The sequence below is a fragment of the Salmo salar genome, chromosome 01, assembly GCF_965601325.2.
Source record: "Salmo salar chromosome 01, fSalSal1, whole genome shotgun sequence".
Taxonomy (NCBI): domain Eukaryota; kingdom Metazoa; phylum Chordata; class Actinopteri; order Salmoniformes; family Salmonidae; genus Salmo; species Salmo salar.
This window is the reverse complement of record NC_138291.1, coordinates 100,729,145-100,801,233: the sequence shown is the minus strand read 5'-3', so window position 1 is coordinate 100,801,233 and position 72,089 is coordinate 100,729,145. Positions and strand designations below refer to the sequence as shown.

The 72,089-nt window shown below is 43.6% G+C and overlaps 1 protein-coding gene across 1 annotated transcript; it reads right to left on the bottom strand.

Moving 5' to 3' along the window:
- Positions 1–12,503: 12,503 nt before the first annotated feature.
- Positions 12,504–65,275, bottom strand: LOC106611138 (protein phosphatase 1 regulatory subunit 21). Its single transcript, XM_045724875.2, has 21 exons — positions 64,805–65,275; positions 63,774–63,842; positions 61,388–61,534; positions 60,996–61,100; positions 60,606–60,770; positions 60,449–60,507; positions 59,396–59,490; positions 57,567–57,619; positions 57,270–57,419; positions 56,628–56,818; positions 56,396–56,532; positions 49,192–49,284; positions 47,708–47,835; positions 34,238–34,390; positions 33,889–33,981; positions 33,439–33,711; positions 29,758–29,793; positions 29,344–29,460; positions 27,996–28,094; positions 27,495–27,623; positions 12,504–14,587 (listed from the first exon to the last, which is right to left on the bottom strand). The coding sequence occupies exons 1-21, from the start codon at positions 64,856–64,858 to the stop codon at positions 14,555–14,557; spliced, it is 2,379 nt and encodes a 792-aa protein (XP_045580831.1). The 5' UTR covers positions 64,859–65,275; the 3' UTR covers positions 12,504–14,554.
- Positions 65,276–72,089: the final 6,814 nt, after the last annotated feature.

Here is a 72,089-nt window from a genome sequence, read left to right as displayed (position 1 = left end):
TCAATAGAATGTGTTGTTATTCTCTTTGAAATATGTTTAGACATTTGTATTAAGAATAATTGGTAAAAGTAATAATTTATCATGTAGTTAATGAACTGAACTAAACTGTTGTTCTGATCTGTTCTTTCGAGGTTATCATGAAAAGTGATATCAGACGGTATCTTAATGCATGGAAGAGATAATTGGACCGAACAGTGCATGTACCTCAAAACCCCCTCTAACTGGCTGAAGAAGAAGACAAAGGCGTTGAATATGGCCCTGTCTGCACCACTTCTACCGAGAGAAAGGAGCCGAGACAGAAATCGGTGTACAGTATCCAATCTAAGCTATCAACTGCTTTTCTCTCATGTTTCTCTCAGGAGTGTGAGAGGAGTCCACGTGGAGTGAGCATGGAGAGAGATCTGTTCTAAACTTCTCTTATGTTGCTGGTATACTGGTTGACGAATGGACAAGACATAATGGGCGTCTAAGGTGAAACATTGAAATTGGGACATGATAATGGGCCATTCACTTTGAACTGTAAAGCTATCTGAAGAAGAACGAAAAGAACGCCAGAAGAATCAGTCCCTGGAGGAGGGGGTTGGTCAACTGTGCCCAAAAAATGGTTTTAGACTTTTGGGGTATCAGGTTGATTGTAGAGATCGACACCACGTAAAATTATAGTAATTTAGATTAAGAATGCATTGAGATACTGATCTGTATTATAATCGTGATAAAAAAGTTAATAGTAGAATTATGGGATAATTATACTGGATGTTAATATAAATGTACATTCTGCCAATGTCGATGTGTGTTAAATTGAGTTTTTTACTTTGAGTGATAGGACCAATTTGAATCACTGAGCAATGTCATTCTACATTTTGGTTGGATAATTAGTCACTACCTGGATTGGTCCAACAAGATATGCTAATTTTAGTTTCTGGGATGGAAATAGTTATTTCCAACATACTCTGCTGATCCATTGGAGTGCGATAGATTACTAAAGATTATTTTATTAAACTCCATTGTTGCATGCACTGCATTATGCATTAAATATGTGCTTTTCACTGTCTATGGAAATTATAGCTTTGAATCTCATAAACTGTATGAATTTTTTGTTTTTCTTCATGGGTTCGTGCAGGTGACTGTGTATCGTAACCTTCCCAGACAAATTGCGAGAGTGTTCAGAAAATGTGTTGGGGGTTTGAATGATGCTGAATCAGTGCTGTGGAAGCTGGTCATGTGCAGGAACTCCATGCAATGAGTTATTGTTTTGTGATTTTTGGTTTATGTAGAATATATGTATTTTCTATGTGAATGAATGTTCTTAAATCTTGTAATTTTCTTTTACGATGAGAAGATTCTCAAAATGGGGGAGATGTCGTGGAAATTGCAAGATTATGTTATAATGCTTGTATTGTATTTTAATGGTTCTTTTATTCAACAGAATGGAGTATTCTGATAGCTATTGTGTGTGTGTTTTACTGAGGATGGGCCTCTATGAGAACACTGACAGAGGAGATTTACGATGTCTTTGGGTGATAAAACCTAAAGAGCATTCCAGAGAACATGAGCTAATGGTTCTGTTCTATACCGTACCAGGAAGAGACGGTTCCAGTTTGGAGTAGCGGGACCAGACACTGGTATTTACAATGAAGTAGATACCTTTCATACAAATCTTAACCTTGTGACCATTCTATGCATCTGTTGTTCGTCATATAGGTTGAGAGCGGTGCATCTTGGCTATAAAAGGTCTTTGTACTTTTGTGTTGTCACTTTCAATGGTTCATTAGAAATGGCGCATCTGTCACGGGTGTCGTAGGGATTGGACCAAAACGCAGTGGGAATATGTATACTCATCTTTTTTATTGAAGAAGAAAAACAAAAATAAACACGTATACAAAAACAACCAAACAGTCCTGTAAGGCTACTAGGCTATACAAAGAACAACTACCCACAAAAACCCATGAAAAAACATCCCTACTAAATAGGACCTTCAATTAGAGGCAACGAGGAACAGCTGCCTCCAATTGAAGGTCAACCCAATAAACTACACATAGAAATAGAAAGACTAGAATGAACATAGAAATATACTAACATAGAACATTAACCACAAACCCCGAAACACATAAAACAAACACCCCTCTTAAATAAGAACATAGCCCAACAAACCCCGAAACTCTAAACAAACACCCTCTGCCACGCCCTGACCAAACTACAATAACAAACAACCTATTTTACTGGTCAGGACGTGACAGTACCCCCCCCCCCAAAGTTGCAGACCCCGGAAGCACCTCACACAAAAAATAAACAAAAAAACCAACCCCAAAACAAAAAATAATCCTAACTAAAGGTAGGGAAGGGAGGGTGGCCATTGTGCTACACCCCCCCTCCCCAACCTCCTACTACGGAGGTGGCTCAGGCTCCGGCCTTACTCCCCAACCTAACCTGTCCACCCCCGCTAAATGCTTATTATATTTTACCCTTCCCGAAGTCTCTGGACTAAGGCGCATCGCTGAAGACCTCGGGCTGATGCGCGTCGCTGGAGACCTTGGACTGTGGGCCGTCTCTGCAGGCTCCGAACTGTGGGCCATCTCTAGACGGGGCACTGTCGCCGGACGCTCTGGACGGGGCACTGTCGCCGGACACTCTGGACGGGGCACTGTCGCCGGACACTCTGGACGGGGCACTGTCGCCGGACACTCTGGACGGGGCACTGTCGCCGGACACTCTGGACGGGGCACTGTCGCCGGACACTCTGGACGGGGCCTGCGCACTGAAGGCCTGATGCGTGGGGCTGGCTTAGGAGGCGCCAGACTAGGGACACACGCACCACAGGGCTAGTGCGAGGAGCAGGAGCAGGACGAGCTGGACTGGGCTGATGCACTGGAGGCCTGGTGCGTGGGGCTGGTACTAGAGGTACCAGACTGGAGACACGCACCCCAAGGCTAGTGCGAGGAGCGGGAACAGGACGTACTAGACTGGGCTGATGCACTGGAGGCCTGGTGCTGGCTTTGGAGGCGCCAGACTAGAGACACGCACCTCAGGGCTAGTGCGAGGAGCAGGAACTGGATACACCGGGCCATGAGTAGGCAGTGGAGGTCTGGAGCGCACCTCCTGCACAACCCGTCCTGGCTGGATGGTAATAGTAGCCCTGCATGAGCGGAGTGCTGGCACAGGGCGAAATGGGCTGTGCAGAGGCCTGATGGCTGCCGTGCGTAGAGCAGGCGTAGGATAGCCTGGGCCTAGGAGGCGCACTGGTGGCCAGATGTGCTGCGCAGGCATCCTCCTTCCAGGCTGGATGCCCGCTCTAGCACGGCACTTGCGAGGTGCTGGGATCGCTCGCACCAGACTGTGCGCACTTCCGCATACACCGGCGCTCTCCACTCCACACACTCCCCATAATAAACACAGGGAGTTGGCTTAGGGCTCACCCTTGGCCCAGCCAAACTACCCGTGTGCCCCCCCCCCCACAATTTTTTTTTTATTGGGGGTGACTCTCAGGCTTCCTTGCTAGCCGTGTCCCAACATAGCGTTCTCTTTCCTCTCTGGCCTTCCTCCATGGTTCTTCTCCCGCTAGTATCTGCGCCCAAGTCCAAAACTCCTTAAAGCTCTGCTGCTGCTCCTTCCTCCGCTGCTTGGTCCGTTGGTGGTGGGTAGTTCTGTCACGGGTGTTGTAGGGATTGGACCAAAACGCAGAGGGAATATGTATACTCATCTTTTTTTATTGAAGAAGGAAAACAAAAATAAACACGTATACAAAAAGAACGACCAAACAGTCCTGTAAGGCTACTAGGCTATGCAAAGAACAACTACCCACAAAAACCCATGAAAAAACACCCCTACTAAATAGGACCTTCAATTAGAGGCAACGAGGAACAGCTGCCTCCAATTGAAGGTCAACCCAATAAACTACACATAGAAATAGAAAGACTAGAACGAACATAGAAATATACTAACATAGAACATTAACCACAAACACCGAAACACATAAAACAAACACCCCTCTTAAATAAGAACATAGCCCAACAAACCCCAAAACACTCTAAACAAACACCCCCTGCCACGCCCTGACCAAACTACAATAACAAACAACCTCTTTTACTGGTCAGGACGTGACAGCATCATTGAAAGTCAGTGCTAATGCAAAGCTCTTATTATTAAAGATGTAGTTTAAGTATAACTCTGACTGGTGTGAGAAGTTTGTTTCTCCTCATTTGGTAATACAGAAATTAGCCACCACACAGTCCAGAAGCAGGATGCCCATGGTGTCTGCTCCCCGATGAGACGCTCGGTCTCCTCCGCCCCACGCGTGTGGCGACGACAGTGCCGAGCCATCTCCTTCGGGCTGATCCTCTTCATCACCTGTGCATCGCTGAGCCCCATGATGTGGCTCTCCTTGAGTTCCCCTCGCTTGGCCTCCCGCAGGCGCTCCACATCATCTGCACACCACACCAATATGCAGGAGGAGAGCCGCTGCAAAAAGAGAGCATACAGAGGATGGCTCTATGTGGTCACTCCCCGAGCAAAACGACAGATGAGGTGTCACACATCCAGCTGGACGATGAGCTCATCCCACTGGCTGATCATGGCTGCAATCTTCCCCATCAGGGCGCAGCAGTCCCGGTCGAATAGAGCAGCTTAGGAGGTGCCACTCCAGCGTTACTGTAGTGCTGCTGGAGGCCAGCTGCCATGTTGAGCAGGTCTTCTCCTTCGCTGTCAGTGAGGACCTTAATGAGCAACTAGCCGTACTCATTGCCCACGTTTGTGGCCCACGGTGCTGTCCCTTGTGCTTCCCCCCCTAGTTTCTTGGTCACCTGAGGGCTGTCAAACAAACACAGTCATGTCAGTGAGTGGACACTAAGTTGTGAAACTTAGTGTCCTTACAGTCACTGACATGACTGTGTTTGACTACAATACATTTATTAAGTCATTATAAAATAAGTCATAATAATTTATTATTCATTTGATTGTCTCTAACTAGTATTATTTCTGGTCAAAACATCTTAAATCATCTTCTTGGTTGACTCCATCTTCAGGATGGACCCAAAGGTGGAGGTGACTCTGGCCTTGAAGTCTTCTAGCTGGAACAGAACGTCGTAGCCATGGACAGTCAGCAGCCATTGTGCTGAGGGCACATCCAAAAAGGGAGGAGGTGTTACCCTCAGTGGTGCGGCACCTGGGACTACAAAGTGGTGGGGTTCCAGAAACACTGATAAGGGAAGGAGGGGCTTGGGGAAAGGGTGACTTTGAAACACTTTTCTTTGTTTGGACAGTTCCTGATAAAAGATCAAAGGTCAGACATTCAGATCAAAGAGCTAATTAACATTTCAATGGGGCTTTGAAACATCAAAACCTCAGTGTTGACAAGAACCTACTGACCACCTCTTTCTCTCACTATGATACTTTTTTTTGCTTTTCCTCAAAGTGAACAAGAGCTTTGATTTTCAGGGGTGTGAATTACTAACCTGTAAGTCAAGATGTCTGGGAACTTAGCGCGATGACTTGCGTCCAAGCTGGTTCAAGACATCCAGCAACCATCCTGCTAGCTTCCTCTTACAGATGCGGCACTCCAGGTATTCTGTCCCCATATAATACCAGCCATCCACGTCAAGCACCCTCCAGACCATCTTGTACACCCCACAGCCTGTGAGCTTTAGATGCTTGCACTGTGGCTGGGTGCACACAAACTTAAAAGGTGGTAGGACATCCAGAGGCAGAACGGCTGGAGGAAGTAGGCGGTGGGAGAAGCTGGAGGCTGATGGCTGATGTTAGGAGGCAGAGGAAGGGAGTACCACAGCTCAAGCTGGCTTTTCAGGACACATTTGAGCTACTTGTCCCTTGTGAAAATGGCCCGACTGACCCACTCTTGCTGCTCCTTTGGGAGGGTCTGCTTCCATCCCTCAGGGAGAAGCACCTGCTACAGAGCAGAGAATCAATACATTGCTTTTCCATCCCCACACAACCAAAAGAGAAATGAAATAGCCAAGTCATAGTTGAGATGAGACGTTTACCTGAGCGTCAGCAGCAGGCTGTACTGGTCCAGCTGTTGCCTGGGAGGTTGACCGGAGCTGAGGAGGGGCAGTAGGAGCTAGCACAGCAGGGGGGGGGGGGGGGGGGGGGGGGGGGCAGTGGGAGCAGTTGGAACTGCTACAGGAGCACAGGAGTTAGTCTCACAAAATATTTCAGAGACATAAATGAAATAATTAAATTACAATAGAGCTTCAAAACATGTTAACCTCTCTAGGGTAGGTGGCACCAAATCGTCCCACCTACGTAACAGCCAGTGTAATCCCGTGGCGGGTTATTCAAAAACCTCAAAAATGCAAAAACTAAAATTTTTCAAACATATCACTATTTTACACCATTTTAAAGACAAGACTCTCCTTAATCTAACCACACTGTCCAATTTCAAAAAGGCTTTACAACGAAAGCAAAACATTAGATTATGTCAGCATAGTACCCAGCCAGAAATAATCAGACACCCATTTTTCAAGCTAGCATATAATGTCACATAAACCCAAACCACAGCTAAATGTAGCACTAACCTTTGATGATCTTCATCAGATGACAACCCTAGGACATTATGTTATACAATACATGCATGTTTTGTTCAATCAAGTTCATATTTATATCAAAAAACTGCTTTTTACATTAGCATGTGACTAGCATTCCCACCGAACACTGCCGGTGAATTTACTAAATTACTCACGATAAACGTTCACAAAAAGCATAACCTGTTAGGGCTAGGGGGCAGTATTGACACGGCTGGATAAAAAACATACCCGATTTAATCTGGTTACCACTCCTACCCAGTAACTAGAATATGCATATACTTATTACATATGGATAGAAAACACCCTAAAGTTTCTAAAACTGTTTGAATGGTGTCTGTGAGTATAACAGAACTCAAATGGCAGGTCAAAACCTGAGAGATTCCTTTACAGGAAGTGGCCTGTCTGACCATTTCTTGAACTTCTTTTCCATCTCTATCTTTTACTAAGGATCTCTGCTCTAACGTGACACTTCCCACGTCTTCCATAGGCGCTCAGAGCCCGGGAAAAAACAGAATGTCGTCATCCCAGCCCCAGGCTGAAACACATTATCGCCTTTCTCAAGTGGCCGATCAAGGGACGCTGGGCTTATGCGCGTGTCCCGACCGCCCCCGCCTTTGTGATTTTTTCCTCTGTTTGCCGAAAAGGAGATTCCCTGTCGGAATATTATCGCTTTTCTACGAGAAAAATGGCGTAAAAATTGATTTTAAACAGCGGTTGACATGCTTCGAAGTACGGTAATGGAATATTTAGAATTTTTTTGTCACGAATTGCGCCATGCGCACGACCCTTCTTTACCATTTCGGATAGTGTCTGGAACGCACGAACAAAACGCCGCTATTCGGATATAACGATGGATTATTTTGGACCAAACCAACATTTGTTATTGAAGTAGCAGTCCTGGGAGTGCATTCTGACGAAGACAACAAAAGGTAATCAAACTTTTATAATAGTAAATATGATTATGGTGAGTGCTAAACTTGCCGGGTGTCTAAATAGCTAGCCCGTGATGCCTGGGCTATGTACTTAGAATATTGCAAAATGTGCTTTCACCAAAAAGCTATTTTAAAATCGGACATATCGAGTGCATAGAGGTCTGTATCTATAATTCTTAAAATAATTGTTATGCTTTTTGTGAACGTTTATCGTGAGTAATTTAGTAAAATGTTAGCGAATTCCCCGGAAGTTTGCGGGGGGTATGCTAGTTCTGAACGTCACATGCTAATGTAAAAAGCTGGTTTTTTATATAAATATGAACTTGATTGAACAAAACATGCATGTATTGTATAACATAATGTCCTAGGGTTGTCATCTGATGAAGATCATCAAAGGTGAGTGCTGCATTTAGCTGTCTTCTGGGTTTTGGTGACATTATATGCTGGCTTGAAAAATGGGTGTCTGATTATTTCTGGCTTGGTACTCTGCTGACAATCTAATGTTTTGCTTTCGTTGTAAAGCCTTTTTGAAATCGGACTGTGTGGTTAGATTAACGAGAGTCTTGTCTTTAAATAGCTGTAAAATAGTCATATGTTTGAGAAATTGAAGTAATAGGATTTTTAAGGTTTTGAAAATCGCGGCACAGGCTTAAAGTGGCTGTTACGTAGGTGGGACGAATTCGTCCCGCCTAGCCCAGAGAGGATAACAATTATTTTAAGAATTATAGATACAGAACTCCTCTATGCACTCGATATGTCCGATTTTAAAATAGCTTTTCGGTGAAAGCACATTTTGCAATATTCTCAGTAGATAGCCCGGCATCACAGGGCTAGCTATTTAGACACCCAGCAAATTTAGCACTCACCAAAGTCAGATTTACTATAAGAAAAATGTTATTACCTTTGCTGTCTTCGTCAGAATGCACTCCCAGGACTTCTACTTCAATAACAAATGTTGGTTTGGTTCAAAATAATCCATAGTTATATCCAAACAGCGGCGTTTTGTTCGTGCGTTCAAGACACTATCCGAAAGGGTAAATAAGGGTGACGAGCATGGCTCAATTCGTGACAAAAAAATTCTAAATATTCCATTACCGTACTTCGAAGCATGTCAACCGCTGTTTAAAATCAATTTTTATGCCATTTTTCTCATAAAAAAGCGATAATATTCCGACCGGGAATCTGCGTTTAGGTAAACAGACGAAAGAAAATAAAGCATTCGGTCGACTCGGGCACGCGCCTAAGCCCATAGTACTCTGATCGGCCACTTGCCAAAAGCGATAATGTGTTTCAGCCAGAGGCTGCCTCGATATCGTTCAGCTTTTTCCCAGGCTCTGAGAGCCTATGGGAGCCGTAGGAAGTGTCACGTTAGAGCAAAGATCCTCAGTCTTCAATAAAAAGAGCCAAGATGAAACACAACTTCTCAGACAGGCCACTTCCTGCATGGAATCTTCTCAGGTTTTGGCCTGCCATTTGAGTTGTTATACTCACAGACACCATTCAAACAGTTTTAGAAACTTTAGGGTGTTTTCTATCCAAAGCCAATAATTATATGCATATTCTAGTTACTGGGCAGGAGTAGTAACCAGAATAAATCGGGTACGTTTTTTATCCGGCCGTGTCAATACTGCCCCCTAGCCCTAACAGGTTAACAGCCTGTTGACATCCATTGCATTTTGGTTTAGTTTTGATCAGTGTTGGTAGAGGTTAGGAATCTAGGTTAAACACAATCTACATTTAAAAGCTACAAACGACAGATATATAGTGGGTAGAGATCTACAAGCAACGTATAGGCCAAGCAAAGTGATGCAGACTGAAATACAGGTTTGAATGGTTGCAAGACAAAACAAGCTACAGTAAACATATCATTCCACAAAAAGATGAGGAAGGCTTTTTCTATGGCTGTGTCCCTGCGCTGGACATAGACCTTGAAGTGGCACATTGAGGTCCCCTGCTTTACTTGGCATTTCCTGAACCAGGCCATGTAGCTGTATTGAGATAAAGGGAAAAAAACAAGTCCCAAACAGGCCAAAAAATGGCTTAAAGAGATCTTTACAATGGTCGTTAGAATGTAAGGTCACTATACCTCTTCCTCTCCTTGTCTTTGGCCTCATAAAGCTCTTTGTAGGTAAGGGACTTGTGGTTCCCAAAGCCAACAAGGCGCGAGTCCTCCTGGTCAGGTCGGGGGGGCAAGGTCCCATCCCGTACCCTGCGTTCCTCCACTGCCCTCTGGACCTCAGGAAACAGGATAGTATACCTGTCCAGATGGTTAGGACATTTGAATTTTTTTTATTGTGATTGACTGATTTCATGTTTGTCATTTTTTAAGAAATTACAACTATTTAAGGAAAAGAGTATCAGTCAAAGGTTTGAACACGGTATTTGACGAACTGGATGGCACTCTCACTGTCCACCAGTCGGCTATCATCCGGGTCACCCTCTCTGGCTACCACACAAGCCTTTTCTTCGCCTTCACGTGTCGTGGCTTCAGCACCCGGACTACACCTGTACACTCTTCCTCCTGGATGGTCCTTGCAACCCTGGCAGCCTCTTCAGATGCCCTCAAGGTGAGGGCACCAGAGCGCTCCAAGCGGAAAGCAGGGGTGTGATCTTAATCCATTCTTCCTTTCATTAAGAGAGGTTATTCACACACACACACACACACACACACACACACACACGTTACTTGTTGACAACAATATATATATATTGTGGCAAACGTCTTCAAAGTTAGGAGCGTTTGTCACAAATTAAGTGGGAAACTGTCACCAAAGTCAGCCCAGAATGAAAGTTCTTTCGAACATGACAGTACCTGTGTGTTTGTTTCGCTGTCCTGGTCCACCCAGGCCGCAGGTAAGGTCAAGGACAGCAGGGTTCGGTACACAAATCTGGTTCTCGGTAGGTCCAGGTCTAAACGCCAACAGGTAAGTCCAAAACAGTCCAGCTCGTACACGGTAAATCCAGCCAATGTAGATTGTCTCTTTCTCTATGGTTCATAGATCCTTCCCTCTCTCTCTCTTCCTGGTTTTTCTTGACCTTTTATCTGTGGGTCGGCTCCACCTTATGAGGGTTCCCCTTGCTTCTGGGAATTGTAGTTTTGGCAGTCGGCCATTTTGTGATCTGTAGTTCTGATTGGGGTGGCCATTTTAGTGATCGGGCAGAGCCCGTTTATTAGTTCTGCCCTCACATATCTGCCATTTATCACTCGACCCCCTTCTTTGCCACAATATATATATATATATATATATATATATATATATATATATATATATATACTGCTCAAAAAAATAAAGGGAACACTTAAACAACACAATGTAACTCCAAGTCAATCACACTTCTGTGAAATCAAACTGTCCACTTAGGAAGCAACACTGATTGACAATACATTTCACATGCTGTTGTGCAAATGGAATAGAAAACAGGTGGAAATTATAGGCAATTAGCAAGACACCCCCAATAAAGGAGTGGTTCTGCAGATGGGGACCACAGACCACTTCTCAGTTCCTATGCTTCCTGGCTGATGTTTTGGTCACTTTTGAATGCTGGCGGTGCTTTCACTCTAGTGGTAGCATGAGACGGAGTCTACAACCCACACAAGTGGCTCAGGTAGTGCAGCTCATCCAGGATGGCACATCAATGCGAGCTGTGGCAAGAAGGTTTGCTGTGTCTGTCAGCGTAGTGTCCAGAGCATGGAGGCGCTACCAGGAGACAGGCCAGTACATCAGGAGATGTGGAGGAGGCCGTAGGAGGGCAACAACCCAGCAGCAGGACCGCTACCTCCGCCTTTGTGCAAGGAGGAGCAGGAGAAGCACTGCCAGAGCCCTGCAAAATGACCTCCAGCAGGCCACAAATGTGTATGTGTCTGCTCAAACGGTCAGAAACAGACTCCATGAGGGTGGTATGAGGGCCCGACGTCCACAGGTGGGGGTTGTGCTTACAGCCCAACACCGTGCAGGACGTTTGGCATTTGCCAGAGAACACCAAGATTGGCAAATTCGCCACTGGCGCCCTGTGCTCTTCACAGATGAAAGCAGGTTCACACTGAGCACGTGACAGACGTGACAGAGTCTGGAGACGCCGTGGAGAACGTTCTGCTGCCTGCAACATCCTCCAGCATGACCGGTTTGGCGGTAGGTCAGTCATGGTGTGGGGTGGCATTTCTTTGGGGGGCCGCACAGCCCTCCATGTGCTCGCCAGAGGTAGCCTGACTGCCATTAGGTACCGAGATGAGATCCTCAGACTCCTTGTGAGACCATATGCTGGTGCGGTTGGCCCTGGGTTTTAAGGACATTACATCAAAGTTGGATCAGCCTGTAGTGTGGTTTTCCACTTTAATTTTGAGTGTGACTCCAAATCCAGACCTCCATGGGTTGATAAATTGAATTTCCATTGATTATTTTTGTGTGATTTTGTTGTCAGCACATTCAACTATGTAAAGAAAAAAGTATTTAATAAGATTATTTCTTTCATTCAGATCTAGGATGTGTTGTTTAAGTGTTCCCTTTATTTTTTTGAGCAGTATACATCAACAGGTACACCTCCAATTGACTCAAATGATGTCAATTGGCCTATCAGAAGCTTCTAAAGCCATGATATCATTTTCTGGAATTTTCCAAGCTATTTAAAGGCACAGTCAACTTAGTGTATGTAAACTTCTGACCCACTTGAATTGTGATAGTGAATTATAAGTGAAATAATCTGTCTGTCAACAATTGTTGGAAAAATTACTTGTCATGCACAAAGTAGATGTCCTAATCGACTTGCCATAACTATAGTTTAACAAGAAATTTGTGGAGTGGTTGAAAAACCGAGTTTTAATGACTCCAACCTAAGTGTATGTAAACTTCCGACTTCAACTGTACATTCTGTTGGACTGTCAGATTACATTGTGAAGATACAGATTTCAGTAGAATAGGGCATGTTGGCAAACCTCTGGAATTCTGAAATGGAATGGTTAGTACCGGGCAGACACTGGTCAACACTGGTCAGACACTAGTCCAATCCGATTCAAAATCAGTCTAAACAATGCACAGGATAAGATTATTCATTTTATTGGCCACACTATAAATGTCACTAGAACACACAAGCAATACAAGTCAAGGGTTGTTTTCAGGAGGTACAAAATGGAAGAAAATGTTCAAAAACTGGGTGAAACAGCAATGTACTAACTGGACTTTCATTTTCTATTGTTAAACGTTTAGCTATGGTGTGCCCTAATGAACACAACCCTGCTGTTAATTGTGAACTGTTAGAGAAGTCCCTACACTGTCAGACAAGGGGTATCCTACTTCAGCTTTGCCAACACGCCGAAAATACAATTGTAATGGGTACACAAACCATGATAGTTCTACTGGAGGTTCAAAAGAGCAGACCTTTGTGTGTGTATTGCCTTCCAATAGGCAAATATTTTCAGTTCTCTGGGACCCAATAATCAAGTACTAAATGCAGGTGAGTGATTGATTAGTTTGATGCGTTTCTGCTCTTTTCCATTGATCATCGACTACTAATTTCATTGGGTCATCATGGAAAATAGTTATGGGAAACCTTAAACGAATGCCTTTTTTGTGTATATTTCTGTTAAAAAGTACACGGTACAATAATGTATTATATTCACATTAACCCTTTTCTCCATACATGATACATGGGTTTGAAGACTGTGGTGCGACATGCTATGTCCCCGCATTATTCCCTATATAGTGCATTACATTGGACCAGGACCCGTAAGGCAATGGTTGAAAGTAGTGCACTACGTAGGGAATAGGGTGTCATTTGGGACACAAGCACAGTTCTCCTCAGTGCACATCCATACAGACTTTGGTGTTACAACTACTAGAGAAACATCACAGACAGACACCATTTTATGAACTCTACCTTGTGCAACATCACAGATCATTTAGTTCAAATAGAAATGTAACATGTGGAACAGGTCTGTCATGTCAGAATTGATTGGCTAATCGGGTCAGATTTATTCCATGTCATTGTCATTCTGTCAGATTCTTCCATCCGTTCGAGGACAGATAGGACATCTAGATAAAGATGGAATTCGCAGTAGGGGTAACAGCGCTACTGCCCGCCCCACGGCAGTTATTGTTTTGTTAACAAAGCGGAGGTGAGGAGAGTTGTAAAAACAAACAAACAAAAAAATCTAACTTTGTTGTAATATCGCAAACAGACGTGGCTGATTCACCATCAAGGATTCCAGCTTTAAGGGAATGTATGCAAGTGTGTCTAGACTTGGTCTTAGGCCTCCGCTAATGAGCGAAGCCTGGGCATCCAAGGCTAGTGTGTCTAATTAATATGTCACTCATTGATTAATTTCATCTGGGGCAGCCCTTCAAGTAAAATGTGGTAAATATAAATGAACATAGTCCCTCACAAATCACAACATTTGCACAAATAATCTTTAATTGACTCTAAAAATAGTCCAAATATAAAATGAAGTTATAATAATTAGCAGTCCCTCTCAAAGCCTGGCATGACAGTCTACAGTCCCACTATTAGACAAAGAAAACAACCCAGACAGCCAGTCAGGCACACAATTTAAACACTTCACTTGCTCACACGATATCCTCCTCCCACTTAAGAGCAATTTGATTAATGAATATTTCAAATCTCCGTCATTTCCACGTTTAGCACAGAGAGAAGAGACACACACTAACCATCAGGACCAGGTGGTCTTCATTCCCTGACTGTAGTCAGCATCCATGACCTGACTAGTTGGTGGGGGGAGGAAAAATATATAATCTTTCCTTTACATTTTTCCATTTCCTCCCACAAACCAAAGTGCAAAGGGTCAAGCAGTAGCTTCCGCCACACACTGGGAAGCACTTGACACGTAAAGTCCTTATCTGTGTCAATCAGAAACACAATTCCTTTAAGCAGAGTGGTATCAGAGACACACCCCCCCACCCCCAATAGCCTCCCTCTGATGGAGAAGTCTAACAGGCTCCTCCATCTTGGGGCGGTATGGTGGTGTGGAGCTGGCAGGGCTGTAGTGGGTGGGTGGTTCCATAGTCCAGCCCTTCTCTCAGTTAAGGGTGCGCTGCTGATCCAAAATGGAGCCAGTTTCCCCAATGGACTCGTTTCCTACCGACCCTTCTTTAGGAGTTTGGAGTTTCCCTGGAAAAGGCAAGAGGAAGAATGGTGTTAAGTTATACACAATGTACAAAACATTAGGAACACCTTCCTACTATTGAGTTGGTATTTTATTAGGATCACCATTAGCTTTTGCTGAAGCAGCAGCTACTCTTCCTGGGGTCCACAGAAAACAAAGGCACTTCAACAAAAAAACAAGTAAAGGGTCTGAATACTTACGTAAATAGAATATCACATTTACATATTTTTAATAAATTCGCAAACATTAAAAAAAAAAAAAATAATAAGATTCCTTTCTCATTATGCGGTTGTGTGTGTAGATTGAAGGGAAAAAACAATTTAATCAATTTTAGAATAAAGCTGTAACGTATCAAAATGTGGAAAAAGTCAAGGGGTCTGAATACTTTCCGAATGCACAATACTCTAAACTTTCTTGAATTTGTTCTGGATTTGGGGACTGTGAAAAGACCCCTTGGTGGCATAAGTATGTGTGTCAGAGCTGTGTGTAAGAAGATAATGCAAACAATTTGGGATTTAACATATTAATATTTCTTATAAAAATAAGTGATGCACTCAGTCTCTCCTCAACTCTTAGCCAAGAGAGACTGGCATGCATAGTATTTATATAAGCCCTCTGATTACAATGAAGAGCAAGATGTGCACCTCTGCACCTCTGTTCTGGGCCAGCTGCAGCTTAACTAGGTCTTTCCTTGCAGCACTGGACCACACGACTGGACAAACAAGATTAGACAAAACTAGAGCCTGCAGAACTTGCTTTTTGGAGTGTGGTGTCAAAAAAGCAGAGCTTCTCTTTATTACAGACAGACATCTCCCCATCTTTACATCCATTGAATCTGTTTTGACCATGACCGTTCACAATCTAAGGTAACGTCAATTAATTTAGTCTCCTCAACTTGTTCAACAGCCACACCATTCATTACCGGATTCAGCTGAGGTCTAGAATATAGGGAATGATATGTACCAAATACAATGCTGTTAGTTTGAGATGTTCAGGAGCAGTTTATTACTGGCCACCCATTCCAAAACAGACTGCAACTCTTTGTTAGGGGTTTCCACTCCTGAGTGGTGCAGCGGTCTAAGGCACTGTATCGCGGTGCTTGAGGCATCACTACAGATCCGGGTTCGATCCCGGGATGTGTTGCAGCCGGCCGTGACCGGGAGACACGTTGCGCTGCACAATTGGCCCAGCGTTGTACGGGTTGGGATGTCCTTGTCCCATCGTGCTCTAGCGACTCCTGTGGCGGCCCGGGCGCATGCACGCTGACATGGTCGGCAGTTGTACGGTGTTTCCTCCAACACATTGGTGCTGCCGGGTTAAGCGAGCAGTGTCAAGAAGCAGTCCAGCTTGGCAGGGTCATGTTTCGGAGGACGCATGGCTCTCGACCTTCGCCTCTCCCGAGTCCATACGGAAGTTGCAGCGATTAGACAAGACTAACTACCAATTGGATATCATGAAATTGGGGAGAAAGAGGGATAAAAAGTTTTTTTTTAAAGTGACTTCATTAGCTGTGGTTGCTGATGCGTATATGGTTTCATAAGCATACACAAATGCTTTGTTTAATGCCAGTGGCAAAAATATATTTTTTTAAATGAGTAAAGGGCCTAGAGAGATGCCCTGCGGAACATCACACTTTACATGTTTGACATTAGAGAAGCTTCCATTAAAGAAAAGCCTGAGTTCTATTAGATAGCTCTGAATCCACAATATGGCAGAGGTTGAAAAGCCATAACAGATATGTTTTTCAACAACAGGTTATGGTCAATAATATTAAAAGCTGCATGGAAATCTAACAGTACAGCTCCCAAAATATTCTTATTATCATTTTCTTTCAACCAATCAGTCATTTGTGTCAGTGCGGTACATGTTGAGTGACCTTCTCTATAAGCATGCCGAAAGTCTGTTGTTAATTTGTTTACAGAGAAATAGCATTGTATTTGGTCAAAGACAATTTTCTCCAACAGTTTGCTAGGAGCTGGCAGCAAGCTGATAGGTCTGCTGTTAGGACCAGTAAAGGCTGCTTTACCACTCCACTTTACCACATTCCGCTACCACTTGGGTAGTGGAATTACTTTAGGGTCAGATTAAAGATATGACAGATAGCAGTGGCTATAGAGTCAGCTTCCATCCTAAGTAGCTTTCCATCTAAGCTGTCAAAGCCCAGGAGGTTTGTCATTATTGATCGATAACCATTTTTCCACCTCTCCCACACTAACTTTACAAAATTCAAAGTTGCAATGCTTTTCTTTCATTCTTTTTTTCTTATTATAAATGAATACGATGGCTCACTGTTCGTTGTTGGCATTTCCAGCTTAAGTTTGCCTACTTTGATAATGAAGTAGTCAAAATAATGGCAACATCAAATGGTTTTGTGATAAGCCATCTGATTTGATGAAAGATGGAGTTGAATGTCTTTCTGCCCATAATTTCATTTAAAGTGCTCTAAAGTTTATTTTCCATCATTCTTTATATCATTGATATTGGCTTCATAATACAGTTTCTTTTGTTGTTGAGTTTAGTCTCAGAATTTCTCAATTTGCAGTAGGTCAGCCAGTCAGATGTACAGCCAGATGTATTAGCCACTCCTTTTGCCCTCTCTCTTTCAACCATACAGTTTCTCAATTCCTCATCAATCCATGGAGCATGAACAGCTCTTAGTCAATTTCTAACAGGTGAATGTTTAATCAATAATTTGAAGAAGCAATTTCATAAATTCATCAAGTGCAGCGTCTGGATGCTCCTTATTAATCACATCCGACCAACAAATATATGTAACATCATCCACATAAAAGTCACAGCAAAATCTTTTGTATGATCTCTTATACAGTAATTTAGGCCCAGCTTTTGGAACTTTGGCTTTCCTGGATATAGCCACAATATTGTGATCACTGCATCCAATGGGTAAGGATACAGCTTTAGAACAAAGTTCTTCAGTACTAGTAAAAATGTGATCAATACATGTGGATGATCTTGTTCCGGAGGTGTTTGTAAACACCCTGGTACATTGATTAATCATTTGAACCAGATTACAGGCACTATTTACAGTGAGAAGCTTCCTCTTGAGCGGACAACTAGATGAAAACCAGTCAATATTCAGGTCCCCAAGAAAGTAGACCTCTGTTTACATCACATACAAGAAAAGGCTTTAGATGTGCCAGGTGAACCTGCAAACACAACACTTCAAAAACACTTGACATAATAAGATCTTCTCTAAGCATTACAGGGATATGGCTCTGAATATACAGTTGCAGTCGGAAGTTTACATACACCTTAGCCAAATAAACTGAGTTAAAATGTTTCACAATTTCTGACATTTAATCCTAGTACAAATTCCCTGTTTTAGGTCAGTTAGGATCACCACTTTATTTCCACCTAGCTACCCCTACCGCGGTCAACAGCACTGCACCCCCCACAGCTACTCGCCCAAGCCTTGCCCATTTCTCCTTCTCCCAAATCCAGTCAGCTGATGTTCTGAAAGAGCTGCAAAATCTGGACCCCTACAAATCAGCCGGGCTAGACAATCTGGACCCTTTCTTTCTAAAATGATCTGCCGTAATTGTTGCAACCCCTATTACTAGCCTGTTCAACTTCCATTTCGTGTCGTCTGAGATTCCAAAAGATTGGAAAGCAGCTGCTGTCATCCCACTCTTCAAAGGAGAGACACTCTTGACCCAAACTGCTACAGACCTATATTTATCCTACCCTGCCTTTCTAAGGTCTTCGAAAGCCAAGTCAACAAACAGATTACCGACCATTTCGAATCCCACCGCACCTTCTCCGCTATGCAATCTGGTTTCAGAGCTGGTCATGGGTGCACCTCAGCCACGCTCAAGGTCCTAAACAATATCGTAACCGCCATCGATAAGAAACAATACTGCGCTGCCACATTCATTGACCTTGTGGTGGCTAATTTCTGCATTACCAAATGAGGAGTTACAAACACACCAGTCCGAGTTAAAACGACATCTTTAATACTTAATTAAGATACTTTTGCAAAAGTTCTTGACCCCCAATAATGCACTCTCTCGAATGAATCATTTAATGAGGTGATTACAGAATGGCTACAGGGATCTTTTAACGATACAGCCCCTTCAACGTACATTGACAAACCACAGATACTTAGTAACAGTTCACAAAGGTTAAGTTTTGTATGACAGATATCAATAAAACACATCAGACAGTAACTGCTATGTCAACAGGATTAATGGTATAGCCCAGTATCTGGTCTCCTTAGAACTGTCCCTCCCTGGTACGGTATTGAACAGAACTATTTCATCCAATGGCATATATCAATTGTCAACTCTAGATACTCCCATCTCAAGCAAACCCCCTCTTGACCCCACTCCTGGACAGGCTCACTGGAGGGAGTGAGCCTCTAGGCCATATATTATCACAGGATAAGTGTGAGATCTAAGAGAGGACATACAAGTGTCTGAGCCCCAGCTAAGGTAGACGTGCAACTGAAAAGACACCAGAGTCCAATGGACACTTTCTAATGACAAGTACCTCAAATAAGCATATTATACTAATAAAACATCTTAATTATCTATGTTACCCAACTAATTCTGATTCGTCCACGACAACCTGGCCAAGGCTTTCGACTCTGTCAATCACCACATCCTCATCGGCAGACTCAATAGACTTGGTTTCTGAAATGATTGCCTTGCCTGGTTCACCAACTACTTTTCTGATAGAGTTCAATGTGTCAAATCGGATGGCCTGTTGTCCGGGCCTCTGGTAGTCTATGGGGGTGCCACAGGGTTCAATTCTTGGGCCAACTCTTTTCTCTGAATACATCAATGACGTCGCTCTTGCTGCTGGTGAGTCTCTGATCCACCTCTATGCAGACGACACCATTCTGTATACTTCTGGCCCTTCTTTGGACACTGTGTTAACAACCCTCCAGACGAGCTTCAATGCCATACAACTCTCCTTCCGTGGCCTTCAACTGCTCTTAAACGCAAGTAAAACTAAATGCATGCTATTCAATCGATCACTGCCCGCACCTGCTCGCCCGTCCAGCATCACTACTCTGGACGGTTCTGACTTAGAATATGTGGACAACTACAAATACCTAGGTGTCTGGTTAGACTGTAAGCTCTCCTTCCAGACTCACATTAAACATCTCCAATCCAAAGTTAAATCTAGAATTGGCTTCCTATTTCGCAACAAAGCATCCTTCACTCATGCTGCCAAACATACCCTCGTAAAACTGACCATCCTACCGATCCTAGACTTCGGCGATGTCATTTACAAAATAGCCTCCAATACCCTACTCAAACTGGATGCAGTCTATCACAGTGCCATCTGTTTTGTCACCAAAGCCCCATAAACTACCCACCATTGCAACCTGTACGCTCTCGTTGGCTGGCCTTCGCTTCATACTCGTCGCAAAACCCATTGGCTCCAGGTCATCTACAAGACCCTGCTAGGTAAAGTCCCCCCTTATCTCCGCTCACTGGTCACCATAGCAGCACCCACCTGTAGCACGCGCTCCAGCAGGTATACCTCTCTGGTCACCCCCCAAGCCAATTCCTCCTTTGGCCGTCTCTCCTTCCAGTTCTCTGTTGCCGATGACTGGAACAAACTACAAATATCTCTGAAACTGGAAACACTTATCTCCCTCACTAGCTTTAAGCACCAGCTGTCAGAGCAGCTCACAGATCACTGCACCTGTACAGAGCCCATCTATAATTTAGCCCATACAACTACCTCTTCCCCTACTGTATTTATTTATTGATTTTGCTCCTTTGCACCCCATTATTTCTATTTCTACTTTGCACTTTCTTCCACTACAAATCTACCATTCCAGTGTTTTACTTGCTATATTGTATTTACTTTGCCACCATGGCCTTTTTTGCCTTTACCTCCCTCATCTCACCTCATTTGCTCACATTGTATACAGACTTATTTTTCTACTGTATTATTGACTGAATGTTTGTTTTACTCCATGTGTTACTCTGTGTTGTTGTATGTGTCGAACTGCTTTGATTTATCTTGGCCAGGTCGCAATTGTAAATGAGAACTTGTTCTCAACTTGCCTACCTGGTTAAATAAAGGTGAAATAAAAATAAATAAAAACATTTAAGAATGTGAAATGTCAGGATTAGAGTGATTTATTTCAGCTTCTATTTCTTTCATCACATTCGCAGTGGGTCAGAAGTTTACATACGCTCAATTAGTATTTGGTAGCATTGCCTTTAAATTGTTTAATTTAGGTCAAACGTTTCGGGTAGCCTTCCACAAGCTTCCCACAATAAGGTGGGTGAATTTTGGCCCATTCCTCCTGACAGAGCTGGTGTAACTGAATCAGGTTTGTAGGCCTCCTTGCTCGCACACACTTTTTTAGTTCTGCCCACAAATTTTCTATGGGATTGATGTCAGAGCTTTGTGACGGCCATTCCAATATCTTGACTTTATTAGCCTTAAGCCATTTTGCCACAACTTTGGAAGTATGCTTGGGGTCATTGTCCATTTGGAAGAGCCATTTGCGACCAAGCTTTAACTTCCTGACTGATGTCTTGAGGTGTTGCTTCAATATATCTACAATTTTGCTTCCTCATAATGCCATCTATTTTGTGAAGTGCACCAGTCCCTCCTGCAGCAAAGCACCTCCACGACATGCTGCCACCCCCGTGCTTCACGGTTGGGATGGTGTTCTTCAGCTTGCAAGCCTCCTCCCCCTTTTCCTCCAAACATAACGATGGTCATTATGGCCAAAATATTTGTTTCATCAGACCAGAGGACATTTCTCCAAAATGTATGATCTTTGTCCCCATGTGCAGTTGCAAACCGTAGTCTGGCTTTTTTATGGCAGTTTTGGAGCAGTGGGTTCTTCCTTGCTGAGCAGCCTTTCAGGTTATGTCGATATAGGACTCATTTTACTGTGGATAGATATACTTTTGTACCTGTTTCCTCCAGCATCTTCACAAGGTTCTTTGCTGTTGTTTTGGGATTGATTTGCACTTTTCACACCAAAGTACGTTCATTTCTAGGAAACAGAACGCGTCTCCTGCCTGAGCGGTATGGCGGCTGCGTGGTCCCATGGTGTTTATACTTGCGTACTATTGCTTGTACAGATGAACGTGGTACCTTCAGGTGTTTGGAAATTGCTCCCAAGGATGAACCAGACTTCCAGAGGTCTTGGCTGATTTCTTTTGATTTTCCCATGATGTCAAGCAAAGAGGCCCTGAGATGGAAGGTAGGCTTGAAATACATCAACAGGTACACCTCCAATTGACTCAAATGTCAATTAGCCTATCAGAAGCTTCTAAAGCCATGCCATTTTCTGGAATTTTCCAAGCTGTTTAACCTGTTATGGCTAGGGGGCAGTATTTTCACGGCTGGATAAAAAACGTACCCGATTTAATCTGGTTACTACTCCTGCCCAGTAACTAGAATATGCATATAATTATTGGCTTTGGATAGAAAACACTCCAAAGTTTCTAAAACTGTTTGAATGGTGTCTGTGAGTATAACAGAACTCAAATGGCAGGTCAAAACCTGAGAGATTCCTTTACAGGAAGTGGCCTGTCTGACCATTTCTTGAACTTCTTTGCCATCTCTATCTTTTACAAAGGATCTCTGCTCTAACGTGACACTTCCTACGTCTTCCATGGGCGCTCAGAGCCCGGGAAAAACCTGAATGTCGTCATTTCAGCCCCAGGCTGAAACACATTATCGCCTTTCTCAAGTGGCCGATCAAGGGACTGTGGGCTTAGGCGCGTGCCCTGGCCGCCCCCGTCTTTGTGATTTTTCCTCCGTTTGCCGAAAAAGAGATTCCCGGTCGGAATATTATCGCTTTTTTACGAGATAAATTGCATAAAAATTGATTTTAAACAGTGGTTGACATGCTTCGAAGTACGGTAATGGAATATTTAGAAAATATTTGTCACGAATTGCGCAATGCGCACGACCCTGATTTTAGGATAGTGTCTGGGACGCACGAACAAAACGCCGCTATTCGGATATAACGATGGATTATTTTGGACCAAACCAACATTTGTTATTGAAGTAGCAGTCCTGGGAGTGCATTCTGACGAAGACAACAAAAGGTAATCAAACTTTTATAATAGTAAATCTGATTTTGGTGAAGGCTAAACTTGCCGGGTGTCTAAATAGCCCAGCCATCACGGGCTAGCTATGTACTTAGAATATTGCAAAATGTGCTTTCACCAAAAAGCTATTTTAAAAATCGGACATATCGAGTGCATAGAGGAGTTCTGTATCTATAATTCTTAAAATAATTGTTATGCTTTTTGTGAACGTTTATCGTGAGTAATTTAGTAAATTGTTAGCAAATTCCCCGGAAGTTTGCGGGGGGGTATGCTAGTTCTGAACGTCACATGCTAATGTAAAAAGCAGTTTTTTTATATAAATATGAACTTGATTGAACAAAACATGCATGTATTGTATAACATAATGTCCTAGGTGTGTCATCTGATGAAGATCATCAAAGGTTAGTGCTGCATTTAGCTGTCTTCTGGGTTTTTGTGACATTATATGCTAGCTTGAAAAATGGGTGTCTGATTATTTCTGGCTTGGTACTCTGCTGACATAATCTAATGTTTTGCTTTCGCTGTAAAGCCTTTTTGAAATCGGACAGTGTGGTTAGATAAAGGAGAGTCTTGTCTTTAAAATGCTGTGAAATAGTCATATGTTTGAAAAATTGAAGTTTTTGTATTTTTGAGGAATTTGTAATTCGCGCCATGCCTATCATTAGATATTGGAGCAGGTGTTCCGCTAGCGGAACGTCTAGATGTAAGAGGTTAAAGGCACAGTCAACTTAGTGTATGTAAACTTCTGACCCACTGGAATTGTGATACGTGAAATAATCTGTCTGTAGACAATTGTTGGAAAAATTACTTGTGTCAAGCACGAAGTAGATGTCCTAACTGACTTGCCAAAACTATAGTTTGTTAACAAGAAATGTGTGGATTGGTTGAAAAACAAGTTTTAAATCACTCCAACCTAAGTGTAAACTTCCAACTTCAACTGTATACTTCAAAACCTCTCACACAGGCATTCCTGCCTATTCTATAGATTTATATCCTTGTATTGCTACTGCTGTATAATCAAATAAATTATCTAAGTGAGTCTCAGAAATGGCTAATATATGAATGTTATATGATGTTTCTTTCCTGGGTAGCTTATCAGAGATAGACATAATACTGAAAAGAGCAAACAAAGCAAGAGAAAATATATTCATTCAGCAGTCCATTAACCTCTCTTGGGTAGGGGGCAGTATTTTCATGTCCGGATAAAAAACTTACCCAATTTAATCTGGTTATTACTCCTGCCCAGAAACTAGAATATGCATATAATTGTTTGATTTGGATAGAAAACACCCTAAAGTTTCTAAAACTGTTTGAATGGTATCTGTGAGTATAACAGAACTCATATGGGCAGGCCAAAACCTGAGAAGATTCTATACAGGAAGTGCCCTCTCTGACCATTTCTTGGCCTTCTATAGCCTCTTTATCGAAAACAGAGGATCTCTGCTGTAACGTGACATTTTCTAAGGCTCCCATAGGCTCTCAGAAGGCGCCAGAACGGGGAATGATGACTCTGCAGTCCCTGGCTGAAAAACAGTAGCGCATTTGGAAAGTGGTCGATCTGAGAACAATGACACGGGAGCGAGCGTGCACGTGTAAACACCGTTTTCTTCTTTCAGTCTTTGAACGAAAACGTCTCCCGGTCGGAATATTATCGCTATTTTACGAGAAAAATCGCATAAAAATTGATTTTAAACAGCGTTTGACATGTTTCGAAGTAATGTAATGGAATATTTCGAATTTTTTTTTGTCACGACACGCGTCCGCGTGTCACCGTTCGGATAGGGACCTGAACGCACGGACAAAACAGAGGATATTTGAACATAACTATGGATTATTTTGAACCAAAACAACATTTGTGGTTGAAGTAGAAGTCCTGGGAGTGCATTCTGACGAAGAACAGCAAAGGTAATCCAATTTTTCTTATAGTAATTCTGAGTTTAGTGAACGCCAAACTTGGTGGGTGTCAAATTAGCTAGCCCGTGATGGCGAGCTATCACGTGATTGCATAAAGGAGTTCTGTATCTATAATTCTTAAAATAATTATGTTTTTTGTGAACGTTTATCTTGAGTAATTTAGTAAATTCACCGGAAGTTTTCGGTATGTTAGCTAGTTCTGAACGTCACATGCTAATGTAAAACGCTGTTTTTTATATAAATATGAACTTGATTGAACAAAACATGCATGTATTGTATAACAATGTCCTAGGAGTGTCATCTGATGAAGATCAAAGGTTAGTGCTGCATTTAGCTGTGGTTTTGGTTTTTGTGACATTACATGCTAGCTTGAAAAATGGGTGTGTGATTATTTCTGGCTGGGTACTCTCCTGACATAATCTAATGTTTTGCTTTCGTTGTAAAGCCTTTTTGAAATCGGACAATGTGGTTAGATTAACGAGAGTCTTGTCTTTAAAATGGTGTAAAATAGTCATATGTTTGAGAAATTAAAGTTATAGCATTTTTAAGGTTTTTGAATATTGTGCCACTCGATTCCACTGGTTGTTGACTAGGTGGGACGATTTCGTCCCACATACCCGAGAGAGGTTAATCAATTGGTGTGTGTGTGTGCTGCGGGGTTGAAGCAAAGAACCCATAGGCTTGGCTCTCTCACCCCTTTCTGGCTTCTGGGAGGGAGGGTGGACAATGAGCCTGTCATGGCAGATGTAAGCAATGTCCCCACACTCTCTGCCAATGTTCATGGCTGTGTATAAGTTCTTTCCTCTTCTGTCGCACAACTTCAGGATGGTAGTCATTGAGGAAGATATACATACCTCTCAAATTCTTGGCTCTTTCCAGACCAACTACATTGTCCTGAACCTCAGGAACTTGATAACTATCGGCATGGGCCTGTCACCTGGGCCGGTGGTGGATTTTCCAGTCCTGTGGGCAGTTCTCCACCTCAATCTTCCTGTGGTCTTCAATTTATCAGAAATCATCACTCCGTCCAGGTCTCATGTGGAGATTCTGAAATTGTTGTTCCACCTTGATTGTCCCTCATTGTAATCATGTATTCACACAGAGAACTGATGTCCTATCTCACTGACTTACAGATTGCTGTAATCTTGCCATTCTCCTGTTTCAACTCATTGAGCTGACCCTGGGAGAACTGCAAACTGTTCTTCAGGTCCTGGACCTCTCTGGTCAGATTGTCTATTCTTTTATTAGTTGAATTCCCCAGTATTTGGACAAAACACTTGAAGCTATTTTATTTTGCCCGCAGAACAGCCTCAATTCATCAGGGCATGGACTACAAGGTGTCGAAAGTGTTCCACAGGGATGCTGGCCCATGTTGACGCCAATACTTCCCACAGTTGTGTCAAGTTGGCTGGATGTCCTTTGGTTGGCGGACCATTCTTGATACACACAGGAAACTGTGGAGCGTGAAAAACCCAGTAGTGTTGTAGTTGCTGAAACACTCAAACCGGTGCGCCAAACACCTACTACCATAACGTGTTCAAAGGCACTTTATCTTTTGTCTTGCCCATTCACTGTCTGAATGGCACACATACACAATCCATGTCAAGCCTTAAAATCCTTTCACCTGTCTCCAACTTTCATCTACACTAATTGAAGTGGATTTATGGGTATCTACAAGCATGCTAGTGTGGGAATAACCATTCCCACACTAGCATGCTAGCAGATGCCCATAGACTTCCATTGTTAGCAACTGCGCTAGCGCTAGTTAGCAACTTCCTTCAAACTGCATACAGAGACATAAAAATGGTGTCCACGAGTTAATCTCACTCTGGGGTAGTAGATTAGGGCCTCTTTGCAAAAATACCGGAGTACCCCTTAAAGATACACTTCTGTTAAAACACAGATGAGTGTGTTGGGCAGTTTCAGGACAGAAGGCGTGTTTGCTGTACCTCCACCCCCCAGTTCCCCTCAGACCCTGCTATACCCCCTATCCTCCACCTCCCCGTTCCCCTCAGACCCTGCTATACCCCCTATCCTCCACCTCCCTGTTCCCCTCAGACCCTGCTATACCCCCTATCCTCCACCTACCTGTTTTCCGCTCAGACCCTGCTATACCCCCTATCCTCCCCCTACCTGTTTTCCGCTCAGACCCTGCTATACCCCTTATCCTCCACCTCCCTGTTCCCCTCAGACCCTGCTATACCCCCTATCCTCCACCTCCCCGTTCCCCTCAGACCCTGCTATACCCCCTATCCTCCACCTCCCCGTTCCCCTCAGACCCTGCTATACCCCCTATCCTCCACCTCCCCGTTCCCCTCAGACCCTTCTATACCCCCCGCCTCCCTGTTCCCCTCAGACCCTGTTATACCCCCTATCCCCCACCTCCCTGTTCCCCTCAGACCCTTCTATACCCCCCGCCTCCCTGTTCCCCTCAGACCCTTCTATACCCCCTATCCCCCACCTTCCTGTTCCCCTCAGACCCTTCTATACTCCCCGACTCCATTCCCATCAGACCCTTCTATACCCCCCATCCCCCGCCTCCATTCCCCTCAGACCCTTCTATACCCCCCGCCCCTCTGTTCCCCTCAGACCCTTCTATACCCCCCGCCTCCCTGTTCCCCTCAGACCCTTCTATACCCCCCGCCTCCCTGTTCCCCTCAGACCCTTCTATACCCCCCATCCCCCACCTTCCTGTTCCCCTCAGACCCTTCTATACCCCCCGACTCCATGTTCCCCTCAGACCCTTCTGTACCCCCAGCCTCCCTGTTCCCCTCACACTGGATAGTAGTTTGTTACTGGGATATGTCTACACAGCATGTCAGCATAACCTCACCTAGTACTGCTTCTCTGTCTGTCTAGACCAGTGAGTGGCATATTTTCATTTAACCTTAATTTATCCAGGTTTGTCTCAATGAGGGAGTGGTGTGAGGGGACTCTGTACCTTGCTGCCCAGTTTGAGTATGTCAATCTCCTCTCTCTGTTTGCTGAGAGTCTCGTTCATGCTACACAGGTGGTCGCTCATCATACTAAGTTGTTCCTTGTAACTCCTTTTGGTCGTGGCAAGCTCATCCTGAAAGACAAGGAGCAGGTTGTGGTTAGTTAGAGCCAGTATGATTGTTCAAGGTTCAAGTTAATTTGCCATGTCTCAGTTGGAGCATGGCTCTTGCAATGCCAGGGTTCAATTCCCGGGCCACCGATACTTAAAAATGTATGAACGCATGATTAAAAGTCACTTTGGATAAAAGCGTCTGCTAAATTGCATTTCATTGAATAAATGGGAAATCTTACAAAAAACCAGCGAAAAAAATTGAGGACCAAGTTCAGGACAAATATGCAACACAACTACCAATGTAATAAAGCTGATTGTATTCTATCTGAATGGATGGATATGGGATAAGCTGCTTTCTTTCAGTCTGGAAATTATACAACAGATGTTGTTTACCTGCAGACGTGTGATGTTCTGATTAGCCAATTTGACCTCCTCAGTCAGTGTCTCCCGTGACTTCTCTGCAATGGCCAGACGCTTGGCCAGGGCTCGACACTGGGGGGGGTTACAACACAGGAGATACTGACAATAAACAGATATCCACAGATGACCACGTCCTTCAACTAATGAAGTCACTAAATGGGATGTCTTCACTAAAACTAGATCTAGGCATACATGATGTCTGGGTTTGAACTGGAATGACTGCTACATTAAATACACTTTGTTAGAAACACTTCCTAAGCCAGTTCCCTATCTGTCAGACACTCTGTCCTTTGGGTGGTGGACCATTCTTGATACACACAGGAAACTGTTGAGCGTGAAAAATCCAGCAGCGTTGCAGTTCTTGACACAAACCAGTGTGCCTGCCACCTACCCTGTTCAAAGGCACTTAAATCCATTGTCTTACCCATTCACCATCTGAATGGCACACAAACACAATCCATGTCTCAATTGTCTCAAGGCCTAACAATCCTTCTTTAACCTGTCTCCTCCCCTTCATCGACAATGATTGAAGTGGATTTAACAAGTGACATCAATAAGGGATCATAGCTTTCACCTGGTCAGTCTGTCATGGAAAGAGCAAGTGTTATTAATGTTTTGTACACTCAGTGTATATCATGTAGGGCTGGGAATAACCAGGGACCTCACAATAAGATATCACTATACTTAGGCGTCGATTCTATATGTATTGAGATTCTCACGATTCTATATGTATTGAGATTCTCACGATTCTATATGTATTGAGATTCTCACGATTCTATATGTATTGAGATTCTCACGATTCTATATGTTTTGAGATTCTCACGATTCTATATGTTTTGAGATTCTCACGATTCTATATGTTTTGAGATTCGATACTGTGATTTTTATTGCGATTCAATGTTCCAAACATACTGCTCACCATATGTCTGCTGCAGAGGGACAGAGAGAGCCATGAGAAAATGAGTTTTGATCAGTCATGGAAATAAATGAGCTGAAATCATTTTGGCTCACTATTTAAAAAAATAGATAAGTTATAGGATGAAAAATACCATAGTTTTGGCACAGCTACACAGCCTATTTTTATTTTAACAAAACGATACTTGGAGTCAAAGTATTTATGTATTAAAGTAAGGAAGACGTGAGGGGAAATGTTTGAGTGACTGGTCCAACTAGTAAGCTAGTCTTCTGTAGATCAGCATCTCAATGGAGCTTGACTATGTGTAACTTTGTTCCCCACATATCTCCCCAGTATCCACCGACAAAATAAGAGCTACAAATCCTTAAAAAGTATGTGCTTGCGTGTGTGTGTGTCATGTCTCACCTCAGCGTGGAAGTTAACAGCCTTGCTGTCAGAGACCTGTAGCTGTGTGGTGAGTTCTCCTACTCTGGCCATGTAGTGAGTCTTAATCAGCTGTTCTCTGGACTCCTCGTCTCCCACCTGTACACACAGAGACAGACCAACGACAACTTTACATCAAGTGGCTCTAACTGTGGTGTAATTACACTAGTATATCAAGGCTGTATTAGCATGTTACTACATAGTACTCATTCAAGCATTTATTCAATCATTCATTCAAGCAGTCAGAGTAATTTTCCAAAGTATGACAGTCTATTCATTAATGAGTTCATTCGTCCATCTTTTCAGGAAAGCAATGAAACTAGTCCAGTGAAAGAGGGGAAAAGGAACAGACTTTAAAGAAGAATAGTTGGGTCAAGAAAAACAAGACAAACTTACTTCCTCATTGGTAGGAGTTGTGGTCAACATGCCAACCTAATGCGAGAGATGCAAAACACAGAAACGCATTAGTTAGTAACAAACTCCCTATGAGAAAGCTATAAAATGTAAGACTGGTCCCAGATCTGTTTGTGCTGTTTTGCCAACTTCTACGGTCATTGTTGGCGATACAGTACAAACAGATCAGGGCCCAGGCCAATAAAAACCATTAGCCTCCCACTGAAATCCTATAAAACACTACAGGCCCCTAATATTCACTGACGAAACTGGATTGGAAAGGAATAACATCTATAAAAGCCTGTGAATGAAGAGTGTAGCTGGTTGTTAATGACATGACAACAGTGTCCAGTGACTAACCGCACAAACCGTGTCCTGAGTGAGTGGGTGTTAGCCTGGTGCCAGATCTTCCTATGGTCGTTGTTATGCCAAACAATGAGAACCACCATAGGACAACAAAAATAGATCTGGGACGCGTCCCAATAATATCTATTTTTTCCTTAAATTGTACACTAGTTCACTACTTCCCAAAAATCTAAAAACATTGTATTGGTGAAAGCATGGGCTAGAAGGAGTTTCCAACATTTCTTATACCTTCAGTTATTTTCAAATCAGTGAAGGATTGTGAACAAGTGCATACCTGGGGGAAAGGAGAGATGATTGGGACAGAGCCAGATAATACAACTCATTGGAATTGCAAAGGGTCGGAAACTTTCCAGAAATGTTCCATGACAAGTTAAGCCCGGGGATGTAGCTTAAATTCATTAAAAAAGTTATAAGCTAACAGTGAACCTTTTTTTTGTGGGATACACATAAGGCAATTGTAGGTTTTGTGGCAGGTTTTGTGGCATATTTTGGTTAAACTATCCCTCTGCATGCACAGTGCATTCTTCCATCACATGTACAGCTGATTCTCAAGATCTTGCACACTAATGATATTCTATAGAGCCCACACTACTACACTGTCTGAGCCAAGGACTACATACTTTCTTGTAAGTTTTGATTACAATACTGGGTGGAGTGAATATATTTTCTATGACATACATGATTTTTTGGTAACTAGTAAATAGAAGCCTAGAGCAAAGTGTGTTTAAATCATTTCTAACTTGTTAACAGTTTCTGCTAGTTAGTGTTTGCTACCATGTGGGTTTTAGCTTGCTTGAGCCTGCTAACTGAGGCATGTTAATTCACCGGTTTCCATACATGTTTCATATTAAAACATTTATCTTACAAAAGGAGTTGTTTAATCTAACTGCTTAACTATTTATCTGTACATAGAATTGTATTTGGTTCTTTTTCTATTCTTTACAGGAAAATGCCACGGGCACTATCTAATGTGTGGAGACATTTCACTGCAGCTAATGTAGAAGGAAAAGCTGTGTACATTTGCAAATACTGTGCCAAATCATATGTGAAGAACGCAACAAAGATGCAGAATCTGGCCAAGTGCATAAAGTTCCCTCAGCGCTCACAACAAGCAACCTCTGACAAAAGTCCCTCTACTTCTATTTGAGGTGAAAATGATGAATCAGACACCTTATCGATAGCAACAGCTCATGGTCCTCCTGGAATCAGAAGTATTTTTGACTCAATGGAGGAACGTAGTCAGAGAAATGCTGATGAATGTCTTGCTCGAGCTGTGTATGCAACTGATTCACCTCTGATGCTCACAGGCAATGTGTATTGGAAGAGATTTCTGAATGTTCTTCACCCAGCATACACCCCTCCAACCAGACATGTTTTATCTACTCATTTGCTGGATGCAGAGTTCAACAGAAAGTTCAAGTGAAGGTCAAGCAAATCATAGAGAAAGCAGACTGTGTTGCAATCATCTCTGATGGGTGGTCGAATGTTCGTGGAATAATTAACTACATCTCCACCCCTCAACCAGTATTCTACAAGAACACAGACACAAGGGACAACAGACACACCGGTCTTTATATTGCAGATGAGCTGAAGGCGGTCATCAATGACCTTGGACCACAGAAGGTATTTGCACTGGTGACAGACAATGTTGCAAACATGAAGACTGCTTGGTCTAAAGTGGAAGAGTCATGCCCTCACATCACACCCATTGGCTGTGCTGCTCATGCATTTAATCTGCTCCTCAAGGACATCATGGAACTTAAAACAATGGATACACTCTACAAGAGAGCCAAGGAAATGGTTAGGTATGTGAAGGGTCATCAAGATATAGCAGCAATCTACCTCACCAAGCAAAGTGAGAATAAGAGCACCACATTGATGCTGTCCAGCAGCACCCGTTGGGGTGGTGGTGTCATCATGCTTGACAGTCTCCTGGAGGGCAAGGAGTCTCTCTAAGAAATGGCCATATCACAGTCTGCCGATATGGACAGCCCAATCAAGAGGATCCTCCTGGATGATGTATTTTGGGAGAGCGTGGTAAGCAGCCTGAAACCTATAGCAGTTGCCATTGCACGGACTGAGGGAGACAATGCCATCCTGTCTGATGTTCAGACTCTGCTTGCAGATGTAAGAGAAGAAATCCGTACTGCCCTGCCCACTTCACTGTTGCTCCAAGCAGAGGAAACTGCAGTTCTGAAATACATCAAAAAGCGTGAAGATTTCTGCCTGAAGCCCATACACGTCGCAGCATACATGTTGGACCCCAAGTATGCTGGCAAGAGTATCCTGTCTGGTGCAGAGAACAACAAGGCCTATGGTTTCATCACTACCGTGTCTCGCCACCTTGGCCTGGATGAGGGCACGGTTCTTGGCAGTCTGGCGAAGTACACTTCCAAGTAAGGGCTTTGGGATGGAGATGCAATATGGCAGTCGTGCCAACATATCTCATCAGCCACCTGGTGGAAGGGACTTTGTGGATCTGAGGCTCTTTCCCCTGTTGCCTCCATCATCCTCCAAATCCCACCAACATCAGCCACCTCAAAGCACACCGGTCCTTGTTTGGGAACACACACACACACACACACACACACACACACACACAACAGGCTGACCAATACAAGGGTTGAAAATTGGTGGCCATCCGGGCAAATTTGAGGCTTTTTGAGCCTGACAACGAGTCATCCTCAACAAGGTTGGAAAGTGACAGTGAAGATGAGGCCTCAGAGTCTGATGTTCAAGAGGTGGACATTGAGGTCGTCCAGGGAGAAGACATGGAAGTTCAAGTCGTAACTAAATCGTTTTTTTTTTATTTCTATTGGAATGATTTAATCATTTGCAATTATGTCTACTTATGATAAGGTAAAAGGTTTATGTTTCTGTCTCCATACGATATGGTAAATATATCCAATGCAAAAAACATCTACATTTAAATGGTATTAATATTTATTTCCATACATTCCTGTTAATTCCCACCTCTGAATATTCCCCAAAATGTGCAACCCTACAACTCACTGAAGCCAAAACACTAAAACCTATTTTATGGCTGCTCCCGCGATGACATGTCTGACTCATTTGGTGGGAAAGGGGAGGGTTGGAAAGGGAGGAATGATCTCCCTAGATTTCATCTCACATCATGCCAGTCTCAGCAGACAACTGCCAAGTAGTGAAACATGAGGATGAAGCCTAATAAAAACACTATTGAAGAAAAATAAGGATGCAGAACTCCGCAAAGTTATCAGTTTTTATGAAATCCCTGTTGATGGATTCATGCAACTCAAAATAAAAGAAAAATTAAAAACAAGTGAAGATCGTAACTACCAGACTGGTGCTTATCATAGCGTCCTTCCCTACTCCTCTCTCCTCCAGCTCTCCATCATCCAGGCTGGTGAGGGCTGGGCTGCCCAGACCCAGGGAGAGGGCTGAGGCTGGGCTGCCTCCTCCTCCTCCTCCCAGGGCAGAAGAGAGCTGTGTCTCCAAGTCCTGGATGCGTTGGCTCTCCTTCTCCAGCCTCACCCTGCCCAGCTGGGTCTCCAGCAGCCAGTGCTCCTTCTCCTGCTCCAGACGAGCGATCTTCTCCTGGCTCGCCACCACCTGGGGGGGTAAGGGTCAAGGGGAGGAGGGAGAGGGGTAAGAGGACATATACTTCTCTATAACACTTATCTAGTCAGTAACCAAATGGGTTACCTTGAGAATAAAGAGGCAGACTTAGGGCCTGTGTCATTACAAACTGGAGAGTAGAAAGAAGGAACATGGAAATACAATCAATACCTGTTGTGTGAGTCCCTGTCTGCTCTCTGTAGAGCTGGTTAGAACACGGCGGTTCAACAGGGCCTCTCTGTATGGAACAGACTCAGCTCTGGGCTGGATACACAGACATGACAGTCAAATACACACTGTTATACTGAACCACAACAGTTAAGTGGATGTTAAACTGTTTGCTTTAGCCTGCCTGGAGTGTCAGATGAGTGGGCTTTATACTTTCGGGATTATTCTATTGGTTCCCATATCCTATTTCACCAGGCACGCTTAATCAAACACAGCATAAGTAAGTTATTTTGGAATAGTATTTGAACCCAAGTCTGTGACGTGGCCAGCGAAGCCAGACAACACAACTGACCTTTCTGATGGCGTGCATGTAGTCAGAAGCCTTCTTCTTGTTACCCAGCATGCTCTCTGCCTGCAGGGGGTTGAGGGCCCCCGACCCCCCTCTTGGACCGTAGCCTGTCGAAGATGTAAAGAAATCCAGGTTGTTGCTGAAGAACGTTGCGATCTGTAGTAAAAAGGTACAGCATTCATATTACGGAAAGACTTTACAGCATACAGGTATAGGCACTAACGCTTTATAATTTGTTGTAAGCATGTATAAGCCTTCATGTGTTAAGACAGTATTGGTGAGCCATATACATAGTCTTCTAGGTCTATATTTTGCAGTCCAGACTGCTATTTGAATATCAATAATCTATCAAGTTTATATACTCCAGAATATGGTGAAGAAAAAGTGAATTTAAAATGTGAAAGAAGTTTAGAAACTCTGATTCATGACAAACTAACTTCCCTGCACACAAACAACCCCATAACACCAACTCAAACTTTCCTATACACACTTATCCTACAGAACGTCACTGTTCCTTTAAGGAGATCAGTGGGTGAAGTCAAGGAAGGGTTGACAGAGTACAGAGATCTCACACACTCCAACCACTGTTGACCCGGTTTCTTTCTCAATCTTTCCTTGACTCCACCCATCTTATCTCCTCCTTTTCAAAATATATTGGAGAAGAAGGTCCGAGGGGAGGGTCCTTGAGAAAGATGAATTGAGCCAGTCTTTGATCACCTCATGGTAAACATTCTTCTTATAAAACTCTGGAACACTGGAATACAGTAACTCATCAATCAGCCCTGAGCATTCCATCACTCATACCTCAAACACGGACTGTGTCTGGTGCATTCACCAGCCAGGCAACTGTAGACTAAAAACAGCCCTCTTCACTATTAAAACTATAATACCAAAAAAGAACAGCTTGCATATCTACCTCTTATACATACCCTCCGGCAACTTGTAAAATACATTAAAGTAGTTGTAAAAGGCATTAACCAAATCTATAACTTTTGTTAAGTTCAAAATAAACAGTCCTCTGAGTGAGCAGCGTGCATCTTTGTTGAACACCTGCCTACACACTCTAAACCTCTCCTGGAGTAGTGACCTGTCAAGCTGACAGGACAATACTTTTACTTTAGACCCTAGAAAATAAATCTATAAAATGCTCTGGTGATGATAGCCTCCACACAGACAGCTAGATCAGGTGAAGGATGACCACAGCTCTACAAGTGCCCTGACCGTGTGTGTGTGTGTGTGTGTGTGTGTGTGTGTGTGTGTGTGTGTGTGTGTGTGTGTGTGTGTGTGCCCACGCGCGCATGTGTCCATTAGTGTCCTCACAACTGATCATAAACCTCTAGCCTAGAGGCCTGGCGAGATGGTCTCTCGTTACTAAACATCAACACACATTCTGACATTATACACCACTAACTACTAGCCCTACGCTCCAAGGACTGTGTGGATCAGTTGGTTAGCCGAACGCTCCTAGGACTGTGTGGATCAGTTGGTTAGCCTAACGCTCCTAGGACTGTGTGGATCAGTTGGTTAGCCGAACGCTCCTAGGACTGTGTGGATCAGTTGGTTAGCCGAACGCTCCTAGGACTGTGTGGATCAGTTGGTTAGCCGAACGCTCCTAGGACTGTGTGGATCAGTTGGTTAGCCGAACGCTCCTAGGACTGTGTGGATGAGTTGGTTAGCCGAACGCTCCTAGGACTGTGTGGATGAGTTGGTTAGCCTAATGCTCCTAGGACTGTGTGGATCAGTTGGTTAGCCTAACGCTCCTAGGACTGTGTGGATCAGTTGGTTAGCCTAACGCTCCTAGGACTGTGTGGATCAGTTGGTTAGCCTAATGCGCCAAGGACTGTGTGGATCAGTTGGTTAGCCTAACGCGCCAAGGACTGTGTGGATCAGTTGGTAAGGTCGTGTGTGCAATTCCTGCAGGGCTCATACACATGCTGCTAAAGTATATACACTCACAGTTCTGTCTGTTTCAAAGCCCCCAGCCTCCAACCTTTATCTGGGGAACACAACTGTGAACACTGATATGGTGCGGATCTGTGAACATTTCCCATCTGCCCCAGCTGAGCTCTGCATCTTAGTGGTCATGTATTGTAAACGACCAATTAGCACAGTTAATGAGCCAGATACTAAAACTCTACTGATCATATCAACAACAAAAAAATATATAAAACTTTGTCCAAAGTTGGAAGCACAGAATCGTATTGAATGTCATTGTATGCTGTAGCGTTAAGATTTCCAAATCACTATAACTAAGGGGCCTAGCCCGAACCATGAAAAACAGTCCCCGACCATTATTCCTCCTCCAGCGAACTTTACAGTTGGCTCTATACATTCGGGCAGGTAGCGTTCTCCGGGCATCCGCCAAACCCAGATTCGTCTGTCAGACTGCCAGATGGTGAAGCGTGATTAATCACTCCAGAAAAGGCATTTCCACTGCTCCAGAGTCCAATGGCGGTGAGCTTTTCACCACTCTAGCCAACGCTTGGAATTGTGCATGGTGATCTTAGGCTTGTGTGATGCTGCCCGACCATGAAAACCTATTTCATGAAGCTCCGAACAAACAGTTCTTGTACTGACATTGACTCCAGAGGCAGTTTGGAACGTGGTAGTGATTGTTGAAACCGAGGACAGACGATTTTTACGCACTACGCGCTTCAGCACTCGACAGTCCTGTTCTATGAGCTTACAGTTGACTGGGGCAGCTCTAGCAAGGCAGACGTTTTACAAACTGACTTGTTGGAAAGGTTGCATCCTATGACGGTGCCACGTTGAAAGTCACAGAGGTCTTCAGTAAGGCCATTCTACTGCCAATGTTTGTCTATGGAGATTCTATGGATGTGTGCTCGATTTTTGCACACACACTTCATAATTATTTTTATTGGCAAAAAGGAAATAGTAACACAAAATAATAACGAGGCTACATACACAAGGAGTACCGGTACGGAGTCAATGTGCCAGGGTACGAGGTAGTTGAGGTAATATGGATTAAATCTGGCAAACTAACGACCAGCAGGAAACAGAAACCTCCTTTAGCGCATGGGGGACGGGGACGTGGACAGAGACTTGCTAGCTACAGTAGCTAGCCAGCTGGGATTTTCTACAAGAAATCTGCCTTCATAAATAAAAGCTTCTCCCAAGTGGGTGTGACACTACTCCTGTTGCCTGCTGTACTGCTGCTTGGATTCCACCTGGCGATCTGATCAACGTCTGCCCTGTCTCCCCGTCTGGTACAGGGACCCCCGCCACACTCCCCCCTCTCTCCCAAGCTTTAGCGCTCCTCCAGCACACACGCACTTACACTGCAGACTTAGTACTGATTGGAATTTTAGGTAGGCTAATTAACTTGTGAAGCTAATTATGTGAGCTTACACAGAAACGCTTTAATTAACTAGTATAGGCCTACTATTTATTTATCTCATACTTGTATAGCCTACTGGACCCAGAGAGCTACTCTCTCACGTTATCTTGTTCAGGCAAGTGACTCTTTAAACGTACAATGGCTAGCCATAAGTTATATCTTTTTTCTTGTGCTTTATGCTATTTGCCTCAGGACTCCTGCGTCCTTTGTTGACTATGAACTTGCTTGTTTACCCGACCGTGGGACAAACTGTTTGTTCCCACACTCGGGACTCTGACTCAATATTGGTTACACAGACTCTTGGCCTCCCATCCTTTTATAACCACCTCTCACCGGCTTTGTATTCATGTTACCTGATGGAATTGCTGTGCAATATGATCTTGTTGCCATCTGATACACATTAAAATCCCTGTCCTCTGACGTGCCTTGATTGGATTACTGCTGATATCTGGAAATGGGCCAGGGTGTGCATGCACATCTACTGTTGCGCGCCCCAATTCTGACTTGTGGCAAAACCCTTGTTGGCAATCACAGAGGTCAGACGTTTCTTGTAGTTGGCCACCAGGTTTGCACACATCTCAGGAGGGATTTTGTCCCACTCCTCTTTGCAGATCTTCTCCAAGTCATTAAGGTTTCGAGGCTGACGTTTGGCAACTCGAACCTTCAGCTCCCTCCACAGATTTTCTATGGGATTAAGGTCTGGAGACTGGCTAGGCCACTCCAGGACCTTAATGTGCTTCTTCTTGAGCCACTCCACTGTTGCCTTGGCCGTGTGTTTTGGGTCATTGTCATGCTGGAATACCCATCCACGACCCATTTTCAATGCCCTGGCTGAGGGAAGGATGTTTACACCCAAGATTTGACGGTACATGGCCCCGTCCATAGTCCATTTGATGCGGTGAAGTTGTCCTGTCCCCTTAAAAACACCCCCAAAGCATAATGTTTCCATCTCCATGTTTAATGGTGGAGATGGTGTTCTAGGGGACATAGGCAGCATTTCTCCTCCTCCAAATACGGCAAGTTGATGTCAAAGAGCTTCATTTTGGTCTCATCTGACCACAACACTTTCACCCAGTTGTCCTCTGAATCATTCAGATGTTCATTGGCAAACTTCAGACGGGCATGTATATGTGCTTTCTTGAGCAGGGGGATCTTGCTGGCGCTGCAGGATTTCAGTCCTTCACGGCGTAGTGTGTTACCAATTGTTTTCTTGGTGACTATGGTCCCAGCTGCCTTGAGATCATTGACAAGATCCTCCCGTGTAGTTCTGGGCTGATTCCTCACCGTTCTCATGATCATTGCAACTCTACGAGGTGAGATTTTGCATGGAGCCCCAGGCCGAGGGAGATTGACAGTTCTTTTGTGTTTCTTCCATTTGCGAATAATCGCACCAAATGTTGTCACCTTCTCACCAAGCTGCTTGGCGATGGTCTTGTAGCCCATTCCAGGCTTGTGTAGGTCTACAATCTTGTCCCTGACATCCTTGGAGAGCTCTTTGGTCTTGGCCATGGTGGAGAGTTTGGAATCTGATTGATTGATTGCTTCTTTGGACAGGTTTTTTTTTTTTACAGGTAACAAGCTGCGATTAGGAGCACTCCCTTTAACCTGTTGGGGATAGGGGGCAGTATTTACACGGCCGGATAAAAAAACGTACCCGATTTAATCTGGTTACTACTCCTGCCCAGTAACTAGAATATGCATATAATTATTGGCTTTGGATAGAAAACACCCTAAAGTTTCTAAAACTGTTTGAATGGTGTCTGAGTATAACAGAACTCATATGGCAGGCAAAAACCTGAGAAGATTCTGAACAGGAAGTGGCCTGTCTGACAAGTTGTTGTTCATCTTGGCTCTTTTTATTGAAGACTGAGGATCTTTGCTGTAACGTGACACTTCCTACGGCTCCCATAGGCTCTCAGAACCCGGGAAAAAGCTGAATGATATCGAGGCAGCCCCAGGCTGAAACACATTAGCGCGTTTGGATAGTGGCCGATCAGAGGACCATTAGACTGGGGCTCGTGCACGAGGGCACGAGATGTTTTTATTTTCCCTCTCTTTGAACGAAAACCACCACTCCCGGTCGGAATATTATCGCTTTTTTACGAGAAAAATTGCATAAAAATTGATTTTAAACAGCGGTTGACATGCTTCGAAGTACGTTAATGGAATATTTAGAATTTTTTGGTCACGAAATGCGCCGTGCTCGTCACCCTTCTTTACCATTCGGATAGTGTCTTGAACGCACAAACAAAACGCCGCTATTTGGATATAACAATGGATTATTTGGGACCAAACCAACATTTGTTATTGAAGTAGAAGTCCTGGGAGTGCATTCTGACGAAGAACAGCAAAGGTAACAACATTTTTCTTATAGTAAATCTGACTTTGGTGAGTGCTAAACTTGCTGGGTGTCTAAATAGCTAGCCCTGTGATGCCGGGCTATCTACTGAGAATATTGCAAAATGTGCTTTTACCGAAAAGCTATTTTAAAATCGGACATAGCGAGTGCATAGAGGAGTTCTGTATCTATAATTCTTTAAATATTTGTTATGTTTTTTGTGAATGTTTATCGTGAGTAATTTAGTAAATTCACCGGCAGTGTTCGGTGGGAATGCTAGTCACATGCTAATGTAAAAAGCTGGTTTTTGATATAAATATGAACTTGATTGAACAAAACATGCATGTATTGTATAACATAATGTCCTAGGGTTGTCATCTGATGAAGATCAAAGGTTAGTGCTGCATTTAGCTGTGGTTTTGGTTTATGTGACATTATATGCTAGCTTGAAAAATGGGTGTCTGATTATTTCTGGCTGGGTACTCTGCTGACATAATCTAATGTTTTGCTTTCGTTGTAAAGCCTTTTTGAAATCGGACAGTGTGGTTAGATTAACGAGAGTCTAGTCTTGAAAATGGTGTAAAATAGTCATATGTTTGAAAAATTGAAGTTTTTGCATTTTTGAGGTATTTGAATATCGCGCCACGGGATTACACTGGCTGTTGAGTAGGTGGGACACAAGCGTCCCACCTAGCCCAGAGAGGTTAAGAGTGTGCTCCTAATCTCAGCTCATTACCTCTATAAAAAGACACCTGGGAGCTAGAAATCTTTCTGATTGAGAGGGGGTCAAATACTTATTTCCCTCATTAAAATGCAAATCAATTTATAACATTTTTGACATGCGTTTTTCTGGATTTTTTGTTGTTGTTATTCTGTCTCTCACAGTTCAAATATACCTACCATTAAAATGATAGACTGATCCTTTCTTTGTCAGTCGGCAAACATACAAAATCAGCAGGGGATCAAATACTTTTTCCCCCCACTGTAGGTATTTGTAGTTGTCCACATATTCTAGGTCAGAACCAGTAGTGATGCTAGTCGGGCAGGAGGGTGCGGGCAGCGATCGGTTGAAGAGCATGCACTTAGTTTTACTAGCATTTAAAAGCAGTTGGAGGCCATGGAATGAGTGTTGTATGGCGTTGAAGCTCGTTTGGAAGTTTGTTAGTACAGTGTCCAAAGAAGGGCCAGATGTATACAGAATGGTGTCATCTGCGTAGAGGTGGATCAGAGAATCACCAGCAGCAAGAGCGACATTATTGATATATACAGAGAAAAGAGTCGGCCCAAGAATTAAACCCTGTGGCACCCCCATAGAGGCTGCCAGAGGTCCGGACAACAGGCCCTTCGACTTGACACACTGAACTCTATCTGAGAAGTAGTTGGTGAACCAGGTGAGGCAGTCATTTGAGAAGCCAAGGCTATTGAGTCTGCCAATAAGAATGTGGTGATTGACAGAGTCAAAAGCCTTGGCCAGGTCGATGAAGGCGGCTGCACAGTACTGTCTTTTATCAATGGCGGTTATGATAACGTTTAGGACCTTGAGCGTGGCTGCGGTGCACCCATGACCAGCTCGGAAACCACATTGCATAATGGAGAAGGTGTGATTCAAAATGGTCGGTTATCTGTTTGTTGACTCGGCTTTCGAAGATTTTATAAAGGCAGGGCAGGATGGATATAGGTCTATAGCCGTTTGGGTCAAGAGTGTATCCCCCTTTGAAGAGGGGGATGACCACGGCAGCTTTCCAATCCAATCTTGGTATCCAGGTGGGAAGCATGGCCAGCGGTAGAAAAATGCTTATTGAAACTATCGATTATTGTAGTTTTATCAGTGCTGACAATGTTTCTTAACTTCAGTGCAGTGAGCAGCTGGGAGGGGGTGCTCTTATTCTCCATGGACTTTAGTGCCCCAAAACATTTTGGAATTCGTGCTACAGGAAGCAAATTTCTGTTTGAAAAAGCGAGCCTTAGCTTTCCTAACTGACCACGTATTGCGGGGGCTATTCGATGCAAATGCAGAAAGCCACAGGATGTTTTTGTGCTGGTCAAGGGCAGTCAAGTCTGGGGTGAACCAAGGGCTATATCTGTTCTTAGTTCTACATTTTTTGAGTGAGGCATGCTTATTTAAGATGGTGAGGAAAGCACTTTTGAAGAAAAAACAGGCGTCCTCTATTGAAGGGATGATGTCAATATCCTTCTAGGATACACCGGCCAGGTCGATTAGAAAGGCCTGCTCACTGAAGTGTTTTAGGGAGCGTTTGACAGTGATGAGGGGTGGTCGTTCAACCGCGGACCATTTACGCACGCAGGCAATTAGGCAGTGATCGCTGAGATCCTGGTTGAAGACAGCAGAGGTGTATTTAGAGGGCAAGTTGGTCAGGATGATATCTAAGAGGGTGCCCATGGTTATGGATTTAGGGTTCCTTGCTTAGATTGTAGGACGGCCGGGGTGTTCAGCATGTCCCAGTTTAGGTCACCTTACAGCAAGTACTCTGAAGATGGGGGGGGGGGGGGGGGGGGGGGGGGGGGCGAGGCGATCATTTCACATATGGTGTCCAGGGCACAGCTGGGGGCTGAAGGGGGTCTATAACAAGTGGCAATGGTTTGAGACTTGTTTCTGGAAAGGTGGATTTTTAAAAGTAGAAGCTCGCATTGTTTGGGCACAGACCTGGATAGTATGACAGAACTCTGCAGTAGATTGCAACTCCACCCCCTTTGGCAGTTCTATCTTGTCGGAAAATGTTATAGTTAGGGATGGAAATTTCTGGATTTTTGGTGGCCTTCCTTAGCCAGGATTCAGACACGGCTAGGACATCCGGGTTGGCGGAGTGTGCTAAAGCAGTGAATAAAACAAACTTAGGGAGGAGGCTTCTAATGTTAACAAGCACGAAACCAAGGCTTTTCCGGTTACAGAAGTAAACAAATGAGAGTGCCTGGGAAATGGGAGTGATTCTGGGGGCTACAGGGCCTGGGTTAACCTCGACATCACCAGAGGAACAGAGGAGGAGTAGGATAAGGGTACGACTAAAGGCTATAAGAACTGGTCGTCGAGTGTGTTCGGGACAGAGACTAAAAGGAGCAGATTTCTGGGCGCGGAAGAATAGATCCAAGGCATAATGTACAGACATGGGTATGGTAGGATGTGAGTACAGTGGAGGTAAACCTAGGCATTGAGTGACGATGAGAGGTTTTGTTTATAGAGGTGCCATTTAAGCCAGTTGAGGTCACTGCATGTATGGGGGGGTGGAACAAAAGGGCTAGCTAAGGCATATTGAGCAGGGCTGGAGGCTCTACAGTGAAATAAGACAATCACTAACCAAAACAGCAATAGACGAGGCATATTGACATTAGGGAGAGGCATGTGTAGCCGAGTGATCATAGGGTCTAGTGAGTAGCTAGGCGAGCTGGAGACACGGCGATTCAGACAGCTAGCAGGCCGGGGCTAGCAGGTGGGCCTCAGGGGGACGTCGCAACGGAACAGCCTGTTGCAATCCTCTCGGACATTTACGGCGGCAGACCAGTTGTGATGGATTGGCGGGGCTCCTGGTCAACAGCAAAGGGTCCAGGCCAATTGGCAAAAGAGGTATTGCAGCCCAAGAATTGGGCCGGTGGACCTCTTTGGCTAGCTGGGAGATGGGCCTAGCTTGAGGCTAGCTCCAGGCTAACTGGTGCTTGCTTCGGGACAGAGACGTTAGCCAGGAGTAGCCACTCAGATAGTAGCTAGCTAGCTGTGATGATCTGGTGTAAAAGGTTCAGTGCTTGCGGTAGGAATGCGGAGATGTGTTAGAGAAAAAGCAGTCCGATATACTCTGGGTTGATATCTCGCTGTGCAGACTGGCAGGAATTGACCGGGCTGAGGCTGGCTGATGTCCGAGTTAACGTGATGACCGCTAGCAGTGGCTAACTGACTACTAGCTAGTTAGCTTCTGATGGGGGTTCCGGTTCTAAAGTATATAAAACAGCAGATCAGTACCACATTGGCTGAGGTGGGTTGCAAGAGAGTATGTTCAGTCCGTAGATGGAAATTGAGATGAAAAATGTATACGAAGAAAACGATATATACACTGGACAAAACAGACGTCCGACTACTACGCCATCTTGGAAACGATGCAATATGACTACAAACACCCAGAAAAGGCTACTCTCCTTGATGTTATCCTTAAATAATTCTGATGGGTATTAGTATGGTGTTTTCTGTAATGACCTTGGTGATCACTGTTAACCAGCCTGCGTTCGTAATGGCTGCTCAGTGAAACGACCGGTGCTGATATGTCAGACGCTTGCTAAAAAACTTTAAATGAGCAAGCCCTTCATAAACTGGCCTCTGTAAATTGGAATAGAATCAGCTTCATCCGCTCTGTCGAAGACGCTTATACATACATACACATACATACATACTTTCAGTGGTATTGTTAACAAACATGCCCCCATAAAGAAAATAAGTAAAAACATGCATACTCTGGCTGACTCACTCTTGTTCAGCCAAATGAGAAATTAGTGCACTCAGGCTATCCGAAAGGCCAAAGTTAGTTACTTTAAGGAGAAGTTCGCTCTCTGTGGGTCTAACCCCAAGAAGTTCTGGAAAACAGTTAAAGACCTGGACAAAAAAAAACCTTCTCACAGCTGCCCATGTCCCTTAATGTTGATGTGGTTATTACTGACAAGGAGCACATGACTGTGCTCTTTCATCACCACTTCATTAAGTCAGGATTACTTTGACTCAGCCATGCCTCCTTGCCCATCTAACATTTCCTCATCTAATGCGACTAGCCCCGATGCTCCTCCCTCTTTTACCACTACAAAGTCTCTCCCTGCAGGCAGTCACTGAGTCTGAGGTGCTAAAGGAGCTCCTTTAAACTTGAACCCAAAAAAAACATTGACATCTGTGTCAGGGGGTTTAGATCCTTTCTTCTTTAAGGTTGCAGCCCCCCCATCTCTGACCTTTGTAACATGTCTCTTCTCTGGGGAGGTTCCCATTGCTTGTAAGGCAGCCACGGTGCATCCTTTATTTAAAAACGGGGAGATCAAGCTGATCCTTTGCAACCTCAAAGCTACTCAATTATGTCACCATTGCCCTTGATTCTAAGCAATGTTGTGCTGCTATTTTTATTGACTTGGCCAAAGCTTTTGATACAGTTGACCATTCCATTCTTGTGGGCCAGCTAAGGAGTATTGGTGTCTCTGAAGTGTCTTTGGGCTGGTTTGAAAACTGCCTCTGCCTCTCTCAAAGAGTGCAATGTATAAAGTCACATCTGCTGTCTCAGCCACTGCCTGTCACCATGGGGGTACCCCAAGACTCGATCCTAGGCCCCATGCTCTTCTCAATTGACATCAACAACATAGCTCAGGCAGTAGGAAGTTCTCTCATCCATTTATAAGCAGATGAGTCTTATACTCAGTTGGCCCCTCCCCGGATTTTGTGTTAAATGCTCTACAACAAAGCTTTCTTAGTGTCCAACAAGCTTTCTCTGCCCTTAACCTTGTTCTGAACACCTCCAAAATGAAGGTCGTGGTTTGGTAAGAAAAATACCCCTCTCCCACAGGTGTTATTACTACCTCTGAGGGTTTAGAGCTTGAGGTAGTCACCTCATACAAGTACTTGAGAGAATGGCTAGACGGTGCGCTGTCCTCTCAGCACATATCAAAGCTGCAGGCTAAAGTTAAATCTTGACTTGGTTTCCTCTATCGCAAATCGCTCCTCTTTCATCCCAGCTGCCAAACTAACCCTGATTCAGATGGGACACTCCTACCCATGCTCGATTACGGAGGTGTAATTTATACAAATCGGCAGATAAGGGTGCTCTCGAGCGGCTAGCTGTTCTTTACCATGTTCTTTAACCTTCTCCCCAGTCTGGGGTCCTGAGCCCTCTGGAGCAGGTTTTCATCAAGGATCTCCGTTATTTGCTCGGTACATCTTTCCCTTGATCCTGACTAGTCTCCCATTCCCTGCCGCTGAAAAACATTCCCACAGAATGATGCTGCCACCACCATACTTCACCGTAGGGATGGTGCCAGGTTTCCTCCAGACCTGACGCTTGGCATTCAGGACAAAGAGTTCAGTCTTGGTTTCCTCAGACCAGAGAATCTTGTTTCTCATGGTTTGAAAGTCCTTTAGGTGCTTTTTGTCAAACTCCAAACGGGCTATCATGGGCCTTTTACTGAGGAGTGGCTTCCATTTGACCACTACCATAAATGCCTGATTGGTGGAGTGCTGCAGAGATGGTTGTCCTTTTGAAAGGTTCCGCCATCTCCACAGAGGAATTCCAGAGCTGTCAGTGACCATTGGGTTCTTGGTCACCTCCCTAACCAAGGCCCTTCTCCCCCAATTGCTCAGTTTGGCCTGGAGGACAGCTCTAGGAAGAGTCTTGGTGGTTCCAAACGTAATCCATTTAAGAATGATGGAGGCCACTGTGTTCTTGGGGACCTTCAATGCTGCAGACATTTTTTGGAACCCTTCCCAGATCTGTGCCTTGACACAATCCTGCCCCGGAGCTCAACAGACAATTCCTTCAACCTCATGGCTTGGTTTTTGCTCTGACATGCACTGTCAACTGTGGGACCTTATATAGACAGGTGTGTGCCTTTCCAAATCATGTCCAATCAATTGAATTTACCACAGGTGGACTACAATCAAGTTGTGGAAACATCTCAAGGATGATCAATGGAAACAGGATGCAGCTTAGCTCAATTTCAAGATTCACAGCAAAGGGTCTGAATACTCATTGACTCAAGACATTCCAGCTTTTTATTTTTTATTTATTTGTAACGTTTAAAAACATAATTCCACTTTGGCATTATGGGGTGTAGTGTGTAGGTCAGTAAAACAAATCTAAATTGTATCCATTTTTAATTCAGGCTGCAACACAACAAAATGTGGAAAAAGTCAAGGGGTCAGAATACTTTCCGAAAGCACTGTACATACAGTTAATAATAACACTTTGGATGGTGTATCAATACACCCAGTCACTGCAAAGATACAGGCGTCCTTCCTAACTCAGTTGCCAGAGAGGAAGGAAACCGCTCAGGGATTTCACCATGAGGGCAATGATGACTTTAAAACAGTAACAGAGTTCAATGGCTGTGATAGGAGAAAACTGAGGATGGATCCACATTGTAGTTATACCACAATACTAACCTAATAGAGCTGGTGAAAAAGGAAGCCTGTACATAATATAAATATTCCAGAAGTAGTATCTTGTTTGCAAAGGCACTAAAATAATACTGCCTAAAATGTGGCAAAGCAATTCACTTTTTGTCCTAAATACCAAGTGTTGTATGTTTGGGGCAAATCCAATAACACATTACCAAGTACCATAATCCACATTTTCAAGCATAGTGGTGGCTGCACCATGTTATGGGTAAGCTTGTAATTGTTAAGGACTGGGGAGTTTTTCAAGATAAAAAAATAAATAGAACGGAGCTAAGCACAGGCAAAATCATGCACGCAGAGATATGGAAATGGTATCCATGAGTTCATCTGACTCTGGAGAAGATAAAGGGCTTCATTGCCAAAATCCTGAAGTATTGCTTTAAGGTTAGGCATAAGGTTAGCAGTGTGGTTATGGTTAGGTTTAAAATCACATTTTAGAAATAGGGAGGGTTTATGACTTTATGGTTATGATAACTAGTGATGATCAGTGATGCCAGCAGACACTTATTGTCAGTGCTGTTAGTTGGTTTGGATAACATTGTCTATCTGCTAAGTATTAACTTGCCAGTGCTGTTGGTGGGCACACCCAGCATCTCGCTGGTCTAACTGAATAGTGGTACATGGTCCTACCTTGTCGGTGCTGTTGGTGAGCATGCCCAGGGAAGCCAGCAGACACTCATTAGTGGTGCAGAGCTTCTGAGTGACTGTAGGCAACTGCTGTTCCAGACCGGCCTTCTGGCTGTAGTGCTTAGACATCTCTATATAGAGGAGAGAGAGAGAGAGCCAGAGACTTAGCTTAAACACACAGCGCCTTCGGAAAGTATTCAGACCCCTTGAGTTACAGCCTTATTCTAAAATGGATTTAAAAATAAATAAATATACAATTCTCAGCAATCTACACACAATACCACATAATGACAATGCGAAAACAGGTTATTATTAATGTTTGCAAATGTATTAAAATTAATAAAACAGAATACCTTATATACATAAGTATTCAGACCCTTTGCTATAAGACTCGAAATTGAGCTCAGATGCATCCTGTTTTTATTGATCATCCTTGAGATGTTTCTATAACTTGATTGGAGTCCACCTGTGGTAAAGTCAATTGATTGGACATGATTTGGAAAGGCACACACCTGTCTACGTAATGTCCCACAGTTGACAGTGCATGTCAGTGCAAAAACCAAGGCATGAGGTCGAAGGAATTGAGCTCCGAGACAGGATTGTGTCAAGGCACAGATCTGGGGAAGGGTACCAAGACATTTCTGCAGCATTGAAGGACCCCAAGAACTGACTGTCTCCCATTTTTAAATGGAATAAGTTTGGAACTACCAAGACTCTTCCTGGAGCTGGCTGTCTGGCCAAACTGAGCAATCGGGGGAGAAGGGCCTTGGTCAAGGAGATGACCAAGAACCCAGAGTTCCTCTGCGGAGATGGGGGAACCTTCCAGAAGGACAACCATCTCTGCAGCACTCCACCAAACTGGCCTTTATGGTAGAGTGGCCAGATTGAAGCCACTCATCAGTAAAAGGCACATGATGGCCCACTTGGAGTTTGCCAAAAGGCACCTAAAGACTCTGACCATGAGAAATAAGATTCTCTGGTTTGATGAAACCAAGATTGAACTATTTGCCCTGAATGCCAAGCGTTACGGCTGCAGAAAACCTGGCACCATCCCTACGGTGAAGCATGGTAGTAGCAGCATCAGCAGAGACTGGGAGACTAGTCAGGATAGAGGCAAAGATGAACAGAGCAAAGTACAGAGAGATCCTTGACAAAAATGTGCTCCAGAGGGCTCAGGACCTCAGACTGGGGTGAAGGTTCACCTTCCAACAGGACAACGAGCCTAAGCACACTGCCAAGACAATGTAGGAGTGGTTTTGGGAAACGTCTCTGAATGTCCTTGAGGGACCCAGCCAGACACCGGACTTGAACTCAATCGAACATTTCTGAAGATAGATAGATATCTATCTCGGTGCACCCATTATAACATCTGCTTAACTGTGTACGCAACCAATAAACTTTGATTTGGAAGGAGTGGCTTGAACATTAGTCTACAAAAACACCAATTAGAAGTCATATTTTATAGTAAAAAAAAAGTAATAATTCACCTTTGACGGCATCGTGAAGACTGTGTAGACAGGCAGCCAGCTGTGTGAAGACAGCAGAGGAACTGCTCTGGGGCATGGCGTCGTGTCGAACACCTGGAAAACAATTTGAAACATTACTCCTGAGTAGCGCAACGGTCTAAGCCACTGCATCTCAGTGCAAGAGGCGTCACTATAGTACCTGGTTCGAATCCAGGACGTAGTACATCTGACCGTGATTGGGAGTATCATAAGGCAGCGCACAATTGACCCAGCGTCGTCCGGGTTTGGCCGTCATTGTAAATAAGAGCAAATTCTTAACTGACTTGCCTAGTTAAATAAAATAAAAATAACTACCGTCTATACCCAACTTCCAACCTGAAACTGTAATATCAGACCCAGTAGGGTCTAGAGGAAATTACCCCAACTCAGCCCAGCTTCCTCTAGACCATTACTTTGTCAGAGGGAAACTGAAATGAGTCTGCTGCCTTACCCCAACCCTTCTGAATCCTCTCTCTCCTTTAGTCCCCCATCACTCAATAGGAAAGGATCTTCCCCTTCTCGTCCTACAGACAGTAGCTACTCAGTTTGTCAAACAGGTTAGTTATCAAGGCTATACATTACAAATACATTATTCAAGATCGTATACAAGACACAGCAAATTATTTTCCTCCAGTTCAACCCTACTCACTTCTTAAGGCCAGTAAGATGATATACAGTGCATTCGGAAATTCACTTTGTCCACCTTGTTGCGTTACAGCCTTATTCTAAAATGGATTACATTGTTTTTTCCCCTCATCAATCTACACACAATACCCCATAATGGCAAAGCAAAAACAGGTTTAAACATTTTTGCAAATACTCACATTTGAAGTCGGAAGTTTACATACACCTTAGCCAAATACATTTAAACTCAGTTTCACAATTCCTGACATTTAATCCTAGTAAATATTCCCCGTCTTAGGTCAGTTAGGATCACCACTTTATTTTCAGAATGTGAAATGTCAGAATAATAGTAGAGAGAATGATTTATTTCAGCTTTTATTTCTTTCATCACATTCCCAGTGAGTCAGAAGTTTACATACACTCAATTAGTATTTGGTAGCATTGCCTTTAAATTGTTTAACTTGGGTCAAACGTTTTGGGTAGCCTTCCACAAGCTTCCCACAATAAGTTGGCTGAATTTTGGCCCATTCCTCCTGACAGAGCTGATGTAACCGAGTCAGGTTTGTAGGCCTCCTTGCTCGCACACGTTTTTTCAGATCTGCCCACAAATGTTCTATAGGATTGAGGTCAGGGCTTTGTGATGGCCACTCCAATACCTTGACTTTGCTGTCCTTAAGCCATTTTTAGGCTTTTTCTGAGGTCTTGGCTGATTTATTTTGATTTCCCCATGATGTCAAGCAAAGAGGCACTGAGCTTGAAGGTAGGTCTTGAAATACAGCCACAGGTACACCTCCAATTGACTCAAATGTCAATTAGCCTATCAGAAGCTTCTAAAGCCATTACATCATTTTTGGGAAATTTCCAAGCTGTTTAAAAGGCACAGTCAACTTAGTGTATGTAAACTTCTGACCCACTGGATACAGTGGGATACAGTGAATTATAAGTGACAATCTGTCTGTAAACAATTGTTGGAAAAATTACTTGTGTCATGCACAAAGTAGATGTCCTAATCGACTTGCCAAAACTATAGTTTGTTAACAAGAAATTTGTGGAGTGGTTGAAAAACAAGTTAATGACTCCAACCTAAGTGTATGTAAACTTCCGACTTCAACTGTAAATATATAATCACATTTACATTCAGACCCCTTACTCAGTACTTTGTTGAAGCACCTTTGGCAGCGATTACAGCCTCGAGTCTTCTTGAGAATGACACTACAAGCTTGGCACACCTGTATTTGGGGTGTTTCTCACATTCTTCTCTGCAGAACCTCTCAAGATGTCAGGTTGGATGGGGAGCGTTGCGGCCAGCTATTTTCAGGTCACTCCAGAGATGTTCGATCGGGTTCAAGTCCGGGCAGACTGGGCCACTCAAGGACATTCAGAGACTTGTCCCGAAGCCACTGCTGTGTTGTCTTGGCTGTGTGCTTAGCGTCGTTGTTCTGTTGAAAGGTGGACCTTCACCCAGTCTGGGGTCCTGAGCCCTCTGGAGCAGGTTTTCATCAAGGATCTCTGTACTTTGCTCTGTTAATCTTTCCCTTGATCCTGACTAGTCTCCCAGTCCCTGCTGCTGAAAAACATTACACAGCATGATGCTGCCACCATGCTTCACCGTAGGGATGGTGCCAGGTTTCCTGCAGCCGTGACGCTTGGCATTCAGGCCAAAGAGTTCAATATTGGTTTCATCAAACCAGAGAATCTTGTTTCTCATGGTCTGAGAGAGTTTAGGTGTCTTTTGGCAAACTCCAAGCAGGTTGTCATGTACCTTTTACTCAGGAGTGGCTTCCGTCTGGCCACTACCATTAAGGCCTGATTGGTGGAGTACTGCAGAGATGGTTGTCCTTATGGAAGGTACTCCCATTTCCACAGAGGAACTCTAGAGCTCTGTCAGAGTGACAGGTCCTTCTCCCCCGATTGCTCAGTTTAGCCGGGCAGCCAGCTCTAGGAAGAGTCTTGGTGGTTCCAAACTTCTTCCATTTATGAATGATGGAAGCCACTGTGTTCTTGGGGTCCTTCAATGATGCAGAAATGTTTGTATCTTCAACACAATCCTGTCGTCTCGGAGCACTATGGACAATTCCTTCAACCCCATGGCTTGGTTTTTGCTCTGATATTGATGGGGGTCACCTTTGGGTCATGATAGGGGCTGCACCAAATGATTGCTATATTGTAATAAATGATTATGCTTATGTTGTATTAATAGAAAGGGAAGTGCTATAAGACCCTCCCCCACTACATTTACAGGGTCCTGGACCACAGATTAGCAATATATGCATTATAAGGTTTAATACTGTTCCACAGTTAATTTTCTAGTCTCTGCCTCTTATAAGAAACGGTCTGAGCAGATGTGTGAGCCATTGCAGTCAAAACAGGGTGTCTGTGAGAAAGCACCTCAAGGCTAAGAGATACATAGATACAGGGGAGTTAATAGATGAGACAAGTCAGGGCTTGGACTGTTTTCTCCTGCAAGTTTGTATAACTGTATATGCATCGGCTTGGTCTCATGAGTAGAAGGTGTTGACATAGGCAGTTACATAACTAGGGGTTGACTGCAAGCATATTAAAGCAACTTTGACCTGTTTTATTTTGCAAAACTTACTTTGAAACATAGGTGCTGTGTTACCGTTGTCAACTTCTGTCTGCAATTGCATTAATAAAAGGTTTGATTTATTTACTTAAAGATATTGTCTGACTGCTGATTTCACCAATAAGCCAATGATTGACAAGGAACAAGGAACCGAACCCAACAATATGCACTGTCAACTGTGGGACCTTCTATAGACAGGTGTGTGCCTTTCTAAATCATGTCCAATCAATTGAATTTACCACAGGTAGACTACAATCAAGTTATAGAAACATTTCAAGGATGATCAATGGAAACATGATGCACCTGAGCTCAATTTCAAGTCTCATAGCAAAGGGTCTGAATACTTTCGTAAACAAGGTATTTCAGCTTTTATTAATACATTTGCAAAAATGTCTGAAAACCTGTTTTCACTTTGTCATTATGGGGCATTGTTTGTAGACTGAGGAAAACAATTAATTTAATCAAATCAAGTGTTATGTCATGTGCGCCAAATACAACAGGTGTAGACCTTTAGTGAAACGCTTACTTACAAGCCCTTAACCAACAATGCAGTTAAGAAAATACAAAAAAAGTAAGCAATAAGAATAACAAATAATTAAAGAGCAGCAGTACATAACAATAGCGGGGCTATATACATGGGGGTACCGGTACAGAGTCAATGTGCAGGGGGCACCGGAGTCGAAGTAACTGAGGTAATATGTACGTAGAGTTATTAAAGTGACTATGCATAGGTAATAACAGAGAGAAGCAGCAGCGTAGAAGAGGGTGGGGGGGGGGGGGGGGGGGCTATGCAAATAGACCTGGTTGCCATTTGATTAGATGTTCAGGAGTCTTATGGCTTGGGGGTAGAAGCTGTTTACCGCTTGCCATGCGGAAGCAGAGAGAACAGTCTATGATTAGGGTGGCTGGATGCTGACCATTTTTAGGGTCTTCCTGTGACACCCCCTGGTATAGAGGTCCTGCATGGCTGGAAGCTTGGCCCCGGTGATGTACTGAGCCGTACTCACTACCCTCTGTAGTGCCTTGCGGTCGGAAGCCGAGCAGTTGCCATTCCAGGCAGTGATGCAACCAGTCAGGATGCTCTCGATGTTGCAGCTGTAGAACCTTTTGAGGATCTCCGGACCCAAGCCAATTCTTTTCAGTCTCCTGAGGGGGAATAGGTTTTGTCGTGCCCTCTTCACGACTGTCTTGGTGTGCTTGGATCATGTTAGTTTGTTGGTGATGTGGACACCAAGGAACTTGAAGCTCTTAACCTGCTCCACTACAGCCCCGTCGATGAGAATGGGGGCATGATCGGTCCTTCTTTTCCTGTAGTCCACGATCATCTCCTTTGTCTTGATCACGTTGAGGGAGAGGTTGTTGTCCAGGCACCACATGACCAGTTCTCTGACCTCCCTATAGGCTGTCTCATCGTTGTCAGTGAGCAGGCCTACCACTGTTGTGTCATCAGAAACTTAATGATGGTGTTGGAGTCGTGCCTGGCCTTGCAGTCATGAGTGAACAGGGAGTACAGGAAGATGACTGAGAACGCACCACTGAGGGGCCCGTGTTGAGGATCAGCGTGGCGGCTGTGTTGTTACCTCCCTTTACCACCTGGGGGTGGCCCGTCAGGAAGTCCTGTATCCAGTTGGAGAGGGAGGTGTTTAGTCCCAGGGTCCTTAGCTTATTGATGAGCTTTGAGGGCACTATGGTGTTGAACGCTGAGCTGTAGTCAATGAAAAGCATTCTCACGTAGGTGTTCCTTTTGTCCAGGTGTGAAAGGGCAGTGTGGAGTGTAGTGCAAGAGATTGCATCATCTGTGGATCTGTTGGTGCGGTATGCAAATTGGAGTGGGTCTAGGGCTTCTGGGATAATGGTGTTGTGAGCTGAGTTATGAAGGATGCCTGTATCCTTGTAGTGACTGGGTGTACTGATACTCCATCTAAAGTGTAATTAATAACTTCATCATTATCAAAGGGATATTCAATGTCTGCTCTTTATTTTTTTTAACCCATCTACCAATAGGTGCCCTTCTTTGCGAGGCATTGGAGAACCTACCTAGTCTTTGTGGTTGAATCTGTGTTACAAATTCACTGCTCGACTGAGGGACCTTACAAATAATTGTATGTGTGGGATACAGAGATGAGATAATAGTTTTTAACATGATTTTTGAATTACTATTGCACACAGAGGGAGTCCATGCAACATATTAAGTGATTTGTTAAGTAAACGTTTACTCCGTAACTTATTTAGACTTGCCATAACAAAGGGCTTGAATTAGAGGTCGACCAATTCATTTGGGCCGATTTGAAGTTTTCATAACAATCAGTAATCGGCATTTTTGGACACTGATTATGGCTGATTACATTGCACTCCACGAGGAGACTGCGTGGCAGGCTGACTACCTGTTATGCGAGTGCAGCATGGAGCCAAGGTAAGGTGCTAGCTAGCATTAAACGTATCTTATAAAAAACTATCAATCTTAACATAATCACTAGTTAACTACACATGGTTGATGATATATCTAGTTTATCTAGCTTGTCCTGCGTTGCATATAATCGATGCGGTGCCTGTTAATTTGTCATTGAATCATAGCCTACTTCGCCAAACGGGTGATTTAACAAGCGCATTCGCGAAAAAAGCACTGTCGTTGCACCAATGTGTACCTAACCATAAACATCAATGCCTTTCTATAAAATCAATACACAAGTATATATTTTTAAACCTTCATATTTAGTTAATATTGCCTGCTAACATGAATTTATTTTAACTAGGGAAATTGTGTCACTTCTCTTGCAAACAGAGTCAGGGTATATGCAGCAGTTTGGGCCGCCTGGCTCGTTGCGAACTGTGTGAAGACCATTTCTTCCTAACAAAGACGGTAATTAAATTTGCCAGAAGTGTACATAATTATGACATAACATTGAAGGTTGTGCAACGTAACAGCAATATTTAGACTTAGGGATGCCACCCGTTAGATAAAATACAGAACGGTTCCGTATTTCACTGAAATAATAAATGTTTTGTTTTCGAAATGATAGTTTCCGAATTTGACCATATTAATGACCTGAGGCTTGTATTTCTGTGTGTTATTATATTATAATTAAGTCTATGATTTGATAGAGCAGTCTGACTGAGCGGTGGTAGGCAGCAGCAGGCTCGTAAGCATTCATTCAAACAGCACTTTCGTGCATTTGCCAGCAGCTCTTCGCTGTGCTTCAAACATTGAGCTGTTTATTACTTCAAGCCAATCAACTCCCGAGATTAGGCTGGCAATACTAAAGTACCTATAAGAACATCCAATAGTCAAAGGTATATGAAATACAAATCGTATAGAGAGAAATAGTCCTATATTAACTACAACCTAAAACTTCTTACCTGGGAATATTGAAGACTCATGTTAAAAAGAACCAGCAGCTTTCATATGTTCTGAGCAAGGAACTTAAACATGAGCTTTTTTTACATGGCACATATTGCACTTTTACTTTCTTCTCCAACACTTTGTTTTGCATTATTTAAATCAAATTGAACATGTTTCATTATTTATGAGACTAAATTGATTTTATTGATGTATTATATTAAGGTAAAATAAGTTCATTCAGCATTGTTGTAATTGTCATTATTACAAATATATATTTAAAAAATGGTTACATTTTTTGGGGGGGTCTTCCAATAGTCGAAATCGGTATCGTTGTTGAAAAATCATAATCGGTCGAACTCTAGCTTGAATACTTATTGACTCACATTTCAGCTTTTCATTTTTAATTAATTTATAAAACTGTTTAAAAACATAATTCCACTTTGACATTACGGGGTAGTGTGTGTAGGCCAGTGACAAGAAATCTAAATGTAATCCATTTTAAATTCAGCCTGTAACACAACAAAATGTGGAATAAATCAAGGGGTGTGAATCCTTTCTGAAGACACTGTAACTCCCTAGGTAAGGCCAATGGGATGGTATAATTCACTATGTAAGGCCAGTAGAATGATACAACTCACTAGGTAAGGTCAGTAGGATGATGTAGCTGTGTAGTTTGTCGAACACTGACGTGATTCTCTTCATGCCACTCTGCAGCTCCTGGTTCTTAGAGATGAGAGAGGAGGTACACAAAGAAGCCCTGCACTCTTCCTCCAGACTGGGGGGAGAATAGAGGAGGATGAGGAGGAAAATACCCACCCACTCCGTTAGATGTAAATACACACACACACACACAATGTAATGAGTACTGACCTTTTGAGCTGGTATGGTAGAATCTTCTGCAGATAGTGGGTGTAGGATGTGAAATGATCAGCAAAGTCCTTCAGTTTCCCCACAGTCTCCAGTACTGTTACTGTGTCCTCTGTGATGCTCTGGTGTAGTTGCACTAGTCCTTCCTCCAGGGGGCGCACATAGGCTGCATTCTCATGTAGATACTGGGAGAACTGGGGAGAAGAGAACATCTTACCTACTTCAGACAAAAGCACATATTGTAAGTCATTTTGGATAAGAACATCTGCTAAAGGACTAAACATTTTAACATGTAATATGTTTAAAGCAGCAAATCAGCAGTATAAACAAAGCTTTCTCCCCGCCCCTAATTGGGTAAAAAGCTGAGGGAGGGTCTGGAGAAAGGTAACAACTCAAATTCATAGACAGAGCTACAGATGCAAGGACTGGTCATCCATGATATCAACGTTATAGTTTTAATCATGTTCTGAGGCTATGTAGTGTTTGTTTACAAACATTTGAGTAAACAAGCTTATACTCTGGGTTCTGATGGGGTACGACAGTTGAACTAAGCAAGAACCAATAGGTATATCCAAAAATGTATGTACTAACTGCTGTTGGTCCCTTTAAAGGATGTCGGGGCGGAGATATTGTGTGTGTCCTCACCTTCTGGTTGAGTGGTGAGATGGGTTCGATAGAGGAATCCAGGGGGTAGATGTGCACCCTCTGCTCTGTGTAGGAGTGGAAGTTTAACAGAGCCGCCACTAGTTCCTGGACGAAGCCTAGGGCCTGACCAGCCACGTCTCGGGCCTTCAACTGGAGGAGAGGACATAGAGAGAGATTACTACCAAAACTCTGGACCACATATTCACGCTGACAATGGAGGTTCGAGCACCAACTGTTCTATAAAATGCAAGGACAGAATTGAATAATACTGGATATTACTATAGGGCTTCCTCTCACCTGGTGTCTTCTGTTGTGTGGTGGAACATTGAGGCTGTTGAAGTCACTGAATTCTGGAGAAAAAGGGAGGGAAATTTAAAGGAGAGATTTCAGGGTGACAAAAAAGTTGAAATGATTTACTTTCTGACTTACAGCAGTTTAATGCACCGAATGATGGCATGTCATAGCACTGTACTTCATATAGCATTTTTATAAGGACTAAGTAAGCCATCTTCCATCTAACCAGGACACTGAGCAGAGAGGAGAACAGGGCTCTAGCGTTGGACTTGAACATAGCCTCTGTGTCATAGCATGACGCATTAGGCAGTGCTTCAGTGTGCCTCTTCCTACAGCATCAGTGAGATAGATGTTAAAGAGATTCTCCAGTACTTTTGGATACTTTTTAGTTCTGGAAGTAGCGCTCACGAGCCAAAAATGGTCCCAGAAAATGGTGTACTTCGTCACATGAACAGATTTGCACCACGTCATTGCTCTCTCTCTGCTGTGTGTGCATCTTGCTAGTTGTCACTCAAAATGGCGAGGGGCTGAAGCTCATCGGCTAGAAATCGAATTGCTAGGGGGCTAGTCCACGTGGGGAAAATGTAGTGAAAATGACGCTGCACATCTTCCAGTTAACAGTCGCTTTCAAACTAGGGATTTAAAGGTTAACTGAGGTTAGACAGTAATTCTGCTCAGATACTGAACAAAAATATAAACGCAACATGTAAAGTGTTGGTCCCATGTTTCATGAGCTTAAATAAAAGATTCCAGAAATTGTCCATACGCACAGAAAGCTTATTTCTCTCAAATTCTCTGTTTGAGAGCATTTCACCTTTGCCAAGATAATCCATCCACCTGACAGGTGTAGCATATCAAGAAGCTGATTAAACAGCATGATTGTTACACAGGCGCACCTTGTGCTGGGGACAACACTGTAAAATGTGCAGTTTTGTCATATAAACACCAGATGTCTTGAGGAAGCGTGCAATTGGCATGCTGACAGCAGGAATGTCCATCAGAGCTGTTGCCAGAGAATTTAATGTTCAATTCTCTACCATAAGCCAGCTCCACGGTCGTTTTAGAGAATTTGGCACTACGTCCAACCGGCCTCACAACTGCAGAACACGTGTAACCACGCCAGCCCAAAACCTCCACATCCGGCTTCTTCACCAGCGGGATCATCTGAGACCATCCACCCAGACAGCTGATGAAACTGAGGAGTATTTCTGTCTGTAATAAAACCCTTTTGTGGGGAAAAACCCATTCTAATTGGCTGTGCCATACTCCCCAGTGGGTAGGCCTGGCTCCCAAGTGGATGGGCCTATGTCCTACCAGGCCCACCCATGGCTGAGCCCCCACCCAGTCATGTGAATGCCATAGATTAGGGCCTAACTAATTTATTTCAAAGGACTGAGTTCCTTATGTGAACTCTAACGCAGCAAACTGTTGAAATTGTTGCGTCTATATTTTTTGTTCAGTATAGATTACGCATGTATGAACTACACATTGACAAATCCAGCTCAAAGCGGGAGGTTTAAAAAAAAATACTTAGTCGCCAACATTTCGGAGCATGTCTTTAAGTGTAATATGGCATTATTCAACAAGATATGTAATTCACTAACATTAGTAGTATATACACGTACATGTGCTCTCAAATAATTCACAATCAGTGATGTTTCAACAAGGTTGTGTTCATTAGAGCACACACCGCAACAGAAAACAACAAATGAGCAGTTCTTATTGGACCCATCCAGGTAGTCCCTCACTGTTTCAGCCTGTTGTCTTCCACTTGGTTCCTAATGAACATGATCAGGAGTCAGTGAAATGTTGCATAGTGACCTAGTACTCACTGGTGTCATTGAAGGGCACTTTCTCCTGGATGAGACAACTGCTCTGTTTCACCTGTATGTTGAGCTCTGACTGACACTTCCTCAACTGCTGTTGACTAGAGAGAGAGGACAGCAACACAATTAGACCCAACCAAATTATGAGAAAACAGAAAGATAATTACTTGACACATTGAAAAGAAATAACAAAAAAAAACTGAGCAAACTGGAATGCTATTTGGCCCTAAACAGAGAGTACAGTGGCAGAATACCTGACCACTGTGACTGACCCAACCTTAAGGAAAGCTTTGACTATGTACAGACTCAGTGAGCATAGTCTTGCTATTGAAAGGCCACCGTAGGCAGACCTGGCTCTCAAGAGAAGATGTGCACACTGCCCACAAATGTGCACACTGCCCACAAAATGAGGTGGAAACTGAGCTGCACTTCCTAACCTCCTGCCAAATGTATGACCATATTAGAGACACATATTTCCCTCAGATTACACAGATCCACAAAGAATTTGAAAACAATCCCAATTTTGATATACTCCCATATCTACTGGGTGAAATACCACAGTGTGCCATCACAGCAGCAATATTTGTGACCCGTTGCCACAAGAAAAGGGCAATCAGTGAAGAACAAACAGCATTGTAAATACAACCCATATTTGTTTATTTATTTTCCCTTTTTTACTATTTGCACATCATTACAACACTGTATATATACACATGACATTTGTAACGTCTTTATTCTTTTGGAACTTCTGTGATTGTAATGTTTACTGTTAATTTTTATTGTTTCTTTAACTTTTGTATATTATCTACTTCACTTGCTTTGGCAATGTTAAGATATGTTTCCATGCCAATAAAGCCCTTAAATTGACATTGAATTGAGAGAGAAGAGGATGGAGGGAGGGGAGAGGAGGGGGAGAGGAGAGGGAAGGAGAAATAGTCAACGACCGCTCAGTGACCATACTAAATGCGACCCCATTCACAACAACCCACATATGCATTATTCTAACCCTCATTATTGCTTCATTTTAAGTCCTCTACTATAGAAATATAAGGGTTTTACCATTCCTCTGTCTGAACTCTGCACTCATTAGTTTCCCTCTCCAGAGTCTGAGATTTCACCTGTAGGACACAGCAAATGGCATCATGATGTACATCAATAACAAATTCATGAGTTTAGCCCTTCTCATCCTCCTTCAATTATTCTCCCTCCATTTCACCTCTAGTCTGGCCTTGGCACTCTGCAGCCTCTCGATAGTGTCCATGTATTTGGAGGTGAGTCCGTCCACTGTGGCCTGGTGCTGTTCATGGTCTCTCTCCAGCTCCTCCAACCGGACCTTTAGCTGAGACTCCTGCTGCCTGTGCTGCTCATCAGCCTCATAGAACTTAGAACAGAAAATAACTTCATTGACCATCCAAGGATAAAATATTTATTTGGGCATTACCTTAGAAGAATCATAAGAAGAATCATAAAAACATCATCCATAGACATGAACAGAACACAAAATCAACTCGTCAAATACATAATGATGTACACATATTCAAACCAGTAGTCTCTTGGTATACACTTGTCCATACAAGCATACACTCCCATGTCTCAAGAGACAGACCTGGATGTGAAGCCTCTCGTTCTCCTGGATCTTCTTCTGCAGGTCTTCATCAAACACACTCTGGGTCTGCTGCAAGCCCTGCTGGGAGGGGGAGTCCCCTTTGTTCTGGTGGAGAGAAAGTGCCTTTGAGATTCACTACATTGCAGTCGAACTGATGAGAATCACTGATCGACAAATAAACTTTGCATCCCAAATGACATGTCTGATTGTGGGGTGTACCCTATTCCTTGTCTAATATATGCCATTTTAGCAGGCGCCTTTATCCAAAGCAACTTACAGTCATGTGTGCATACGTTTTACGTATGGATGATCCCAGGAATCAAACCCACTATCCTGCCGCTGCAAACACCATGCCTTAACAATGGAGCAAGAGGACCAGTGTCTGTCTCTACCTTGCTCTTCTTGCCCTTGGCTTCGCTGGCAGCCAGTTCCTCCTGCAGCAGCTCTACCCTCTTAGCCAACTGCTGGTTCCTGAAGGTGAGACTATCCATCTCCTGCTCCACCTTCCTCAGGCTCTGCTCTCGCTGCTTCACCTGCTCCTGTAGTATATGGGTGGAGAAGCAGACGCTCAGTGAGGGCTCAACACATACAATGACATTGACTGAACGCTAGGGCTGTTGCAGTGACCGTATTATCGCCACACTGGCAATCATGCGTCATGACCGCAGTCATATTCCACGTGACCGTTGAGTCGCGGTAATCTCCTCTATGCAATAGTAGTATCATGCATTAGTAGTACCCAACTTGCTAACTACCATCAGGTCGTTAATGACCTGGTACTCAGGGCTCTATCGTTCCTCTAACCACTGACACATTTTTTCCCCCACCTTTATTTAACCAGGTAGGTCAGTTGAGAACAAGTAAAATCTCCTCAAAAACATCATCAAAACAGTATTATGCTTTTAAAACACACCGTTAGGCTACATGTTAACTTCACTGTGATCAATTTGAAGAAAGAAGTTCCACAGATTGAAACTGAGTGGAAAACATAGTGAAAGTTGTTTTTACCATCAAGGACCACTTTGGAAACAAGCATTTGAGTTAATACTTTCAAGTCATATCCTCTGGGTCCACATTGTACATTTTGTTCTATATGTCTGTTACCCAAAATAAATTCCATGCTCGTTGTAAATGTTTCAGAGCCAAACAACACAATGGACAGCAATTTTAAAGGTGATGATTAATTCAAAGCATTTAATTCAAAGCATATGCCTACCGCATATTACACACAGCAGAACATTTTTATTTATTTTTAGATTTAAGGTGTCTTTGGTACATGATTGGTCTAGCCCCTACTCAAATTAAACTTACTCTAGTAATCACCTTTGAGTGTGGACTGCATTATTATTCATACTGGATGGACTGGTTACCTTTTGAATAGCCTAGTAATAGGGCATTTCTATATTTTCATAATTAATAGGCTGAGACATTACCTTTGGACAAAGAATATCTCCCCACTGTGTGTGGTTCTCCTTCATTCCTTTCTCAAGCATGCAGAGATAGGGGTTGTCAACAGTTTAAATATGTTTCATTGTGAAAACATGTTACTATCGATGATCCCAAACAGATTTCACTTGGTTTCCCAAATCAAGCATTGGGTAAATACAGGAACATGGTTGAAGAGCCCATGGCATACAGAGTTTGGGCGGAATATCACCTGTCGCACAGCGAGAGCCTGCATGCTCCTCAAACAGTGGTGGATGCATAGAGTGAAATAAGTGTCCTTATCAGCCCAGACATTTCTATATGCAGTCCTGTGTGAAGTATCCTTAACAGCCCAGACATTTCTATATGCAGTCCTGTGTGAAAGCAGAGTGTTGATGGTTGCCACTAAAAAGAGGATCCCAGCTGCTACTACATGTATTTCTCAGCTGCTCCCCTATAAAACCGAAGTAGCCTACCCATTCAATTCTCTGGCAACAGCTCTGTTGGAAATTGCTGCAGTCAGCATGCCAATTGCACACTCATTCAAAACTTGAGTCATCTGTGTCATTGTGTTGTGTGATAACACTGCACATTTTAGAATGTGCTTTTATTGTGCCCAGCACAGATGCACCAATGTAATGATCATGTTGTTTAAAAAGCTTCTTGATATGCCACACCTGTCAGGTGGATGGATTATTTTGGCAAAGGAGAAATGCTCACTAACAAGGATATAAACCAATTTATGCACCAAATTTGCCTATGAAAAATGGGACCAACACTTTACATGTTGCGTTTATATTTTTGTTCAGTATATATTATTCTTACAATAAAATCCTATAATATAAAATAATGGCATGAGACTTTTAAACATATCTTTTCTACAACATGAACAAGCCTACAGCCTATGACATGGCACATAGCCAGAGAACATACAGTAGGCCAACTCATTTGGTTCTTTGAAAATATATTTTCTTCCTATCATAATATTTCTTTAGATCTGACTAAAATAATGGATTTATATTAAATGGATTTATTATACTTTTTAAAATGTAGATGTTCAAAAAGGCGCATCAGCAGCTTGTATGATGGAGGTCTGGCAATGCTAATTTGCGTGAGACCGGCATACATTTGCATGACAATAACTGGCTGACAACATGAGTGCCACAGCCCTACTGAATGCATACAAGGACTTTCAAGTCATCAAAATTCCCTGTTTTTTTGTTGTTAATCAAATCCTGGTTGGAGGGTCCCATTCCACCTTATTTCCCCCTCAGAAATCCTTCAACCAGGATTTCTGAGGGGAAAGGGAGAGATGAGCAAAACTATTCCAGTGGGCTCTGAATGGTTGTGTACCTTCAGAGAGGTGGAGCTAGCCTGCTCGTCTACCACGCCCTTCTTCAAGACTTGGTTCTGGGCCCGGAGCTATGGAGACATGAGTACAGACACACATGTAGGTCTACTGCAACACACAAATGTACAAAAGCTCTAAAGACCAACATGGCCAATTTGACAGCACAGCCCTTCAGCTTCTAAGCAAAGCAACATAGCTATTTTATGGATTTTATGTGAGATTTCATCCATATTTGATTATTTAACAATAGAACTCCACATACATTTCCTAAGGTTGGGTGAATAAATGTTGCTACTTATTGGGCAACTACACACCACATATATGGGAACATACAATGTCAGCGCTTCTTCCAAATAACCGGATATGGGCCACAGGAAGGGGGGTATGTCATTTTACAACAGCCAGACAGGAAACACCATGCATTCCCTCCACTGCCTGTCAGCTGACAAAGTGTGGTCACGAGGATGGTTTTTATATTAACCAAATCTAGTCACTAGTTAAAAGACATTTATTGTAATAATGTCTACAAAGGGTTTTAGGATGGGTACTATTGACATGGCTACCAATCCATTTTCTATGGTTAGGGAACATGACAGGGGGTTTCAATTACATGGCTGGCCATGTTTTACTCAGGCCGTGTAACATAGCCAAGCATAACATTGTGTTGTTTAGAGTAGTGGTTCACAACCAGGGGTACTAGGATCCCTTTGGGTACTTGGCCTATCCACAGGGGATACTAGAAAAGACTCACTGGTAAAATGCACAAGGGGGTAACGTTACTTCTGGGCAGTTGGTGGTACCCTAACCGAAAAAGATTGAGAACCAATCGTATAGGGTGGCTTCTGTTCAGGCTTCATTTCCTGTCTGTCAATAAGTAGAGCTACCAAACGTTAGCTACATTCCTTGCAATCCATTAACGTTACATATTGAACCAAACCAATGTTAGGTAACGTTAGTTAGCAGGAATGATTCAGCAATCAGATTAAATAGCCAAGAACTTTGGCTAAAGATAGATCAACAAGAAGCCACTTACCTTAGAATACTCCTGGGCCAATTTGGTGTATTTTGCTTGCAGGTCTGCAGCCATTGCTTTGGAAAAATAGACAGCGCTAGCTAACGCTAGAGAGAAAACCAATACAGTACGTATAGTAGCTAGATGAATAACGATATTTGTCTAACGTTAAATGATAGTTGATGACTGAAAAACAGTATAGTGTAGGTAAGGGTGGCTAGCTACCTAACGTTAATCATCTTATTGAGATGTAAAGCCGGATGTTATTAAGCTAGCTAACGTTAGTCACCTCGCGAGCAAAACAACTCAGAAAAGCCCCTCTTGCAGGTTCATTCACGAACTAGCATTGGCTCTCTCACTAAAATAGGCTCTCGAAGTGGCCATGACGACTGACAGCCTTCGCCCTCCCTGAAATGCAGTCCAAATTCTTCGCCCATCAGCAAACCTGTAAAACACCGCCGTGACTAGCGACTCCTCCCAAGTTCAAAGTTCAAACATTTTTGGGGAAATTCATTGGGTAACAACCACCTCTAGCGGTTGGAAGGATAGCTACACCTACAAGACCCTTTTGACGTCAGCGATGACCTTTCATACCACTGTGTGATTTGTTAAATTAATCACGTTTTTAAAACTAGGTATATTTTTATGTGTGCAGGTGGAAAGTTCTGTTGTCCCATGCTTTCTCTTTTGGAGACAGGCTTTGTCCCTTGAAATCCCTGCAGTGTTTTAAAAAAAATCTAATCCCATTTATTGATAGATTTTAATTATCCTCTATCGCCCGCTCTCTCGCACACACACACAAACACACACACACACACACACACACACACACACACACACACACACACACACACACACACACACACACACACACACACACACACACACATATGTGCACACACACACAGACACAAACACTCACACACTCTCTCTCTCTCTCTTTCTCTCTCTCTCTCTCTCTCTCTCTCTCTCTCTCTCTCTCTCACACACACACACACACACACCACTGTAGAGCCAGTGGCTCCAGCTCTGTCTGGTTGCTTGGTAACTGTTGGCTTGGCATGGTTGCTAGGAGCTGTGCAGTATAGAAGAGGGGGATGGGAGCCTAAATCAGTTTAAATCTGATTTCTAGTGAACTGAATTGAGTCAGTCAGTGGGGAGATGAGGAGAGGCCCATGCTTGCAGCAGACACGCACACCCTCTCTCTCTCTATATATCTCTCTCCCTCCCAATTCAATTCAAAGGGATTTCTCTCTCTCGCTCTCTCTCTCTCTCTCTCTCTCTCTCTCTCTCTCTCTCTCTCTCTCTCTCTCTCTCTCTCTGTGTCTCTCACACACACACACTATTTAATAATTTAACAAACTATTTAGCAGTTTTATGGCTTACTGGTAGAAGCTGTTCAGGGACCTCTGTGCGGTAGCAGAGAGAACAGTTTATGACTTGGATGGCTTGAGTCTTTGACAGTTTTTAGGGCCTTTCTCTGACGCCTGGTATAGAGGTGCTGGATGGCAGGGAGCTCGGCCCCAGTGATGTACTGGATTGAACAGATTACCCTCTGAAGTGCCTTGTGGTCGGATGCCAAGCAGTTGCCATACCAAGCGGTGATACAGCCAGTCAAGATGCTCTTAATGTTGCATCTGTAGAACTTTTTGAGGATCTGAGGGCCCATGCCAAATCTTTTCATCTTCCTGAGCGGGAAGAGGCATTGTCATGCCTGCTTCACGACTGTGACGATGTCTGTGGACCCTGATAGGGGATGTGGACACTGAGGATCTTGAAGCTCTCAACCCACTCCACTACAGCCCCGTTGATATGAATGGGGCATGCTCGGTCCTCCGTTTCCTGTAGTCCACGATGAGCTCTTTTGTCTTGCTAATGTTGAGGAAGAGGCTGTTGTTGACTCTGACCGCCTCCCTATAATCTGCCCCATCGTCGTTGGTAATCAGGCCTACCACCATCGTGTCATCGACAAACTTAATGATAGTGTTTGAGTCGTGCACAGCCACCCAGTAGTGGGTGAACAGGGAGTACAGGAGGGGACTAACCACACACCCTTGAGGGGCTCCGTGTTGAGGGGTGAATGTGTTGGTGAATGTGTTGAATGCGTTGTTGACTACCTTCATCACCTGGGGGTGTGCGCAAGCACACACACTCACATACACATTAACACACACACTCACATAGAAACACACACACAAACTTAGATCATAAACAATGAAAGGTGCTTTTATTGCTGTCTTCCATGTTGATGTTGATGTATTCAAAAAGGGTGATAAAGAGAGAGAGAGAGAGAGAGAATATGCAGAGACAGAGAACATGGACAAAGGGAGAGAGAGAATGGGCAGAGAGAGAGAGAGAGAGAGAGAATGGGCAGAGAGAGAAAATGGACAGAGAGAGTGAATGGACAGAAAGTGAGAGAGAGAGAATGGTCAGAGAGAGAGAGAGAATGGACAGAGAGAGAGAGAGACAGAATGGACAGAGAGAGAGAGAGACAGAATGGACTGAGAGAGAGAGAGGGGGGACAGAGCGAGAGAAAGAGAGAGTGAATGGACAGAGAGAGAATTCAAATTCAAATATGTCAGCTAGTTTACTGTCTAGCTCTAACTGTTTACTGGTGGTAACCATAGCAACATGGCCACTGAGGCAGCGCTAGCAGCAACAGCAGCAGCAGATGCTGAGAGACTTTCCCTGCTTTTTTTGAATACCCAGCAGAAATCAAATCAGAGAAGGGAAGAATCAATTTTAAACACAGAATTCTGAGGGAGAACCCAGAAACTTTGTTTGCCGACTGCTCACAAAACAGGATTGTTACAAACCTGTTATTTTACACAGACCACACTACTGCCTGGCATACAGCTGTAACCAGGCATTTCAGCTATACCACAAAGAAAGGCATCTGCAAGGGAAGGCAAATCCACATTTTTGAGGACAGCGATAAGGACCAGGAAAACAGGTTTCTGACGGTAAACATGTACCAGAATGGCACTATCATGGTCCAGGGCAGTGAGGCTGCACTCAGCTCTTTTGTGCAGGACTTCCCCACCCTAACGAAGATAGCAGAAAGCAAAAAAAGAAAAGGACAGCACCCCGACCTCTCCCCTCACCTCAGGCACTCCAACAGCAGGGCTATCCTCCCCCCTGCCTGCCTACAACCACCAGAGCCAAGACCACACTACCATCAGCCTGTTGAGAGACAGGCTGGCTGTGTTAGAGGTATGGGTTACTGAGCTGAAGGAGCAGCCCCCCAGCTACACCACCACCAGCCCAGACACAGAGCTTCTACAGGACCAGATCAACCAGGGCAGGACCCAGCTGAAGAACTGTCCAGGAGCTGAGAGAGAGCCTTACCACAGCTCTTGAGGAGGTAAGGAGTTGTCTGTCATCAAGAGGGTGCTACAGCACAGAGAACAGACTGTAGAGACTCCCAGAGAGAAGCTGCAGCCCCTCACCACCCCTAACAACCCCACTGACCCACCTTTACCCACAATCCCCCCCCATACGACAACATTTTACCCACACCCCCAGTCAACAAGGAGGCTCACATGGAGACACCTACTACAGAGAGAAGCGCTCTGGCCCCCCTGACACACCCCCACACACCCCTCCATGTACACAGGCCCTGTGTACTCCAGCCCCAGACCGTAAACGCACTAATCTGGTAAAACCCACTGAGGTGGCCATCCTCATTGACTCAAATGGGAAATTCATCCAAGAAGATAAACTCTTCCCCAAACACAAGGTGTGCAAAATATGGTGCCCAAAAACACAGGATGCACTCCACATCCTGTCCCAGCCTGACTTTGGCACACCAGGCCACATCATCATTCACACCGGCACCAACAACCTGCGAGAGGAGCAGGAGAGAGTAGGCAGCCTGGTCAACAGAGTAGCAGAGAGGGCCTCTGAGCGGTTCCCCAACTCCCACATCACCATCTCCACTCTGCTGCCCCACAAAGACTTTCGTCCCCGTACCATTCAGAAAGTCAATGCTGACATCACCAGAGGGCGTGGCCTACTCCCGAACGTACACGTTGCTCACCACCCAACAATCACCCCAGAGCATCTGCACGACCACTCCCACCTGAGGAAGCAGACAGTAGGGATGTTTGCCAAGTCTCTAAAGGACGTGGCACTTGGTAGACAAACACCCCATGCCGCACTGGACAGAGGACCACCCAGAGACCCCTACCAGATCACTGCACCACCAAGGAGCCCCAGGCCCCTTCAACGCCACACCAGACCCAGTGCACCCCACAGGCCCCACCCACCACCAGAGCATCACCACTTCCATTGGCTTATCCAGACCGGACCGGGCCCAGCCTACTACCCCGCACCAGATCACCACCTCTACCAGACCAAATAGGAAGCCCCATGGCCCAGAACTGGCCCTCCTCCACTCCACAGGGCAGCATGACAACAGCAGGACCAGCGCAGCTACGCACGCAGAGGTTGTCAGAGGACAGGAGAACCCTGTAGGATTAAGTGAGATTAAACAGCTCCTCCAATACATCTGCACTAAACTGCACTAAACACACACGGACGCATACACACACACACACAAACACACACACACACACACACACACACACACACACACACACACACACACACACACACACACACACACACACACACACACACACACACACACACACACACACACACACACTGTACTAGAATTTACTTGTTCAATGAATAGGAATATTTTTATATATATAACAGAATTTTTTTTAGCTGTTATCCTGTTTATCTCACTCTTAACAACTTATTAGTTAATAGTTACTGTGTTTCTGACTGCTATTCTTTCTTTTTGCAACATGAAATCCCTATCAGTTAGCATGTGGAACATTCAGGGACTAAACTCATCAACCTTTGGACTGAAGAGTTTAGCACTGGAGTTCAACAAAAATCTTAAAGATGTTGATGTCATCATTCTGCAGGAGACATGGTGTAAGGCTGCCATTGTCACTCACTGTCCCACAGGCTACAGAGAGGTAACTGTGCCATCACAGAAACACAGCTCTGTCAATAGAGGCAGAGACTCTGGAGGACTGATCATTTGGTACAAATCCGAAGTACAACATCTAATATATCCCCTCAAAATGGGGAAATATCACATTTGGTTAAAACTGAAAAAAGAACTTGTACTGACAGAAAAATATGTGTTCCTTTGCGCAATATATATCCCCCCCTCAGAATCCCCATATTACTCAGAGGAGATCTTCCCCACCCTTGAGGAAGAGACGTGCCATTTCCAGGCCCAGGGAAATGTACTCACAGTACAGTAGACTATATGATCACAGACATTGACCCTTTCTCTCTCAGCTCATTCACTGTCAAGTCACTAACACCTCTGTCTGATCACAGCCAAATTACGTAGTTCCTCAAAAGAACAGACATGGAAACAACCACACATTCACAGCCCAGTAAGCTGTACAACATCAGAAATTCATACAGATGGGCCCAAAACAGCACAGAAGAATACCAGAAAGCAACCTGGAACCAAAATATCCAAACACTCTTAGATAACTTTCTGGATACCACATTCACTCACAGTAAAGAAGGCATCAATCTAGCAGTACAAAACATCAACTATATATTCAGGCAAACGGCAAAAGAAGCACAATTGAAATTGATTAAAAAAAAAACAGATGACAACTGGTTTGATGCAGATTGTAAAATTCGAAGGAAAAAACTTAGAACACTATCCAACCAAAAGCACAGAGACCCAAATAATGGTGAATTACGCTTTCATTACTGTGAGACTTTAAAATTCTATAAACGTACACTCAGAACCAAAAAAGCACAGTACAACAGCAAGCAGCTGACACTAATTGAGGAGTCCATAAACACAAACAACTTCTGGCAAAATTGGAAAAAAAACAAAAAAAATCTAAACAAGAGGAATTAGCAATACAAAATGGTGACATATGGACAACCCATTTTAAAACACTCTACAACACCGTTCAAATTGACACAAACACAGAACAACGCCAAATTCATGAGAAGTTGAATGGATTAGAAAAAGCTATAAAGGACAATCAAAATCCATTGGACTCCCCAATTACTGACCAGGAGCTCTATAAGAAACTTCAGGCTCTCAAATTTAAAAAGCATGCGGACCTGATGGTATCCTAAATGAGATGCTTAAACTCACTAGTGCAAAATTTCAATTGGCTGTATTAAAACAGTTTAATTTGATCCTGAGTGTAGGTTATTTCCCTGACATCTGGAATCAAGGACTCATAACCCCAATCTTTAAGAACGGAGACAAATTTGACCCTAACAATTACAGAGACATTTGTGTGAACAGTAACCTGGGGAAGGTTTTCTGTAGTATTAACAATGTAAGAGTTCTAAACTTCCTTAATAAGCACAATGTCTTGAGTAAAAGCTAAATTGGATTTATACCAAAACATCACACAACTGATCATTGTCAGACGGTTGCTAGGAGTGGTGGTAGGAGTCAGGCGCATAGAGCAGAGGTACGGAACTTTGTGTTTATTTAAATAAAAACACAACACGATCGACGCCAACACAAACGGCGTGGAAAAAATGCCAAGTGCCCAAAACAGGTGCACAGCATGCATACAATATTACAGTAGTAAATCGCCAGCACATCCAACTACAAAAACACAACCTGACGCTAAAATAATCCCGCACAACACTGGGCGGGCTAACCAGGCTTAAATAACCAAAATCAAAAGACCAAATGAGGAACAGGTGCAAACAATAAGACATACCAAACGAAAAGGAAAAAGGGATCAGCGGCGGCTAGTAGGTCGGTGACGACGACCGCCGAGCGCCGCCCGAGCAGGCAGGGGAGCCACCTTCGGTGGGATTCGTGACAATCATATTTACACCCTACACACCCTGATAGATAAACATGTCCACCAAAATAATACCAAAATATACGCTTGCTTTATCGACTTCCAAAAAGCATTTGAAAGTGGTGTAGGGGGTAAAACATATGACATAATTAAATCAATGTATACTGGCAATACGTGCAGCATTAAAATTGGTAAGAAAATAACAGAATTCTTTAACCAGGGGCGGGGCCTTCGCCAGGGTTGCAATCTGAGCCCTGCACTCTTCAATATTTACATTAACGAATTGGCCACTACTCTAGAAAAATCCTCAGCCCCTGGTGTTAGTCTCCACAATTCAGAAGTTAAATGCCTACTCTTCGCAGATGACCTATGCCTGCTGTCACCCACAGCACATGGCCTACAGCAGAGCCTGGACCTGCTTGCGCAGTACTGCCAGACTTGGGCTCTGGCAGTAAACCCCAAAAATACTAAAATAA

What these genes read in the sequence shown, in the direction of transcription:
- LOC106611138 (XM_045724875.2), bottom strand. Translation starts at nt 64,858, where the DNA reads ATGGCTGCAGACCTGCAAGCAAAATACACCAAATTGGCCCAGGAGTAT. An exon ending in CATCCTACTGACCTTACCTA is followed by an intron (nt 49,285 to 56,395) that starts GTGAGTTGTATC and finishes ATTGTTTTCCAG; the next exon opens with GTGTTCGACACGACGCCATG. An exon ending in ACATGCACGCCATCAGAAAG is followed by an intron (nt 33,982 to 34,237) that starts GTCAGTTGTGTT and finishes CTGTGTATCCAG; the next exon opens with CCCAGAGCTGAGTCTGTTCC.